Here is a 72,089-nt window from a genome sequence, read left to right on the forward strand (position 1 = left end):
ACCACATTTCGAAAGCTTCTATTCTCTTCTTGTCCAAACTATGTATCGTCCATGTTTCACTTCCATACATGGCTACACTCCATACAAATACTTTCAGATATGACTTCCTGACACTTAAATCTATACCGATGTTAACAAATTTCTCTTCTTCAGAAACGCTTTCGTTGCCATTGCCAGTCTTCATTTTATATCCTCTCTACTTCGACCATCATCAGTTATTTTGCTCCCCAAATAGCAAAATTCCTTTACTACTTTAAGGGTCTCATTTCCTCATCTAAATCCCTCAGCATCACCCGACTTAATACGTCTACATTCCATTACCTTCGGTTTGCTTTTGTTAATGTTCTACTTATACCCTCCTTTCAAGGCACTATTCATTCCATTCAACTGCTCTTCCAAGTCCATTGCTGTCTCTGACAGAATTACAATGTCATCGGAGAACCTCAAAGTTTTTATTTCTTCCCCATGGATTTTAATACCTACCCCGAATTTTTCTTTTGCTTCCTTCACTGCTTGCTCAATATACAGATAGAATAACATCGGGAAGAGACTACAACCATGTCTCACTCCCTTCCCAACCACTGCTTCCCTTTCATGTCCCTCGACTCTTATAACTGCCATCTGGTTTCTATACTAATCGTAAATAGCCTTTCGCTCCCTGTATTTTACCTCTGCCACCTTCATAATTTGAAAGAGCGTATTCCAGTCAACATTGTCAAAAGATTTCTCTAAGTCTGAAAATGCTAGAAACGTAGGTTTGTCTTTCCTTAATCTAGCTTCTAAGATACGTCGTGGGGTCAGTATTGCCTCACGTGTCCCAACATTTCTACGGAATCCAAACTGGTCTTCCCCAAGGTCGGCTTCTACTAGATTATCCATTCGTCTGTAAAAAATTCGCGTTAGTATTTTGCAGCCGTGACTTATTAAACTGATAGTTCAGTAATTTTCACATTTCTCAACAGCTGCTTTCTTTGGGATTGGAATTATTATACTCTTCTTGAAGTCTGAGGGTACTTCACCTGTTTCATACATCTTGCTCACCAGATGGTAGAGTTTCGTCAGCACTGGCTCTCCCAAGGCTGTCAGTAGTTCTAATGGAATGTTGTCTACATCCGGGGCCTTGTTTCGACTCAGGTCTTTCAGTCCTCTGTCAAACTCTTCACGCAGTATTATATCTCCCATTTCATCTTCATCTACATCCTCTTCCATTTCCATAATATTGTCCTCATGTACATCGCCCTTGTACAGACCCTCTAGATACTCCTTCCACCTTTCTGTTTCCCTTCTTTGCTTAGAACTGGGTTTCCATCTGGGATTTTGATATTCGTACAGGTGGTTCTCTTTTCTCTAAAGGTCTCTTTAATTTTCCTGTAGGCTGTATCTATCTTATCCCTAGTGAGATAAGTACATCTTTACATTTGTCCTCTAGCCATACCTGCTTAGCCACTTTGCACTTCCTGTCGATCTCGTTATTGAGACCCTTTTATTCCTTTTTGCCTGCTTCATTTACTGCATTTTTATATTTTCTCCTTTTATCAATTAAATTCAGTATTTCTTCTGTCACCCAAGGATTTCTGCTAGCCCTCGTCTTTTTACCTACTTGATAATCTGCTACCTTCACTACTTCATCCCTCAAATCTAACCCTTCTTCTTCTACTGTATTTATTTCCCCCATTCCTGTCAATTGTTCCCTCGTGCTCTCCCTGAAACTCTGCACAATCTCTGGTTTAGTCAGTTTATCCAGGTACCATCTCCTTAAATTCCCACCTTTTTGTAGTTTCTTCAGTTTTAATCTACAGGTCATAACCAATAGATTGTGGTCAGAATCCACATCTGTCGCTGGAAACGTCTTACAATTTAACACCTGGTTCCTAAATCTCTGTCTTGCCATTATATAATCTATGTGAAACCTTTTAGTATCTCCAGGCTTCTTCAATGTATTCCACCTTCCTTCACGATTCTTGAACCAAGTGTTAGCTATGATTAAGTTGTGCTCTGTGCCAAATTCTACCAGGTGACTTCCTCTTTCATTTCTTACCCCCAATCCATATTCATCTACTATTTTTCCTTCTCTCCCTTTTTGTACTGCCGAATTCCAGTCACCCATGACTATCAAATTTTCGTCTCCCTTCACAATCTCAATAATTTCTTTTACTTCATCATACATTTCTTCAATTTCCTTGTCATCTGCTGAGCTAGTTGGCATATAAACTTGTACTACTGTAGTAGGCGTGGGCTACGTATCTATCTTGGCCACAATAATGCGTTCACTATGCTGTTTGTAGTACCTTATCCGCATTCCTATTTTCCTATTCATTATTAAACCTACTCCTGCATTACCCCTATTTGTCCCCTAGAACTTAGAAATACTTAAAAGTAAGTAACCTAAGGACATCACACACACCCATGCCCGAGGCTGGATTGGAACCTGCGACCGTAGCGGTCGCGCGGTTCCAGACTGTTGCACCTAGAACCGCTCGGCCACACCGGCCGGCTATAAATTTTTACACTGACCCTAGCTTTGACAACCTACTTATTGGAATTTCCTTGGCGGTACCTCAATTTTCCGCATCAAACCAATCATTCTTATCTGGATGCTATTATAGTGAAATATAAGGCGCGATCATGTTGTTTAGACTTGCAAAAACATATAAAATGCAGAAAATTGCGCAAATATGAAATAGACCATGTCGAATCCTTCACTACATGTAATTTTGATATTGTCAGAATATATTTTTCACTTCAGATAGCATCCTCCCCTTATCATATGAACGCAGAATTGGTTGATACTGAATAGCGGTGTGAAGCAGGAGACTCACACCCTGATTGGCACTTTAAGAAAAAAGCACAGTGGACATGAAAGGTGCATTTACAGGTGTGCGAATTTCCGTGCCCACTAGGCACAAGCGGCCGTCGCACGAAGAGGCAAGGAGGCGCATACACCGGTGCGAAGTTGCACGAGACTGATTTGTGTGCACAGGGGCGCAGGGGTCTCCCCATACCAGAGGGGCAGACACGTGCGTCTACTTGCATGTGGGCGAAGCACAGGCACACGGTGACTAGCCCCAAGCAGCACAGGCGTAAGCGCATCTTTTGAGGACCGTTTCCCTAACCGCCGAACTGGAGTGCGGACAGCAGGTGTATAGCGCCGACGACCTACTCGCTGGTGGTTAGCCGCTGTGCAATGATCTACATGGCTTACCTGCAATTCTCTGCCTACTCATTGGACCCAATACGCCGTCCGAAAACTGCTAGGGGTGAAATTACCTCTGTATAAGACAGAACAAAAGTCAAGATTCTGTTTGCGCACTAGCCACGAACAGAAATTTAGCTCCAGTATTCCCCAGTAAAGAAATTCTTCAGTGTTTTCCAGACTCCGCAGAGACATAAAGAATCGCCACTCGAATAAATAGAATAATAACTCCGTCTCAGAGAAACTACTCACGCGCTCTCTGTGTAAAGGTAACACTTCGTAAAATTTGACTGCCATCTCACCTGCTATGGCTATCGCCAGAGAACTCTTCTAGCGATCTTCAGTCGAGTGCCCTCGATAACCTCGTGTGTGATCCTGAGCGTTCCTTTGCACTAAAAGCGCATCCTTTCGATATTCTTCAGCCCCCCAATGCTCTTTCTCCAGGTACACTATTCTTAAATTTTTTCTTCTCGCTAAAGAATGCCTCCCGCCCTTTATGTGCGTGCAGAGTGGTATCTGTGGCCTCTAACATCACAAACCATCGCCGTCGCGCACTGTTCTCTTTCAGGGCAATAAATGTCCGCCCTTCCAGAATACAAGACGCTTCCCAGCCGCCATCAGCCGGAAGCGGTATTTGAGGACCGTGCTGCCACTCGGCCGTCAGCGCCCAGCCCTAGTCAACATCCAGACATTCAGTATCACAGAAATCGTTGGTATAAGGTGCTATCCAATAACAGCCAATGAAATGATTAATCCGATTTTGCATCGTAGATATCATGTAAGGTAAATATAAACTTAGAAGAATATTAAATGTTTGGCAGCGATATCTCGGCACCTTACAGTGGAATTATGTGCTTCCTTTCGTATATACTATCTGTAGGTTTATTAAGCAAACTGTGCCATCTACCAATTAGCTCTTTGAGTGCACAGTTTGCTTTTCCTATGATGAGTAAATGAAAACCAAAAAAATTACGCCTAATTTCACTTCTGCAAACTTGCTTCTGCTCCCACTAGTGAAGATGTGAACAAAATGCAGATGGACGGTTAAGATGAAGCACGCAAGCTCCGCCGTGCTGGATAAGATTGAACAATCGGGACTGACTGAACGCCATGTCAGTCTTCGCCAATTGAGTCATTCGAATGCAGTGTGAAGGGACGTGGGCTCGGGACAGCGTTCTCTCAGCCGTTGTCTTCTTTCTTGAACTCTGAGCCGCTACTTCTCACTGAAGTAGGTCCTCAGCTGGCGTCAAGAGGCGGAGTGCACCCCGTTCTACTACTCCCATTAAAGAAAAAAAATGTTTAAATGTTTGTGATATCTTAAGGGACTTAACTGCTAAGGTCATCAGTCCCTAAGCTTACACACTACTCAACCTAAATTATCCTAAGGACAAACACACACACCCATGCCCGAGGGAGGACTCGAACATCCGCCGGGATCAGCCGCGCAGGCCATGACTGGAGCGCCTTAGATTGCTCGGCTAATCCCACGCGGAATTAAGGAAAACCCGGATCTATCACTGTTATGATGAAGCAGACAGGTAGAGAATGTTTCTAATTCAGAAATTGCAACATCTACAAATGGACTGTTAAGATATATTTATTTCACAATTATGATTTCAGCACATACGGCATTCTGAAGTGATAACTCACCATTAAGTACGTTAATCTATACTGATAAGTACTAGGATTTTTCCTCTTGTTCAGGCCAGGCGTTGTGACATAGCGGTTCTAGGCGCACAGTCCGGAACCGCACAGGTCGCACGTTCGAATCCTGCCTCAGGCATGGATATGTGTGATGTCCAGGGGACTAATGACCTCAGATGTTAAGTCCCATAGTGTTTAGAGCCATTTGAACCATTTTTTTAACCTCATATTCAGCCACATTTGCATATTTCAGTTCGATAAGAAAGGTAAAGTCTTGCGCAGACCAGTTAATCGGGATGTGCCCTGTAGCTAGAGTACATCCTAATGTCGCCGTGGCAATAGGAGGGATGAGGGTGGCAGGCCCATCGCCCCGGCCGCCTAATACCCTCGGAAATTTTGAAATTTGTGGTAAGAGCATGTGGGACCGGACTACTGAAGTCATCGGTCCCTAAGCTTACACACTACTTAACCTAACTTAAACTATCTTACCCTAAGCACAACACACACACACCCATGCCAGAGGGAGGACTCGAATCTCCGACAGGGGGAGACGCGCGAGCCGTGGCAATGCGCCCAAGACCTCTCGGCTACACCATGCGGCAATATCCTCAGAAGAGGCCCCCAATACTGATTTGATAGAGTGGACCTGGGGCTTTCTGGACGGATTGGAAGGAAGAAAATTCCCCGCTCTGGGACTGATGCCGAGTGTCCCAGGACAGGAGGATAGTGCCCGTTAGAGTAATATACCCAAATTTGGAGCTTAAGAATAAGCAAAGATTTCTCGTTGTCTGAGTAAAAGGAAGACGCAGCACCTCCTACAATTCCTACTGAACTCAATGTAAATAATGGATAAGTATCGTCACCCTTCATATTCGTAACGCAACACGTGCGGAAATAAAGAACATCGATAACAGTTCAGATGAAAAATACGGAAATGTCAATTGGAGCACTCTAGACGCGAATAAACCTGAAACTAATGTCTGGCAGCTATTTCTGTTTCGTATCTTTTTAGGAGTTTAATACAGCACTGTAATACAGCGTAATCAAAAACTTGTCGCTGTAGTAGATACCTATTGTAATATTTGGTGCTAGGGCTAACGTCGGGAGTTTTCAGAGAAGCATTTTCTCTTGAAGAGGGCCGCTTCTTGCTCCAACTGGTCGAAAGGTAAAGGTCGACGTTCCGTCTGATATCGAATCGGAGTTGGCGCCAGCTTTTCTTCCAGGCGCAATCGGCAAACTCTCTCGAATGTCCATTACTTACAGAGCGCCGGAGGTAAACAATTCGGCGTAGAAAAGTCGAGGAAACAAAAGTTAGGATCTCCATCAGACCTCAGCCGCCTGCCTGAAGGATGGCCGCGCAAGCGATGGAACGCTGGGAGGGGGTCGGCGTGGGATTGGTGGAAGGGTGAGAGGGGTGGGGGCGCAGGGAAAGGGTTGGGGGGCGGTGTGGGGGCGGCAAGTTTTAATCCCATCGCGAGGCGGCCTCTCGCCTCTTTCCCTCCGCGTTCCGCCTTGAGGAATGCGAGGAAGGCGCCGTGGTCCCAGTAGCACACCGCCACTTTGCGTGATTGTGGGAATGCCGACGCTCTCGTACCCTCGCCCACAGCCTTACCGCTTTCCTCTCGTAGTTGTCCACTTTAACTGCCCTTCAGCAGCAAAGGGGTATCTCGTCGATTTCTAGATTTGTCACTCTTTGAATAATGCATCTTGAGACTCCCAGTAGTTCCGTTGCTTCGCTTTCACGTTCATACACACCTGGCCATTAAAATCGCAGCAAACGTGAGATTAAAACTCCAGTCTCTTTCCGGTTCCATACTCCAATAGATATGCTATCATTTTTGGATAATCTGATAAACTACTCATAGTAACAGTCTTGTCGCGGTTAACACTGTAAGATGTCTTTTATGTTAATTACAGAGAAAACATGATACTACGTACATGATTACCATTCGACTGTAAAAATTTGACGATGCCATGCTGTGCGGATACCGGTGTATTAGACTTTTGCATGCGTCTGTGATGAACGTTACTCAAATGACAGTTTTAAGACAACACTTGTTTTGTAGACGTAGGCTTCCACGAGAGTTATCACAGTCCATTTAATTCTTGTGGTAGTGCAATACACCCTGAGGAAGGTGTCTTGCAATAGTCACCGAAAAGTCGGAATTTTATAGCTGACAATGCGGCCTCAAGCCCAGAAGACTATAATTGACTGTAACAGTTGGTTTATTGCTACGATTTTGTCTCTTGTTTGAAAATGGGATGTGAAAAATGTCAGGGAGTTTAAATAAATAATAAAGCTCAGCTATTAGTGATTGGCGGCGAGGCATTACATGGACAAAAAAAAAACCTCATACATCTGTCCAGCGATTAATTTGGTGTAAAAGTACAGAAAGTTAGACTATTGTTTTCTTCCCTCCTTAGGCATTACACTTAGTAGCAACACTGTAAAATGTAAGATAAGGAACAGGATATTATCAAAAATTTAGAAATACTTTCAGATTATATTTCTCTCTTATAACGTTTCTGTACAAGACCTTGAGCAGACAGTCCTCCCCCGAATTGGAAGATGCTAATCTCATGTGAAGTGGACCTCATCAGTGACACACAACAAATTCAATTGCTAACGGATGGTAGTGTATAGGCCAGAAATAAATTCCCGGCAGTTACAAAATTAATCGCCACAGCATTCACAAAACTGATATAACATACATACGACAAATTAGGATTTCTGGGCAAGATTTAAGCTAAACCTTCTAATAATTTCTTTCCTTCAGGCGAAAGTACAGATTATTTTGGAAAGTAAGTTTAACTACAGCTTGACAGCCCGAACGTTCTATTTTATTGAAAACTATTTCTTCAAGACGACTCCTAATCCATGGACTAATTTTTATTCAAAAATTGGTAACCTGGAAAGAAACTGGACATATGCGAGTAGGATTCGTGCTCTGAGGATTACCTAGAAACTTAATTATGTATGTACATAATAATAATTTCGGGTGGCATCGTTTTCAAGCGGCCGCCCGAATGTCGGAGAACGACCTCGTCCGCAACTTGGGCAACCAAGTGCACTGGCACTCGACGACAAGTTAGCCAGACCTGTTGCTGGTGTAAAGGAACGCCGCAACATGAGCCAGAAGAACTAATAGCAGCAACGCAACCGTGAGGAAGATTCAGAAGAAAAAACAACATCCAACACCCCCAGGAAGAAGTAGGAAAGGGCTTGATTCGCCCATCCTACAACTCTTCGGAGCATGAAGCTCCTTGAATTTTCGTAGCGTAGCCCCGGCAGTCAGTGAACTCCTCACGACGATGGCGGGAATGGTCATCGAAAGCTCGAAGATTTTATTCAAATTGACGTTGCTTGAAAACCGCGAACGTTTTATTCATGAGGAGCGATTTGACTGAGAAGTAGTGGCTCCGGTCTCGGAAACGGACATACGGCAGGGAGAGCGGTGTGCTGACCACACACCCCTCCATATCCGCATCTGGTGGCTTCTGTGGGCTCAGGATGACACGGTGGCTGGTCGGTATCGCTGCGTCCGCCAGAGCGTGTGGAAAGAGTTTTATGGAGTGCCTTATGGTTACCATAATTTATATTGTGGCGTGCCTTGTAATTTCCATACTTCCTGGTATGGGGTGTTTTATAGTTACCATACTTCGGTTTGATTTCACTGCTTTGATGAGGATTTTGTGTTGTGTTCTTCCAGTTGAGTGAAATTGAAACTTTTAGTTTATTATCATCATTCCTCATTATGTGACTGTGTCTTATAAATAAACCGTACAAATTTGTTTCAGTGTGACCAGGCACGAAACTGTGCCTAGCTATTAACAACGAGAGGGAGAACTGACAAGAAGCATAAATTCTTTTCACGGTTTATGCATAGTAAAAGTTTAAATTCTGTCCGAATTTGGAGTGGAATCGCCTATCTGCCACTGACATACTCGTACGAGAACCACGCTACCTCAGAATTTTTTAAATCTTAACATATTTAAAAGTAATTGTTCACAAAAGAATGAACTGCTCCTTCTGTATTTTTCTGCCTAATGTAACTGCACAACTAAAGCTATTCTGACGCTCTTAGTGACCTGTTAACTTCAGCGTATTTACAAAAACTGTTGTCGTCTGATTTTGTGTCTTACCCTTCACTTTTTTCGAGTCTGCATTCATCTGATGACTGTATCTACATCCTATCTTTCGCCAATCTTCTCATTTTAAGTAATTATTATACCAGACTAACATCTTCTATAACGTACACGTATTCTGATGTCTGCTCTTAAGTCTCTCCCAACTATTTTCCCTTACACCGTGTAACTGTTCCGGGCTACCATAGCAGATATCCCATCAATCTGTTCCTGCCTCTAGTATGTTATACCGGCTTGTTTTTCAGCTACTGTTTTCAAATCTTCATTTTACATTTTACTTACCCGCTTCATTCTTCCAGATTTCATGGGCCACATTTCACTATAGTAATTGCTGTGCTTCGGACATATCCTTTCTGGATACTCTGACTCAGTTCCATATTAGTATCTGATACCGATAGCGATCTATCATTAACGAAAGTTTTCTTTGCCTGATTTAATCTACTACTGATAAAATCTTCTCGGGTTGACAGCCCAGTCAATGTGCTGTTCTCCAGTAACGTTTCAGCAAGTTTCTTACTTGCCATCTTCAGGCGAAGACTGTTCAAAGTGCCGCCAATGCGAACAAGAGGTGACCGAGAAGTGTAACCAATGGCACCCCATACCATCACGCCGGAGGATACGGCAGTATGGCGATGACGAATACACGCTCCCAATGAGCGTTCACCGGAATGTCTCCAAACACGGATGCTACCATCATGATTCTGTGAACAAAACCTGGATTCATCTGAAAAAAAATGATGTTTTGCCTTTCGTGCACCCAGGTTCGCCGTTCAGTACACCATCGCAGGCGCTCCTGTCTGTGATGTAGCGTCAAGGGTAACCGCAGCCATGGTCTCCGAGCTGATAGTCGATGCTGCTGCAAACGTCGTCGAACTGTTCGTGCAGATGGTTGTTGTCTTGCAAACGTCCCATTCTGTTGACTCAGGGATCGAGACGTGGCTGCACGACCCGTTAGAACCATGCGCATAAGATGCCTGTCATCTCGACTGCTAGTGATACGGGGCCGTTGGGATCCAGAACGGCGTTCCGCATTACCCTCCTGAACCTAACGTTTCCATATTCTGCTAATAGTCATTGGATCTCGACCAACGCGAGCAGCAATGTCGCGCTACGACAAACCGCAATCGCGATAGGCTTCAATCCGACCTTTACCAAAGTCGGAAACGTGATAGTACGCATTTGATCTCCTTACATGAGGCATCACAACAACGTTTCACCAGGCTTCGCCGATCAACTGTTGTTTGTGTATGAGAAATCGGTTGGAAACTATCCTCATGTCAGAACGTTGTAGGTGTCGCCACCGGCGCCATCCTTGTATGAATGCTCTGAAAAGCTAATCATTTGCATACCACAGCATCTTCTTCCTGTCAGTCAAATTTCTCATCTGCAGCACGTCATCTTCGTGATGTAGCAATTTTAACGGCCAGTAGTGTATCTTTTTAAAAAAGCAAATGCGCGACTAATCGGGTCACACTACGGGCTACAGTCGTTTACTCAGCCTCCCCAGCCGCCCCTCCAACCCCTCCTGTGCCCCATATTGTGCAGCTTAACGTGGCACCGTGAGCAGCGTTCGTTGCATACGTTTCCTTTCGGGACGTCAGTTCTGAATCTGAGCTGCACGCCCATTCACTGACAGCAGAGATTCCCATGAGGTTTAAAACCGACTGTCTTTAACACAACGTGACACCTGTTTCTCTTGTTTTTTATTTTTTCATCAGTCTTCTGACTGTTTTGATGCAGCCCGCACCGAATTGCTCTGCTAACCTTTTTATATCAGCGTAACAATTGTAATCTACGCCCTCAATTATTTGCTGGACATTCTCCAATCTCTGTCTTCCTCTAGAGTTTTTGCCCCCCACATCTCCTTCAAGTACCATTGAAATTATTCCGTGACGTCTTAAGAGATAACCTATCATCTGCCTCTTGTTCTTGTCAGTGTTACCCATATGTTTCTTTCCTCACCGATACTGCGGTGAACCTCACTATCTCTTACCTACACAGTCCACGTAATCAACATTCTTCTGTAGCTACATTGCTGAAACGCTTAGATTCTCTTCCTTTGCAGTCCATGTTTCACTGCCTTACAATACTGTGCTCCAGACGTACATTCTCAGAACGTTTTTCCACAAATTAAGGCCCATTTTTGCTATTAGTAGACTTATCTCGACAAGGACTGCCTTTTTTGCCACAGCTAGTCGTTATGTCCCCCTTGCTCAATCTGTCGTGTTTTATTTTGCTGCCAAAGTATCAGAATTCCTTAACTTCATCTACTTTGTGATCGCCACGTTTGATGTTAGGTTTCTCGCTGTTCTCATTTCTGCTACTCATGAGACTGTTCATCCCGTTCAACAGATCCCGTAATTGTTCTTCAGGTTTACTCTGGATAGGAGTGTCATCAAGGAATCTTATTACTGATTACCCCTTCACTACGAATTTTATTACCACTCTTGTAACATCCTTCTGTTTGTGTCATTGTTTCCTGGAACGGTTGAGGCGAAAGGCTATATCTCTATGTTACTCCCTTTTTAATCAGTGCACTTCGTTTTCTGGTCTTCCACTCTTATCATTCCCTCCTGGCTCCTGTACAAAGTATAGTACCCGTTTTTCCCTACAGCTTACCAGAATTTAGAAGATGTTGAACGGTCTGACACTGTCGAACCTTTTCTCCAGGTCGACGCATCCTATGAGCGCGTCTTTATATTTCTTCACTCTTGCTTCTATTATGAACCGCAACGTCATAACTGGTTGGCTAGTAACTTTACCTTTCCTAAAGCCAACATGACCGTCATCTAGCAGATTCTCCGTTTACTTTTACATTCTGCTGCATATTTCCCCTGGCAGGAACTTCGATGCATCAACTGTTAAGCTGATTGTGCGATAATTGTCGCGCTTGGCTGTTGCAGTTTTTGGAACTGGGCGGTTAAAGTTTTGTCTGGAAATCTGGTGGTATATCGCCAATCTCAAACATTCTACGTGAAGAGTCGTTTTCCTGCCAAATGATTTTCGAAATTCTGCATCCACATCTACATGGATACTGTACAAATCATATTGGTGTGCCTGTTAGAGGGTTCATGGAACCACCTTGAAATTCTCTATTATTCCAATCTCCATTAGCGCGCGGAAAGAACTAGCACCTTTCCGATGGAATGTTATTTATACAGGGTGTCCCAAAAAGAATTACCCGATTTTAACTTGTAATAATATTGAGACAAATGTCACTAGGTAACTGAAACAGAGCTAGATGTAATCGGCATGGTCAAGAGTTTCAGAAAAAATCCGCTAGACGTTGCTACGAGCGCTGACCTGGAGCGTGCAGCCAGTGTCTCACAGCATGGCGTCCGCGCAACACAAGACGTATTGTGTTATTGAATCTAGTCGTACTCAACCAGTGATCGCAATTCAGCAGGCGTTTCATATTCGATTTCTTACTAAACCACCATCACCAAAAAACATTCGACGATAGTATAAACAGTTTGAAGAAACAGGGTGCCTCTGTAAAGGCAAAAGTCCTGGCCGGCCACGCGTTTCTGAAAAAACAGTGGAACAAATCCGACTAGCATTTGAGTGGAGCCCCCATAAGTCTACGCGTCTTGCTAGCCGAGAACTTGCGTTACCACGCATGACAGTGTGGCGTGTGTTACGGCATCGTTCAGCCCTCAAACCATACCGATTACAACTGGTACAAGCTCTTCGAGATACTGACAAAGTGAAGCGACTAGACTTTAGCAATGCTATTCTAGACGATGTGGAAGATGATTTTCAGCAATGAGACAACTTTCCATATTAGAGGTAAGGTTCAGTGTCATAATGAGAGTATATGGGGGCTCGAAAATCCTCATTCAACAATTAAACACGAACGTGATACACCAAAAGTGAATATTTTTGTGCTGTATCGCAAATCAAGGTTTATGGATACTACTTTTTTAGAGGAAGAAACCGTAACAGGACAATCACATCTTGCAATGCTATAGACCTGGTTAAGCCCACAACTTCTCGCGGATAATGCTGTAGTATACATAGAAGTTGCAGCATTAGAAAATTGCACCGAAATGCAGGAAGATCTGCAGTGGATAGGCACTTGGTGCAGGGAGTGGCAACTGATCCTTAACATAAGCAGATGTAATGTATTGCGAATACATAAGAAGCTGTATGATTATATGACTGCGGAACATACACTGGTAGCAGTTACTTCTGTAAAATATCTGGTAGTATGCGTACGGAACGATTTGAAGTGGAATGATCACATAAAATTAATGGTTGGTAAGGCGGGTGCCAGGTTGCGGTTCATTGGGAGAGTCCTTAGAAAATGTAGTCCACCAACAAAGGAGGTGGCTTACAAAACACTCGTTCGACCTATACTTGAGTATTGCTCATCGGTGTGGGATCCGTACCAGGTCGGGTTGACAGAGGAGATAGAGAAGATCGAAAGAAGAGCGGCGCGTTTCGTCACAGGGTTATTTGGTAACCGTGATAGCGTTACGGAGATGTTTAGCAAACTCAGGTGGCAGAGTCTCCAAGAAAGGCGCTCTGCATCGCGGTATGGCTTGCTGTCCAGGTTTCGAGGGGGTGCGTTTCTGGATGAGGTATCGAATATATTTCTTCCCCCGGTCTCCCGAGGAGATCACGAATGTAAAATTAGAGAGATTCGAGCGCGCACGGAGGCTTTCAGGCAGTCGTTTTTTCCGCGGACAGTAAGCGACTGGAAGAGGAAAGGGAGATAATGACAGTGGCACGTAAAGTGCCCTCCGCCGCACACCGTTGGGTGGCATGCGGAGTATAATTGTAAACGTAGATATAGACTATCATCTATCAGCAAGATGGAGCACCACCGCACTGGAAGAACAACGTATGCACTTTCCCCAAAGCCAACGTGCCTCAATGTTGGATAGGGCTTACAGGACCGTGAGACCAGCTTTCGCCTCTTGTCCTCCTAGGTCCCCTGAGTTAACACCATGTGATTTCTTACTGTGGAGATAAACTGAACAATGTTCCTCCCTTTTTTCGTGACACTGATGAACTAAAAACCAGAATATCAGCTGTTGTAGTTTCAGTGACAGAAGACACCTTACGCTCAGTTTGGGATGAATTCGGCTATCGGCTAGATGTCGTCCGTGCAGCCAATGGATGACATACTGAACATTTATGATGGATTTTTAAAAACTTCTGTCTTTTCTGAGTAATTTAGTATGCAATTTGTTGGTGTTAAGCCCTTCTTCCTAATAAATAATTATATTTAAAATCGGGACATTTTTTGGGGACACCCTGTATATCCCTCCTGCCTTACTTGATTTTGTCATCGTGATCTCTGTTAAATTCTGAGTCTAGTACTGGGGGATCCGTATCTCTTCCCTGCCGAATCCTGTCTGCTAGGATCCTTTTTTACGTTTGATCTTCCGACATGAGAAAGGTACAGCTTACTGTTATCACTTAAGTTAACGGTGGAGCCACATATGACCGTCTGGTACCAGCTCTACAGCTCTCTTAAGCAGGTGTGGTGAGGGTGTGTCGCACGAGGCAACAGTAGTTTAGCGCCGCTGCTCCTTACCTCCCAAATCTCCTGCATCGCTCTTGCTCTGCCCTCCCCCCCCCCCCCCCCCCCCTCTCAATAAAGGAGCGGCCGCGTCGCCTGCTCTCTCGTTACGTTCTGCATCCCGCGCTCCCTGCGGCGGCGCCCCTGCTCTGTATTGACGGCAGTCGCGCCCGCGCTGACACACTCCAGACGCCGACTCCATCCATCAGCGGTCTGCGGAGTCTGTCGCTGCGACGCTCCATTCTGCGACGTCGAGGAAATTCTTATATTTCACCCGCTCCCTCTCTTCTTCGGCGGCTCACGTTCTCCCAGCTTCCGTACCGCCGAGCCGGCGAATATTGCGGAGCTGATTGCCAGACGAGACCCTGAAACTTTTCGAACAAGAGTGGAGACTGGGAGGGAAGAGTCAGTGGTAAAAACAGAAGCAAGACGATAAGCGCCAATTTTTAGTTGTGACTTTTCGTTGTGTAATTCGATGAAAAGTATTCCTAAATACACAAGTGATAAAAATTTTCGGCAGCGTGCCGGAACGTCAGCGATTGTACATAGTAAAGGTATTCCTACTAATTTTCCTTTTACTGATGCTTACCTGTTCCGGTAACATAACATCAAGAGACCAGGTGGATATGATTAAAGTGCAGTACTCACAGAAGTCGAGTGTGGGCTGTAACTACCGCGTGGTAGTGAAACTTGGTAGATATTCTAATGCGACAATGCAGTACCGATTTGCGCAGGAAAATAATTTGTTCTAATTTTTATTCAAAATGTTCAAATGTGTGTGAAATCTTATGGGACTTAACTGCTAAGGTCATCAGTCCCTAAGCTTACACACTACTTAACCTAAATTATGCTAAGGACAAACACACACACCCATGCCCGAGGGAGGACACGAACCTCCGCCGGACCAGCCGCACACTGCGTGGCTGCAGCGCCCGTGACCGCTCGGCTAATCCCACGCGGCTCCAATTTTTGCTACCAGGTGTAAATCTTGCGCTACGAATGCAAAAAAGATTTATAGAGAAATGAATCTGGAATGGGACGTGGGCAGAAAAGGTCAAACAAGAGAGAAAGACATAATGCTGGTTTTATTATTAGCCACCGCTCACACTGTTTGTTACGAGCCCAGTAGGTGTCGACGAGGTGCTGTACGGTACCAGATTTGCACCTGGTGGCCATAATTGGAATTAATTTATACCAGCGCAAATATGTTCCACATGAAAGCTTCAGCATATCCACCAAGTTTTGCTGCCATACGGTAGTTAGAGCTCACTCTGGATCTCCGTGGCTAGCCGCACTTTAATTGTGACCACCGGTGCAAAATGGGTCGTAGGGAGGGCACCTGATTCGCAGTGTGAAGTCATAATAAAATAATCTTTTAAGCGCTTTCTGGATTAGACCTCTTAGCATTTCTGTTTATTTATAAGATTTGAAGTGCTCAGACATCAGTTTCCTTTTCTAGTACGACACAGTTTAAAAAGAAGGAAAAGGAAAATCAGCTCGAGAAAGTCGTTGCAGATTAGAAGATCTCTCGGTGCTATAAAACGCAAAACTTTTTTCATATGTTGCAACTGTGGCCGGCAGCTGAGTGCGTGTCTTATTGAAAGGCTGCATAGTGTTTTGCGACATAAAATATAGGTGACAGGAGCATGCCAGAAAATATAATCCGCGCCAGTTATAACAGTTCACGTTATTCTAATACCTCACCCTCAGCTTAAATGCGTTGGTGCTCTTGGAGGAACATGTTGTTTTGGCTGTCTGGGCGTCTCTGTACGTTCCTTAATGAAGCCAGCAGTGTTTATGATGCGACCAAGCAGTTCGTCTCGCGTATTCGCCTTTCGCTTCTGCACCTCAGGCTTTATCCAAATTCAGTGCCGTCAGATCTGGCCATCTTGATGTCCAGTTTATCAATATACACTCCTGGAAATTGAAATAGGAACACCGTGAATTCATTGTCCCAGGAAGGGGAAACTTTATTGACACATTCCTGTGGTCAGATACATTATATGATCACACTGACAGAACCACAGGCACATTAGACACAGACAACAGAGCATGCACAATGTCGGCACTAGTACAGTGTATATCCACCTTTCGCAGCAATGCAGGCTGCTATTCTCCCATGGAGACGATCGTAGAGATGCTGGATGTAGTCCTGTGGAACGGCTTGCCATGCCATTTCCACCTGGCGCCTCAGTTGGACCAGCGTTCGGGCTTGAGGTGCAGACCGTGTGAGACGACGCTTCATCCAGTCTCAAACATGCTCAATGGGGGACAGATCCGGAGATCTTGCTGGCCAGGGTAGTTGACTTACACCTTCTAGAGCACGTTGGGTGGCACGGAATACATGCGGATGTGCATTGTCCTGTTGGAACAGCAAGTTCCCTTGCCGGTCTAGGAATGGTAGAACGATGGGTTCGATGACAGTTTGGATGTACCGTGCACTATTCAGTGTCCCCTCGACGATCACTAGAGGTGTACGGCCAGTGTAGGAGATCGCTCCCCACACCATGATGCCGGGTGTTGGCCCTGTGTGCCTCGGTCGTATGCAGTCCTGATTGTGGCGCTCACCTGCACGGCACCAAACACACATACGACCATCATTGGCACCAAGGCAGAAGAGACTCTCATCGCTCATCCTACGGCACTGCGTAGGATCCTACGGTCTTGGTGTGCATCCGTGCGTCGCTGCGGTCCGGTCCCAGGTCGACGGGCACGTTTACCTTCCGCCGACCACTGGCGACAACATCGATGTACTGTGGAGACCTCACGCCCCACGTGTTGAGCAATTCGGCGGTACGTCCACCCGGCCTCCCGCATGCCCAATATACGCCCTCGCTCAAAGTCCGTCAACTGCACATACGGTTCCCGTCCACGCTGTCGCGGCATGCTACCAGTGTTAAAGACTGCGATGGAGCTCCGTATGCCACGGCAAACCTGCTGACACTGACCGCGTCGGTGCACAAATGCTGCGCAGCTAGCGCCATTCGGCGGCCAACACCGCGGTTCCTGGTGTGTCCGCTGTGCCGTGCGTTTGATCATTGCTTGTACAGCCCTCTCGCAGTGTCTGGAGCAAGTATGGTGGTTCTGACACACCGGTGTCAATGTGTTCTTTTTTCCATTTCCAGGAGTGTATGTTACGAAAGTAAGTGTACAATGTGCGTGCTGCTAAAATTTAGAAACGAGTCCCGGAGCCCTCCATACAGAACCGGTGAAGAAGGCTCATACAGAACCGGTGAAGAAGGCTCCCGTTTTTACCTAATGTACGTCGTTTTGGAGATATAAGGGCCGGAAAGTTTCGCACTCTAGAAATTTTTAGAATATTCCAGTACTTTCGAAGCCTTTTTGATATGTTCTGGAATTCTCCACTGATGGGACTACACACTGGTAGTAGTATATAAAGCAAGATCCATTCGTGGGTTCGAACATTAGTTTTATATCAGTGACGAAGGGAGAAAACAAAAAAGTTGTGCGTTAGTCAATAGAAACAAACTGAGAAGTGTGGGTATTTAAAGTGATACAATGACAGATTATAAATCGAAAATACAGTGTGAAAAGTGTCTAAAGTATATTTATTGTATTTGTTAATACAAAATTGATTATTTTTATGTTTTATATAACATTCAAACGTAAAAGAGGGGAAGATATTGCCAGTTCTGAAATAAAACGGTGGAAAGGAACAGCAAAACATCGAAACAGACGAAGAACGTGAAGCATTTTTAAGTTCCCAACAAATGACAACGAGCACCCTGAGAAGCAGAATAATCGTAGAACAACGAATTGAAGTGATTGAAGAATCAAGAATTGCGAGACAATTTTATAATAAAAGACTGCGAACTCAAGCCAGACATGAAAATATCACATTACGAGAAGCGCAAACGAGGCCACGTAAACAGTACAAAGTAACAAACGCAACATTCCACTACTACCCGCCGAAAGAATATAACAAAAAAAAACGTCGTAACCGGAAAAATGGGTAACATCTGCCAGTTTCGCAACGCGAAAAAAATTGGTAGAGAAATACCTGGATTCTGTTGCATGAATGGAAATTTCGACTACCACCACTGGAAGCACCCCCGCAAATTTTTTTACATTAGTTGACCAGAGAAATTCCAGAATCAAAACACTTTCTTCAAAATATAAAAGCATATGAAGCCTCCTCCCATATCACTTCTTTCGGTGTTACTTCCATCAACACTAACAAAGATTAAATCGTTTATGGTTTCTTTTTCATCCAAGGACAAAGCTATCACAACATAGGATCATTACTACCATTACCCAATAAAGACCATAAATTTCTGAGAGTATAATTAATTGGAAATGAAGAAACAGTAATTGGTCAACGATGCACAAACATCAGTGTATTGAGACAACAAGTAGTTCAAGATGTATAGAGGATCTTAAACAAATACAATCAACTAATTCACTTATTATAAACAGCACTACACCGAATTATTTCTGATGACTATAAAGTTAAATTTCGAGCCGATGAAACACCACGCGAAAGTCTATTTAAGCACCTGAAAGACACGAAGTCGCTATCGTAATTATGGATAGTGAAAACGCTAGCCGAGACGTACACTATGTGATCAAAAGTATCCGGGCACCACTAAAAACATACATTTTTCATAGTAGATGCATTGTGCTGCCACCTACTGCCAGGTACTCGATATCAGCGACCTCGTGGCAATTAGACATCGTGAGAGAGCAGAATGTGGCGCTCCGCGGAACTCACGGACTTCGAACGTGGTCAGATGATTGAGTGTCACTCGTGTCATAAGTCTGTACGCGAGATTTCCACATCCCTAGTAGGGACTGATGACCTCAGACGTTAAGTTCCATAGTGCTCAGAGCCATCTGAACCATTTTTGAACCACATCCCTAGTACCACTGTTACCGATGTGATAGTAAAGTGGAAACATGAAGGGACACGTACAGCACAAAAGCGTATAGGCCGACCTCGTCTGTTGACTGACAACCGCCGACAGTTGAATAGGGTCTTAATGTCTAATAGACAGACATATATACAGAACATCACACAGGAATTGCAAACTGCACCAGGGTCCACTGCAAGTATTATGACAGTTAGGCGGGATAGGAGAAAACTTGGATTTCATGGTTGAGTGGCTGCTGATAAGACACACATCACGCCTGTAAATGCCAAACGACGCCACGCTTGGTGTATTGAGAGTAAACATTGGACGATTGAACAGTGGAAAAACCTTGTGTAGAGTGACGAATCACAGTACACAATGTGGCGATCCGATGGAAGGGTGTATGGCGAATGCCCGGTGAACGTCATCTACCACCGTATGTAGTGCCAATAGTAAAATTCGGATGCGGTGGTGTTATTGTGTGGTCGTGTTTTTCATGGAGGGAGCTTACACCCCGTTTTGCGAGGCACTATTACAGCACAGGCCTACATTGATGTTTTCAGCACGCCCTTGTTTCACCACTTTTGAAGAGCGGTTCGGGGATGGGGATTACATCCTTCAACACGATCGAGCACCTGTTCATAATGCAAGGACTGTGGCGGAGTGGTTACACGATAATAGCACCAATGCTATGGACCGGCCTGCAGAGAGTGCTAACCTGAATCCTCTAGAACACCTTTGGGATGTTTTGGAACGCCGACTTCGTGCCAGGCCTCACCGACCAACATTGATACCTCACCTCAGTGCAGTAATCCGTGAAGAATGGCCTGCCATTCCCCAAGAAACCTTCCAGCACCTTACTGAACGTCTACCAGCTGTCATCAAGGCTAAGGGTGGGCCAGCACCATATTTAATTAAAGCATTACCGAAAGAGGTCATTTTCAGCCAGGTGTCCGGACACTTTTGATCACATAGTGTAATTGTACAACGAAGAAGAGACATACCGTTCGTAAGATGCCCTCCATGTCCATTAGTATTTCTGCACAGAGAGTACGGATATAATTTTAATGTGAAACAAATTGAACCCGAAACAAAAAGGTCAGTTACAAGGAGTTCTATGCTTACTACTTAATGATCAGAGACAATGAAACATAGTCACATTCTCAACACTCGCCCTTTATTCCACCAATTCCTAGTAGGCAAGCGGAATGGATGCTTTGCATAAGACTGAATCAGAAGAAACTAAGCACGGAAGAATATATCGACCGTCGAAATTCAATCCTTAGTGACGGAAACATTGACGAAATTGGAACAATGGTAATTTTATCCTCGTCATACATAGGAAGTCCGAGACACATGTATGAATAAATACAAGATACCATGGCCGACATAAGAAAACATGGACGACCTGTCCTCATCATAACATTCACATCCAACTCGTTTCGGCCAGAAATCACAGAATGTATAAGATATTGTCAAGCCCCTGTGCATCGAGGCGATATAATAGCCCCAGTTTCCTTAAAAAACGAATGAGATTTACCGAAATCATCACAAAATCCCACATCTTTGTAACCGTTAGATGCTGAATGTACACCAATATGAGGTCTGCCTCGCTCACACAATGTCATTTGGCTACACGACAAAACTCATCCCACGCATATCGTCAAAATGATCCAAGCTGAATTTTCCAATCCACAAAAAGATCCGGATCTGTACGACATAGTAGTGAATAACTTGCGGGTCATTAAACCCCAATTCGCCATGTATGAATGACAGAACATGTACAAAAAAATACCCAAAACTATACTTGGGCGACACACAAGCCGGAATTGATGGTTATTCCAAATGCAGAAGGCAATCACACAAAAACGATAGCTTCACACCAAAAATACGAATATGAGTCAACGACGAACTGGAAAAGTAATCAGTGGGTAGTACACATAACACATTATTTTCCAAAATGTTCCAAACACACGTAAACGTAGAGTACTGAAATGGATCTTATATGTCTGTAAGTATGTGAACGAAGGCAGTGGCATGGCAGTATTTCAAATAGCCAAAGATAGCGAACAACAAAACAGGAACGATGGGATCCTCATGTACCGAATGGGAAGATACATTAACAGTAACGAAGCAGCGTGATGGATTTTCGGTTTTCCCATAGGCGAACCTGAACCAACTACGCAACATCTAGCAGTACAATTGGAGAATGGACAGAAAGTTTATTTCACAAAAGACACCACCAGAAAAATTGCAAGCTAACCACTTCAGAACACATCATTAACAGCTTTTTAATATCTATGCCAAACAGATCCATTAGCGAAAACATTATTACACTCCGGGAAATGGAAAGAATAACACATTGACACCGGTGTGTCAGACCCACCATACTTGCTCCAGACACTGCGAGAGGGCTGTACAAGCAATGATCACACGCACTAAACAGCGGACACACCAGGAACCGCGGTGTTGGCCGTCGAATGGCGCTAGCTGCGCAGCATTTGTGCACCGCCGCCGTCAGTGTCGGTCAGTTTGCCGTGGCATACGGAGCTCCATCGCAGTCTTTAACACTGAACCGTGTGTGCAGTTGACGGACTTTGAGCGAGGGCGTATAGTGGTCATGCGGGAGGCCGGGTGGACGTACCGCCGAATTGCTTAACACGTGGGGCGTGAGGTCTCCACAGTACATCGATGTTGTCGCCAGTGGTCGGCGGAAGGTGCACGTGCCCGTCGACCTGGGACCGGACCGCAGCGACGCATGGATGTACGCCAAGACCGTAGGATCCTACGCAGTGCCGTAGGGGACCGCACCGCCACTTCCCAGCAAATTAGGGACACTGTTGCTCCTGGGGTATCGGCGAGGACCATTCGCAACCGTCTCCATGAAGCTGGGCTATGGTCCCGCACACCGTTAGGCCGTCTTCCGCTCACGTCCCAACATCGTGCAGCCCGCCTCCAGTGGTGTCGCGACAGGCGTGAATGGAGGGACGAATGGAGACGTGTCGTCTTCAGCGATAAGAGTCGCTTCTGCCTTGGTGCCAATGATGGTCGTATGCGTGTTTGGCGCCGTGTAGGTGAGCGCCACAATCAGGACTGCATACGACCGAGGCACACAGGACCAACACCCGGCATCATGGTGTAGGGAGCGATCTCCTACACTGGCCGTACACCTCTAATGATCGTCGAGGGGACACTGAATAGTGCACGGTACATCCAAACCGTCATCGAACCCATCGTTCTACCATTCCTAGACCGGCAAGGGAACTTGCTGTTAAAACAGGACAATGCACGTCCGCATGTATCCCGTGCCACCCAACGTGCTCTAGAAGGTGTAAGTCAACTACCCTGGCCAGCAAGATCTCCGGATCTGTCCCCCATTGAGCATGTTTGGGACTGGATGAAGCGTCGTCTCACGCGGTCTGCACGTCCAACACGAACACTGGTCCAACTGAGGCGCCAGGTGGAAATGACATGGCAAGCCGTTCCACAGGACTACATCCAGCATCTCTACGATCGTCTCCATGGGAGAATAGCAGCCTGCATTGCTGCGAAAGGTGGATATACTCTGTACTAGTGCCGACATTGTTCATGCTCTGTTGCCTGTGTCTATGCGCCTGTGGTTCTGTCAGTGTGATCATGTGATGTATCTGACCCCAGGTATGTGTCAATAAAGTTTCCCCTTCCTGGGACAATGAATTCACGGTGTTCTTATTTCAATTTCGAGGAGCGTATATGTCGCCATCCCTACTTATTATACGTGGAACAAGAAAATCTTTGAACGACGAAAACAAGGAACTGCAGTAGAAGATCATCCAGGAATACTGCAAACTGGTGCACTAGACGAGTAAACACCGTACATCCGATCAACGCCAAATTTTTCTGTCTACAGACTTTACTACTCGAAATGCGCGGACCAACAGGTTTCAAAGACCTCCGGACAGTTGATGGTTGCCTTTGCCAGAAGTAGAGAGAAGCATGACAACGCTTAGGACTACTGTAAAACGACAACCACTACGAATCAGCACTACAAAGAGCCTCACCCACAGTCTCAACTAAGCAAATGAAAGACTGATTTGCCGTAATTCTAACAACATGTAACCCATCGCATCCGAAAGCTACATGGCTCCTTAAAAGAGAGTATGAGAGATAAGATACTGTACCAGATCCGACAAGCTCATCGTGGAATGACCGTCGAATTTAACGACATCTTCAATGTAACGCTCATTCGCCTAGAAGATAAACATTTAACCAATAACCAGACCTTAGTACAACTTGGGATGCAAGCAAGACGTTATCATCATGTTAAACTTCGTAATTACACGGGAAAAAAGCTACAACATCAACGAACTACTTCAATACATTGCTCACAATTAACCACCCCTCAGTGACAATCGAAAGGAAATTTACAACCTTATCATGGGCCAGATCCACACCAACACTGGCCGACCGAGCGAGGTGGCGCAGTGGTTAGCACACTGGACTCGCATTCGGGAGGACGACGGTTCAATCCCGTCTCCGGCCATCCTGATTTAGGTTTTCCGTGATTTCCCTAAATCGTTTCAGGCAAATGCCAGGATGGTTCCTTTGAAAGGGCACGGCCGATTTCCTTCCCAATCCTTCCCTAACCCGAGCTTGCGCTCCGTCTCTAATGACCTCGTTGTCGACGGGACGTTAAACACTAACCACCACCACCACTGGCCGAATTGCTTATTTCAGTGAGGCAGGCGGCATCGGGAAAACGTTTCTAATAAATATATGGCTACCGTAAATATATGCTAAGCAACACCTCGTACTTGCATTGGCATCGTCCAAGCACTGCAGCCACACTTGTCGAAGGATGAAGAGCTGTCGAGTCCTTCCTACAACTATAGTTGAATATAGCCGAAGAACAATTCCTGGTACGAAAAATCTCAAGAGCATCTGAAAGGAGTGAATTTCTACAGCAAGTCAACACCAACAGAGGATATCAATGCATGCTTAAAAAAATCACATCTCTGCCCACACATACAAATACTGAGACTAACATAAAATATGGGAGTTGAACTATCGAAAGAAGAAAGAACAGCACATTTTACTCAACAGCTTTTACAAACAGGCGAAAACGATCTCATCGACCAAATTTTACCAAACATTGTTCACAACAATACCAGTCCAGACCGACTACTTGAAAGGGCAATTTTGGCAACTAATAATAATATTGTCGACGATATCAATTTTAGAATTCAAAAGAAAATTTTTGTGAAGAGAGAATATATAAATCGATCGATACGATGGTAAACGTTGAAGGAAGTGTAAACTATCCTACACATTTTATGATCTCTTTGAAAGTTTCAGGAATGCGGTTACACTGCCTTCGATTTAAAATTGGATCTCCGATCGTACTATTCAGAAATCTCAGCTCACCAAAACTATGTAATGGAACAAGATGTTCGTCAAACAGCTATCGAGTGAGATCATCTAAGTCCGAACTTATGAGTGGAAAGTACAAAGGAGACACACTATTTATCCCCTGAAAACCACTCGTCTCTACTGAACTGCCATTCCAATTTAAAAGACTGCAATTTTTAGTCATATTAGCCTGCGGTTTTAAAATCAACAAAACGCAAGGGTAAACTTTAAAATATTGTGACATCAACCTCAGAGGCTCCTGCTTCTTTCATGGTCAACCATACGTAGCTTTCTCTCGAGTAGGAAACTCGAAAAATATGTACATATATACCCTCGATAACAAAATGAAAAAATATTGTTTATAAATATTTTAAATAGTAAGAATACGTTTTCAATATTTTTTACCTCTTACATTTTAAATTTTATGAGTTCACTATCAACGAAATAAACAGTAAGAAAATAAAATACATGAACGTCAAACGGTTTCCAACATCCAAGACTGGAAAATAGCATAGTTCACGTATTGTTTTGCTAGCTGTGAAACAGTAAATTACAAAATACTGAAACATAACTTGTTAACAGAAATAAGATATTTTTATTTTTAGCTACTAAATGCGGAATATTCGCGATAAATTAAAACTTGGTAAAAGATGGTAAACATCAAACAGAGAATATTCTTTACAAATTTTGAGGGTGAATAGCGTTACCAAAGTGCATAATTTTTCTATTTAATAATGTAGCATTTCGCATGTCTATCTAATTTTAATTTATTTTCATGCGAATACTGATTAAAAATAGAAAGACATTATTTTTATTAAAAAGTTGTAGTTCGATATTTGTAAAATAAAAAAAGACTTGTTAGCAAACACAGTTTATTATCTAAATGCTGAAAATTTCGTCAGAAGATAAAGCATGAATGTAAATGCCCTTAGCGCTTCTCTCCATTAAACAACGAAGTTGGTCTAGGTGAATTTGCGCAGTCGTAAGACATGAAACCAAATTAAAACATTTATTATCACAGTGCGCTGTTGCTTCGAATAATTCTGTGACTATGGCATTCTTCGCATTGCTGTTCTTTCAATAAGTATATTATTCCCATTCCTTGTTCTAGTACACGTTAAAACACATTAAAATGTATACAGTGGACGTCATTTATTTAAAAAAATCCTAACTCCCAGTATATGACTAGAAAATTATTATTTGTCCTTTTAATTCAGCATCAGCCTACGGAGTAAGCTTACATAGGCCATTGGAAGCAGAAGATGAAGGTTCGAAAACAATTCAGTGAGAAAATTAAGGGTAATTACGCCGATCAAATCGTTGTGAATGAGAAATGCGCATCAATATCGCTTTCAATGAATTTCATAAATTTTATATTTACCTCAATCAAAGTAATTTTAGAACAGTGTCCTGTAACTAGTAATTTTTATGATTTCTGCATGTCTGTTGTTGTTTTTGTGAGTTTCAGCCCTAAGACTACTTTGAAGGAAGTCTGTTTGCTTCTGTTTCCTGTGCAAGCCTGCCGCACCTACTTCCTGCTGAATCTGCTTACTGTATTCATCTCGTGGTCTCCCTCGACAATGTTAACTCCAACAATTACCTCCAATAGTAAATTGGTGATTCCTTGAGGTTTCCTGATCCATTCTTCTTCTGTATACCTGTACGCACATGGAAACTGAATACTTTATGAAGAATGTCCACTTACTTTTTCGGTTGTTTGTTCTAATACACACACCATTTTAACAGTGATAGGGTTAAATGTTGTTAAATGTCTTTTAAATGTTTCAATCTAGTTGTGCACTTACACTTTAAAATTCTGAAATAGATGTTCATTGGTTTTAATGGATTCTTTCATCATATCCTATAACGTTTCAAAATTTTTTCAGTTGAACTTAATCGAACAATTTAAGGTAATCATAAAGTCAACGTCCCTTAGTAACAAATGCGACTTTCCACAACGAATATTTTCCGGTTCTGAATATTGCATCACCATGCCTTTAAAAAGAAAATTGTTTATAAAAATCAATAATAACTTACAAAATCTAAATTTTTTGTGTTGATTTATGAATGATCCCCCTCCCCCCTCCCCTCTATTGGTAGTACACATTAGTGAAAATATGTTGGTATTGTTAAGTCAGTGCCAAAGATATTTTCGGGTCCTGGATCCTATTACGCAAGTGTCTCCTTAAAAAGTATTTTGTTAATAAAAGTCAAGAACTATTAGTAATATTTGTTGGGTGTGTGAAGGGCCACTACCCAAACCCCCGACCAGTACAATAATTAATTTAGTTAGAGATAAAAGCTATTCTTTATTTTGAACTTAGGAGGCTACACCGTTATTCTACCAAGAAACAACTTTATCTAGAAATTTTAATTTCAAATTCAGCTGACTAAAACAAACTTCTTTGAACGAATGAACCTCCACTTAGTATTTTTTCCTTATCTTCAGTTTTTTATGTTGCATATAATTGAGTAATAAGTCTAATTTTATCGTCAAATGTTGTGAAAGATCAGCTCAAGACAGTCATGAGAAGCATGACATGAAACCGTGTTTTTGACAGCAAAGTGGCAATGCTTTCATAGGTTACAACTGATTTATTTTGAGTCTATTGTTTTTTGTAGGCTCTGTTTGGGGCTGAAAGCTGTTTTACCAATAACCTCTCGGCGCGAAACACAATTATTTTTAACGACCTGTCTGTTTCAGGCCTCTCTTGCAAAGGTTCAAAACGACTTTAGCGGTGGAAACGGCCATTGAATCGCGTAAAAACAACTGAGAAGTGAGCACACACAACTAAACAGAAGCTGCGAATTTATACTACAGCGCAACAGTGACATGGGATGTAGAATTTATATTACATTTAGGGGACAAATTAATCTACAGTTACGGAATCATTGGTTGCTCCATATCACTCCAATTCAAAGTGACATATAATTTTGAAGTTAACTAAAGTAATGAAGTGTCGTTGAAGGTGGTACACTTATCTCGTATCAAATCAACCACGTGACAGCAAAAACAAATGCTCCACCACTGAAACAACTAGTTCATGTACATGCAGAAAGTCGTCAGCAAAATATCGCTGGAAATAGTTACACAATGAGACAAAGTAATTTGAACTTAATCAGAATGTGATTTCACCTCCTGATAACGACTAACTTTTTTCTTTGCCTGATCTTTGTCTTATCTGGATAGAGTACTTACATAATTTACACACAGTACTCACATAAATATTTCATACCGTTTCTAGGTTCAATTATATAGGATGAATTTAGTTTAGCTTCTTTATTTACTTTATTGTGTTTGACGTGGTGATTATCCAAATATACATTTCTTTCAGGAAAGTGCTACTAATCAAAATATATGAGTAAATCCTTTACTGCAGTATAAATTATAAGATGTCGTGCAAGATTAAAAGTATTTTTGAGCTTAGCGACACCATTCATTGCAGTGAGGTGACAAAAGTCATGGGATACCTTCTAACATCGTGTCGGACCTTCTTTTTCCCGGTTCAGTGCAGCGGCTCGAAGTGGCATGGCTTCAAGGCGTCGCAAGCTCCATACAGAAATACTGAGCCATGATGCCTCTACAGCCATCCTTAATTGCGACAATGGTCACACTCGAATTCTACTGTCAGTTCTTACTAACTGATATCGGACTCATCTAAAAAAAAAAAAAAAAAAAAAAAACACCATGCGGTTCTAGGCGCTTCAGTCTGGAACCGCGTGACTGCTCCGGTCGCAAGTTCGAATCCTGCCTCGGGCATGGATGTGCGCGATGTCCTTAGGTTAGTAAGGTTTAAGTAGTTCTACGTTCTACGGAACTGATGACCACAGATGTTAAGTCCCATAATGCTCAGAGCCACTTGAACCATTTTTTTTAAACCACGGTATTTCAGTCTTCATTATCTACAAATAAATAAAATATTTCGGAAGTCATTCAATGTAACTCACCAAACAGTTCACAATTTAAAAAAAAAAATCCAAAACACGTGTTCAGCAATGCTTGTAATGTAACGTTCTGGTGGTTCAATAACGAGATAAACAATACATTAGTTTTGGGAAAGAAGCCCTTCCTGCGTGGTCATATGCAATTACGACGCATTTTAGAGGTTAGAATGTACATACCTGAGTCGTACGAATTATCACTGTCTGGTACATATTCAGAACCGATATCAGAAAACGGTGTAAAAATGGTTCAAATGGCTCTGAACACTAAGGGACTTAACATCTGAGGTCATCAAAACCTAAGGACATCACACACATACAGGCCCCAGGCAGAATTCGAACCTGCGACTCTAGCAGTGGCGCGGTTCCAGACTGAAGCGCCTAGAACCACTCGGCAACAACGTCTCAGGTCATCAAAACCTATGGACATCACACACATACAGGCCCCAGGCAGAATTCGAACCTGCGACCGTAGCAGTGGCGCGGCTCCAGACTAAAGCGCCTAGAACCACTCGGCAAAAACGTCTGAGGTCGTCAAAACCTAAGGACATCACACACATACAGGCCCCAGGCAGAATTCGAACCTGCGACCGCAGCAGTGGCGCGGTTCCAAACTGAAGCGCCTAGAACCACTCGGCAACAACGTCCGGCGAAAACGGTGTATTTTCAACGAGTGAAGAGGACATCCTGATCTAAAAGCCAAGTAATGTGTAACAGTAGCAGATTACTGTGTGTAACAGTACACGAAGACAAGCAAACAGGTGTTGCAAACTGTCTTACACTAAATGACTTCGGAACATAGCTGCTCATTTACCCTGTGGTCAATAAATGTGCTTCTATCTAGCGTGTGAAATGTCAAATTGTGGCTTACTCGTCTCGGCAAATGAAAGATTGAATACTCAGGAATCTGTTGCGCCATATAAGTCACTTGCAGAAAAACGATGACTTACACTGATTGGCTTCTGAACCCTCCATTTAATGCTTTTACTATCCAAGTGATCTTACAGGCTGCCCTCTTCAATTTTATTTATGCAAGTAGGACATCAGTTTCCTGAATCAGTACGTCTAAAAGAATCTTGTTTAATGATTTAAGATTTTCAGAGCGACGTTAAAAAGAAAAGTTTCTAATTTATTTAAATAGTCGTCAGTAACTCAGAGCGTGCATAAAACCCTGATAAGTGTTCAGCCGGTGCCTAGAATCTCAAGCCGGCCGCTGTTGACGAGCGGTTCTAGGCCCTTCAGTCTGGAACCGCGTGAACGCTACGGTCGCAGGTTCGAATCCTGCCTCGGGCATGGATGTGTGTGAAGTCCTTTGGTTAGTTAGGTTTAAGCAGTTCTATGTTCTAGGGGACTGACGACCTCAGTTGTTAAGTCCCATAGGGCTCAGAGCCATTTGAACCTAGAATCTCGCTATCAGCAACTTGTGTTTTTCTTTTACTTAAATTCCCTATTTATTAACAAATAGAAATGATAATTAACAAACAATGAATTTTAAATATATTGTTACCAGTGTGAATACTTGATTCTACTGAAGAGGACATTTCTAAAAATGTCAAACCTGTGTCAAGGGGTTCTCCATAAACCTTGTTCTATTGCAACTGATTTGGCTGTTTTTTCACCTTTTACTTTAGGAAAATTATTGAATTACAACGTTTGAATCAATATAGCATTTTTCTATTTTTAGTCACTAGTCGTATGAAAATGAAATTTGATGGCTATGCGAAACGCCACTTTTTTAAATTGAAACACTGTTCACTCCTTATAAATAACCAAGTATTACATTTTCTATTTGACGTTTGATACTTTTGTACCAAGTTTTAATTTACCGCGAATGTTCCACATTGTCAAGCGATCAGAGGTTAAAAATTAAAAAGATTTTATTTTTGTTAATAAGTTATGATTCAGTATTTGTTAATTCACCTTTTAGTTCATTAACAAATTCTAACTTAAACAAAAGTGTAAAAGCTGAGGAAAATCTCGGAAATGCTCGGGATATTTTTACGTATATGGTAAAATACCAATGTAATTTTCGATGACAACTTTTTATATCCCTTTGTTAGAACAGGGACTAACGGTTAAAAACATTCACACTAAATATCAAGTGGTCCCCTAACGCACAATGGTTTAGATTTAATCGGTTAGTAATTTACTATGATTATTACGCACTCATTTCAGAGCGACTGAGGTAATCGTTTGTAATAAATGAAAGGGGAAATCCTCTCGAGTTCATTTAAGTTCCACACGGGAAGCATGCTATAGTATCATTTACTGTTCATTTCAGTAACACGGAGGTAACAGAGTGTGGAATGAGAGCTACCTGGAAGGTGGGGGAGGAGAGGGGGGGGATGAGGAACTGGAGTCCAACGAAACTCTTACACATACTCTTACATCGATTGTCGCAATTTACGGGAGCATAATACTGAAACACTTTCAGCATACCGGTACTCCTCTGTTCGATACTGGTTAAATCCTTCTTCAATGATACTCCCGAGCTCCATGGACCGCTTCGAAAATAACTAGTAGCATGAAAGTCATCAATGTACACCGGCGACTAAGACCCCCACAGAGACTCGTAAGAACGAACAACAGAGAAAATGAGCCTAAGCCTTTTCACAAGCAAGGTTGGTTAGTTATAACAGAAGTTGCAATGAGGGATCTCAGACAATAACCAACTGCAACTACACATAAGTGACCACATTGGCGATCAACTCTCACCTCACTACACGTTACTAAGCAAGCCAGAATACCACCAAAATGGAATAAATAACACAAAACATTTACCTATCATAATAAGATTGAAGTAGGAGGAACTGCCAACGATAAATCACAAAATGATCACATTCTGATATCTTTCTCGTAAGACTTGAAACAACTGCTCCAAGAAACACTTTTTGTCCACATAGTGAAGAAGTGAAAAAGCGCCTGAAAGCCACCCCTGCTAGTGAAACAGCTCCTCTGCTTAAAAGGGTGCTTGGAATGGATTTGATGAGCTAAAGATGATCAAATGAGTCTCTCATACCGGGCCTTTCCATTCTTAGGACCTGTTAACTTCTCTGTCTCCTATTTTTACTTTCCAAGTATTCACGCAATAGTCCAACGTCAATCACACTTGGAATGCAGCACAAAGGAAAAGTAGTATCCAGTGCGACAAGTGAAATAAAACAAACATCTTGGTCCATTATTTTTCCAGAGGTTTAGTACAGTCTTGCATATTGCATAAAAAGCTTTTTCAGAAGTTATTCCACAATAATTTCCTAAACTGCAATTAAGAATGCGCTATAGCGTCTACAGATACGCATTTCTGGAATGTTAACATTGCAGTCAAAGTCGTCATATAACAATTGAGTCGCTGACGTTGAATGTATTACCTTGTAATTTACATTTGCGTAGTAAAAACACTACTGAAAAAACGGTGGGCTGATATTATAATCAAGTATTCGACTGATCATATCTGTAAGAGGCAATCAGATGAAAATGAGACCGTTGGATAAAAAGTAAGTAAGCTGTTAATATATTTATGCCACTGTGAGACAAGATCGGCAATGCCTTCGTGGATGTTTCTTTGTGTTTGCCTAAGGAACCATGATTGTACCCAGACGTCCGCGTCTCGGTTCGAAATGAGTCGACGGCCGCAAATGTCTTTCTTCAGGGTTTCAAAAATGTGGAAATCGCATGGGGAGAGATCGGGACTGTATGAAGGATGTGTAACGCAGGCCGGCCGACATTTTGCAAAGGATGTTTCGACTACGTTGCAGAAGCCCTTACACATCGCCCACACTGTTCAGATCTTTCTCTTGTAATTTCCAAATTTTTTGAGCCCTGAAGAAATTTGCTTCGGACGAAACTCTTACACATACTCTTACATCGATTGTCGCAATTTAAGAGAGTATAATACTGAAACACTTTCAGCATACCGGTGGCTCCGTGAAGGCATTGATCGTCTTGTCTCACAATGGGATAACTTTATTAATAATGACGCTTGCTCTTGAAGTAATTAATATAGTTCACTTACTTTTTTCCGTCTGTATCGTTTTCTTTTGACTGCCCCTCACGTCTACATTAAACTACGAAACATTCCAATACTGCTTCACAGATGTTTATAAAACACCCACTCTTATTAGTCACTTTACGGACACGATTGTTCATGTTCCAACAGAGCCACCTATTGTAAGCCAACCCTAGTGGGAGAGAGGGGCTGGGGAGGAGTTCATTGTGACAGGTAAGCGATAACTCTCAGAAGCCGGGCCATGGTGAGTTATGCGCTGTCAGTGAACGACATTTTTCATTAACGCTACAGACGGGCATGGCCGCTTATTGAATTTCCAGACGCCAGTGCAGCTCGTTCAGAGCCGGCGCTATTGTGATCGTTGCGACACGTGGCATTCACTTCAGCGCCAACGCACTACTACACACACTGCAGCTGAATCACCAGCAGACAATCACTTAGTCGCCATTCACAGTCCATTCACAGTTCACGTTGAATTACATTTTTGACGAGTATGCTAGTGAATTTAGAATTTCTCATTCATAATAAGGAAGAATGATTTACGTTGAGGTGACAATGAGGCTCTAGTCTTCATCATTAGCCATTTCATATTGACTACTTGACAAAGGCCGTCTGTTGACATTCTTGTTCACTGCAGTCTTCAGACATCGGATGGAATGTAAATGGTTAGCGCTGCAATTCTCTGATGTCAGGTAGAATACTACAACAGTATGTTATTGTTGTCACCGTTCAGTGTTGTCACAGGAATAGTAGGACGTATACATGGCATGAACATCAACAATTGTTGAGTGATAACTGTGAAGTACCCAGAGATGATGCGTGCTCGTGTAGAGCAGAATTATCATCACTTGTCAGAGTCTGCAAGAGGCCTCATTGGGGGTGTCCATTTGACAGGTAGGTCGAAACGATCCGTATCTATCTTTGCAAGGCATTCAGATTTGACAGTGACCTAATGTTGGAGTATATGGGATGCAGAAGGCAGGCGCATTCGTCGATACGTTCCGGTCAACCACATCTTACCATCAGGAGGAAGAGCTGCCATTTTACGCACCACGCACGTCCTAACCCTTTCAGATCCGTGCCTAACATCCTAGAACAAGTAGTGGACCTCCTGTAACGTTCTGTATCATCCTGCTCCATTGGTCGAAGGATATCTGCAGCAGGAAAAGAGAATTATCGTGCTTTAAGTAGGCGGCCTTTAACATCACAAAACAAACACCTGCTTTTGGAACAGTGCTGTTACCTGAAAGCATGGACCTTTGTCTGAAGGCTTCGCATTGTGTTCATCGTTGAATCGTGGTCTGTCCTACTCTGAATGACAATGTCAGCGAGTATGGCAGTGACCTGAGGAGAGGTTCCATTCATCAAATGTTTTGGACAGGGTTAGAGGTATGGGGAGCTGTTGACTTCAGGTCAGGGCTGGATGTGACTACTCAAACCGCCCGAAGGTACGTCACAGACCTTCTGCGCCCTTATTCGTTACCAGTCATACGGCAGTATCGTGCTTCCATTTTACAACAGGATAATGCTCCTACGCACATGACAGTATCTCCAGGATCTGTGTGCTTGATGCTGAGGAACTCTCATGGTCAACATGCTCTCCAGATCTGTGCCCGACACAACAAGTGTGAGACCAGCTCCGACGTCAAATGATTCCCAATCCGGCATCCAGGACATTAAGAACCAGTTGCAACAGTCTCTTTGCCTCAAGTGAGGGTGCAACGGCTTTGTCACACCTTTCCCGACTGGATTAGTCCATGCATCCAGGCCAGAGGTAGTGTAACGTCATACTGGTAAGTGGACTCTTACTGCCAATTTCTTTGTAAATATGAGACGATCCTGCAACCACTGAAACAACACCACACATCTCTCAACGCGTTTCTATTTTATTTCCTTCTCCTCTCTTTGGTGCTTCACTGTTTTTATCAGCCAATGTATGTAAATGACGCACTGGACTACATCGGACGTTCCAATCGCAAATTCGCACATCATTCTGTTATGTACAGTCGTACCGCTAGATAATTGTAGCAAAATGCAGAGACGTCTGCTTGGTGCAGATATTATCAGCTGATCCACAACACAAATAAGTGTAACGTATTGAGCGTGGAATGGTAGAAAGACATTCTCAATGGAGAGAAGTCTTCCAAAGTAAGAGTTATTTCAGGTGTGCCGCAGGGGAGTGTCGTAGGACCGTTGCTATTCACAATATACATAAATGACCTTGTGGATAACATCGGAAGTTCACCGAGGCTTTTTGCGGATGATGCTGTGGCATATCGAGAGTATGTAACAATGGAAAATTGTACTGAAATGCAGGAGTATCTGCAACGAATTGACGCATGGTGCAGGGAATGGCAATTCTATCTCAATGTAGCTAAGTCTAACGTGCTGCGAATACATAGAAAGAAAGATCCTTTATTATTTAGCTACAATATAGCAGGTCAGCAACTGGAAACAGTTAATTCCATAAATTATCTGGGAGTAGGCATTAGGAGTGATCTAAAATGGAATGATCATATAAAGATGATCGTCGGTAAAGCAGATGCCAGACTGAGATTCATTGGAAGAATCCTAAGGAAATGCAGTCCGAAAACAAAGGAAGTAGGTAACAGTACACTTGTTCGCCCACTGCTTGAATACTCTTCGCCGGTGTGGGATCCGTACCAGGTAGGGTTCATAGAAGAGATAGAGAAGATCCAACGGAGAGCAACGCGCTTCGTTACAGGATCATTTAGTAATCGCGAAAGCGTTACAGAGATGATAGATAAACTCCAGTGGAAAACTCTGCAGGAGAGACGCTCAGTAGCTCGGTACGGGCTTTTGTTGAAGATTTGAGAACATACCTTCACCTAGGAGTCAAGCAGTATATTGCTCCCTCCTACGTATATCTCGCGAAGAGACCATGAGGATAAAATCAGATACATTAGAGCCCACACAGAGGCATACCATCAATCTTTCTTTCCACGAACAATACGAGACTGGAATAGAAGGGAGAACCGATAGAGGTACTCAAAGTACCCTCCGCCAAAAACCGTCAGGTGCTCTGCGGAGCATGGATGTAGATGTAGATGTAGATACCATATGCTGACACGACTGTAGTACAATCATTGGAAGAGGTCACATTAAGTACCTGACCGTGTGCGTTCAGAGGAATTCAAAGTTAAGCGAACATATAAAACTAATCGCAGGGCAGGAAGATGCCACACAGATTCACTGGAAGTATCTTCGGAAGGTGTAGTCCACCCACGGAGGAGACAGTTCACAAAATTGTCTTTCGACCAATATTGAATATTGCTCGTCAGTCTGGAAACTGTAGCAGATAGAGTGCGGAGAAGGTCCAAAGAAGAGTAGCACATTTCCTTGCAGGTTCATTTAGTAAGCATAAGAGCGTAACAGAGATGCTCAGCCAACTCCAGTGGCAGAAGACACTGCAAGAGAGGCTCCGTGCACCAGGATGTAGTTTGCTGTTAAAATTCTGAGAAAGTACGTTCTTAGAAGACCGAATCTGGATATTACTTTCTCCCACTATACCTCACGAAAAGACTGCGAAGTGAAAATTAGATTCGAGCAATCGTTGTTCCAGCAGACCATTCGCAACTGAAACAAGAAATGCTGAAGGGCTAGTGGTACACCAAGTAACCTCCGCGACACTGCATAAGGTAGCCTGCAGTGCGTAGATGTACGTACTTTCTTGTCTGCCTAAATCGTAAGACTCCTGCCCATTGAATATTCGTTTATTTCCTTTCAGGCACTATTGCAATTTCGGCCCTACAGCCATTTTCAAGTAATTATTATTCTATCGTAATTACTGCGTCGTGTAGCGTTGTTGATTTTAGGTCAACCACTGAAAGGTATTTTTAAGGTCTAAGTCATCACCTCTGTCTACTATGTCGTAATTTTATCGCTTCGTGACAGATCATTGTGGGTATTAGTGCGTTGGTCGCCCCTAGTACACCACATTCGGTGTTAAACTCTACAGGTAAACCATCCGCTACCATCGGTAACGCCGCATCCTACGTTATGACGACGCGCACCAGCTGTTGCTGATCATAGCTACCTTCCTTTCCATGGCGTAGTCTTGTAGATGGACTGATGCTGCCGAAACTAGTCACTACAGAAAAATGCACATGAAATAGACTGTGTTTTGTTCATATAATGGAAAAATTTCTTTGTTATGGGATCACGCGTCACTGCAGCGTAACGGCACTTGTACCTCTGCGCTCCGAAGCCACCGCCCTCATTGATGCCTTGATATTACCGCTCTCCGTAAAACACGTAGCATTGATAACGACCGTGTAAGACCTCTGATAACGTGCTTGTCAGTGGTGCATTTTTTTCTTTTCAGTGCGATAAAATTACATTTCAGTGCAATAACAAAAATGAAAAAGTGGATCTAAGTGTTTTTCAGCATAGCGAAGCACCGCAGTTTCAAAATTTATCGCTACATTTTCAACTGCCAACATGTTATAGATAACACTACCGCTAGTTTTTCGTACATATACGACCTATAATTTTTAATGATGGATATAAAAGTGTAGACGTTGTATGCGTGATGCTCGAGTGATTGACCAGTTACTGTCTTCGAATGTAGTCTATGCATAGACTACTTCACTTATGTGAATTGTGCATTGAAATAATTCTACGAGGCTCGTTCAATATGTAATGCATCAATTTTTTTCTAGGCCAGTTTCCGTTGAAAAAATTCAGAATTTGTTGTGGGCTATCTTGGAATATTCCGGCTTCGGCCCCTATAGTTTCACGAAGTTCCAATTGATGGCTGTACAGCAGAGGAATAGTGTTTAGTCTAGTGGTTCTAGGCGCTCAGTCCGGAACCACGCGACAGCTACGGTCGCAGGTTCGAATGCTGCCTCGGGCATGGATGTGTGTGATGTCCTTAGGTTAGTTAGGTTTAAGTAGTTCTAGGTGACTGATGACCACAGATGTTAAGTCCCATAGTGCTCAGAGCCATTTGAACCATTTGAATAGTGTTTAGGTGGGCAAAAGATGGCTCTGAGCACTATGGGACTTAACATCTGTGGTCATCAGTGCCCTAGAACTTAGAACTACTTAAACCTAACTAACCTAAGGACATCACACACATCCATGCCCGAGGCAGGATTCGAACCTGCGACCGTGTAAGTCGCGCGGTTCCGGACTGACCGCCTAGAACCGCGAGACCACCGCGGCCGGCAGTGTTTAGGTGATAGCATGTTCTGACATTATCTAATATCATGACTTTTTAGGTTTTGATGCCATCAATATTCCAACCAGTATGGCCCAAGGAATAGTAGCATTATGTCATCAATGAAGGCAGTTTCTCCTGTATAGTTGTAGTGTAGAGTGTTTCTTGGTTGGTTGGTTGTTTTGGGGAAGGAGACCAGACAGCGAGGTCACCGGTCTCATCGGATTATATCTTTATATATCTTTACATATTACCTAGAAGTAGGCATGAACCTACTTGAAAGAATGGAAATATACAAGTACCTTAAAAAAATCATCTGGGACACTTACTAAACGATCAAATAGATCTAATAAATAGGAGCTCCTTAGACTATTTCAAAGCAGAATTACGTGCTAACAATAGAAGATAACAAGTATGAGATTCTATTCAAGTGATTATCTCCCCCTTGCCTCCCTCTCCTGCCTGTTAGTGGAATCGCCTATATATCATGTATCTCAGATCGAACATCGTACTGTTGTTGTTTCTATTGTTATTTATATAGTTTTCATCATGTATGAAGCCTCAGAATAAATCTCATCTTAAGCTGGTATGCAGCACAGTATACTGAAACAGCCTCATACTAACACTTCAGACGTCTTCAGACATATGAATATACGTAAAGGACAACTTTTATATGCACTTGTCTTGTATCCAGGATGAAGTTAAATGCGTTGTTATGTGAAATTATATATAAATGGGTCCAAAATATGTTGTACGATTGAATTATTTTGAAGAAGCTTATTAAACACACAGAATACTTGCTAAGTTACATAACAGTGAGTCACTTCTTATACGAGCCTTGTTAAACTGAACTAGACATACGAACATGTGTATGATTTAAGAATATGTGCTCATGCATGTGTATGCTGGTTATGAAATATGAGTAGAGGTTATGCTGTTATAATTATGTGGCATCATTCTACGTGAAAACGAAGGAGTCTCAAGAGCACTTCCACATGTGTCTTATATTTATGCTTATATGTTAACAGAGGTCTTGTATTTTAATAAATCACCAAGAATATTGTGTGAATATCCTTAGCAATGGAACATTGTGAGAACCTTAGGACTGCATGAATAGATTAGCATAAGTGCCTTACAGACTTGTAATGCAGTTCACAAGATTGTGTTTTCTGTGCAAGTAATGTTCTTTAAGTAGTGGGAAGTACCTCAATATGCGTACTTATTTTATTTATCGCGTCACGCAGCAATATCTCCCTAAATCTGACCCTCTTTTACGTAGTGAACAACCACATTCTAACCCATATACTGATATACAAAAATATCACACTTGTTTTGCAGGAAGGACGTGTCGCTCAACGGAACTGAAAAACGAATATAGACTGCAGTCCTTGTCTGCTTACGCAACAATAAAATCTTGGTCATTAGGGTGAAAGCTACAATCGTAGAATGTTGTTGTTGTTGTTGTTGTTGTTGTGGTCTTCAGTCCAGAGTGGTTTGATGCAGCTCTCTATGCTACCCCATCCTGTGCAACCTTCTTCATCTCGAAGTACGTACTGCAACCTACGTTCTTCTTCGTGTATTCATCTCTTGGTCTCCCTCTACGATTTTTACCCTCCACGCTGCCCTCCAGTACTAAATTGGTAATCCCTTGCAGCCTCACAACATGTCCTACCAACCGATCCCTTCTTCTACTCAACTTGTGCCACAAATTCATCTTCTCTATATTTTTATTCAGTAAGCCCAAATTAGTTATATGATCTATCCATCTAATCTTCAGCATTCTGTAACAAAACATTTCGAAAGCCTGTATTCTCTTCTTCTCTAAATTATTTATCGTCCATGTTTCACTTCCATACATGGCTACTTTCCATACACGAAGTTTCAGAAAGGACTTCGTGGCATTTAAATCTATACTCGATGTCATAAAATTTCTCTTATTCAGAAACGCTTTTCTTGCCATTGCCAGTCTACATTTTGTATCCTCTCTACTTCGACCATCACCAAATAGCAAAACTCATCTACTACTTTGTCTCATTTCCTAACCTAATTCCCCCGGAAACACCTGATTTAATTCCACTATATTCCATTATCCTCGTTTTGATTTTGTTGATGTTCATCTTATATCCTCCTTTCAAGAAACTGTCCATTCCGTTCAAGTGCTGTTCCAGGTCGTTTGCTGTCTCTGACAGGATAACAATGTCATCGGCAAACCTAAAAGTTTTTACTTCTTCTCCATGGATTTTAATTCCTACTCCAAATTTCTTCTTTTTTTCCTTTACTTCTTGCTCAGTATATAGATTGAATACCATGGGGGAGAGGCTACAACCATATCTTATTCCTCCTCAACCACTGCTTCCGTTTCATGATAGTCTTTCGCTCTCTGTATTTGACCCCTGCCACCATCAGAATTTGAAAGAGTATTCCAGTAAACATTGTCAAAAGCTTACTCTAAGAATATGTGACAAAGAATTTATAAACAACAAAAAGAGAACACTCTCTGCCTCTACTTTACATAATTGTAAAGCATAGACAAAAAAGTGTAAACTCTGGTGTAATAATTCAGTGATTCACCAGAGACGCACAACCGAGTGCCTTTTTTTCATTGAAACTGATCAGTCGGAAGCCACAGTGTCATCGTAACTGCCGTCTGTGTCACGTGTGCTGTGCAGCGAGCTACGTTAATTTAAGTATTAACTGTATTTTTCTTACTCGTCACTTCTTCTTCCGTGTGTTTCTGCTATTAGGAAGCTTTAATTGTCGAGTACTAGTAGTAGTGTTCCATAGATTTCGTGTTTGTTTTGAATACAGTCAGAGAGCGTCCATTTAGTCAGCTGTAGTGCCAATAGTGCTAGAGGTTGTTTTCAATACAGTCCAGAGACAGGTAGTGCTATTTTCATCGTTTTCTACAAGAAGTATCTGGTAACCGCAGTTTAGTCAACTATCAGCCGCCTTTAGTGAATTAGCGGCTAGTTAAAAGTTGATTAACTCTCTACAGTAAATTGATTTCTTAGGATGGATAGGATGTGTGACTGCTGTGTACGGACGCAAGAGGAGCTGGCCATTTTTCGCAAACAGCTGAGCGCGTTGATGGCCGCGGTCAGCCGTCTTCAGGCTGCTGCCTCGGAGTGTAGCGGCAGTGGGGAGTCTGGTGCGTCGCAAGGTACACCCCAGGTGTTACATGCTTCACCCACTGTCCCTGCTGTCGAGACATCTTCGCGGGTACCGGGCGCGGTTGGGCCACCCTCTCCCCAAGGGGAGTGGCGGGTTCAGCGGCGTTCGCGGCGCACGAGGCGGAGGGTCAATGTGGAGGCTGGCCGTGTGGCATCGCCCGCTCTGCCTGTGAGTGGACATGTGGCCGCTCCTTCAGCAAGGTCCGAGCAGCACACAGGGAGAGGGGTTTATTAGTTATTGGGAGCTCCAACGTTAGGCGAGTGATGGAGCCCCTTAGGGAAATAGCGGAAAGGTCGGGGAAGAAGGCCAGTGTTGACTCTGCTTGCGGGGGGGGTCTCATCCGAGATGTGGAACAGGGCCTGTCGTGTGCACTCGACTGAAAATTGTTGCTCATGTCGGAGAAATGTAGGGTCCACTTGAATATGTCAGTCGTGTACTACACGCAGGAAGCGCCTACAAGGGTAGCGGGGTACGTGTGGAGTGCACATGTGCGTTTTTTAGGTTCGAGAATTCCCTCCCTAGGCCCGACAAGACGCCTCCTGAGACGCAGCAAGGTAGGAGTAGGCAAAATGCAACAGGGAATAACAATATTAATGTGCTAATGCTAATCTGCAGGAGCGTCTGTAGAAAGGTCCCAGAACTTCTCTCATTAATAAACGGTCACAATGCCCACATAGTACTAGAGACAGAAAGTTGGCTGAAACCAGTTGTAAACAGTAATGAAATTCCAAACTCAGATTGGAGTGTATACCGCAGAGATAGGCTGGACAGTGAAGGGCTCCCCCTTCACTGTTTATAGCGATAAGAAGGGCAATAGTATCGAAGGAAATTGACGGAGATCCGAAGTGTGAAATAATTTGAGTGAAGGTCACGGTTAAAGCAGGCTCAGACATGGTAATTGGATGTCTCTATAGGCCCCCGGGCTCAGCAGCTGTTGTGGCTGAGCACCTGAAGATAATTTGGAAAATATTTCGAGTAGATTTCCTCACCATGTTATAGTTCTGGGTGGAGATTTTAATTTGCCGCATATAGACTGGGAGGCTCAAACGTTCATAGCAGGTGGCAGGGACGAAGAATCCAGTGAAATTTTTTAAAGTTCTTTATCTGAAAATTACCTTGAGCAGTTAAACAGAGAACCGACTCGTGGCGATTTACATATTAGACCTTCTGGTGACAAGCAGACCCGAACTATTTGAAACATTTAACGCAGAACAGGGAATCAGCGATCATAAAGCGGTTACTGCAACAATAATTTCAGCCGTAACTAGAAATATTAAAAAAGGTAGGAAGATTTTTATGTTTAGCAAAAGTGAGAAAAAGCAGATTACAGAGTACCTGACGGCTCAACACTAAAGTTTTGTCTCAAGTAGAAATAGTGTTGAGGATCAGTGGACAAAGGTTCAAAACCGTCGTACAAAATGCTTTAGATGAGTATGTCCCAAACAAGATCGTAAGAGATGGAAAAGAGCCACCGTGGTACAACAACCGAGATAGAAAACTGCTGCGGAGGCAGAGGGAATTTCACAGCAAACATAAACATAGTCAACGCCTTGCAGACAAACAAAAATACCGCGAAGTGAAATATAATGTGAGGAGGGCCATGCGAGAGGCGTTCAATGAATTCGTAAGTAAAGTTCTGTGTACTCACTTGGCAGAAGATCTTACGAAAATCTGTTCTCATGTCAAAGCGGTAGATGGATCAAAACAAAATGTCCAGACACTCTGTGACCAAAGTGGTACTGAAACAGAGGATGACAGACTAAAGGCCGAAATACTAAATGTATTTTTCCAAAGCTGTTTCACAGAGGAAGACTGCACTGTAGTTACTTCTCTAGATTGTGGCACGGATGACAAAATGGTAGATATCGAAATAGACGACAGAGGGATAGAGAAATAATTAAAATCGCTCAAAAGTGGAAAGGCCGTTGGACTTGATGGGCTACCAGTTCGATTTTACACAGACTTCGCGAAGGAACTTGCCGCCCTTCTTGCAGCGGTGTACCGTAGGTCTCTAGAAGAGCGAAGCGTTCCAAAGGATTGGAAAAGGGCACAGGTCATCCCAGTTTTCAAGGAGAGACGTCGAATAGATGTGCAGAACTGTAGATCTATATCTCCAACGTCGATCAGTTGTAGAATTTTGGAACAGGTATTTTGTTCGAGTATAATGACGTTTCTGGAAACTAGAAATCTACTCTGTAGGAATCAGCATGGGTTTCGAAAAAGACGGTCGTGTGAAACCCAGCTCGCGCTCTTCGTCCACGAGACTCAGAGGGCCATAGACACGGGTTCACAGGTAGGTGCCGTGTTTCTTGACTTCCGCAAGGCGTTCGACACAGTTCCCCACAGTCATTTAATGAACAAAGTAAGGGCATATGGAGTATCAGACCAATCGTGTGATTGGACTGATTAGTTCCTAGATAACAGAACGCAGCATGTCATTCTCAATGGAGAGAAGTCTTCCGAAGTAAGAGTGATTTCAGGTGTGCCGCAGGGGAGTGTCGTAGGACCGTTGCTATTCACAATATACATAAATGACCTTGTGGATGACATCGGAAGTTCACTGAGGATTTTTGCAGATGATGCTGTGGTGTATCGAGAGGTTGTAACAATGGAAAATTGTACTGAAATGCAGGAGGATCTGCAGCGAATTGACGCTTGGTACAGGGAATGGCAATCGAATCTCAATGTAGACAAGTGTAATGTGCTGCGAATACATAGAAAGATAGATCCCTTATCATTTAGCTAGAAAATAGCAGATCAGCAACTGGAAGCAGTTAATTCCATAAATTATCTGGGAGTACGCATCAGGAGTGATTTAAAAGGGAATGATCATATAAAGTTGATGGTCGTAAAGCAGATGCCAGACTGAGATTCATTGGAAGAATCCTAAGGAAATGCAATCCGAAAACAAAGCAAGTAGGTTACAGTGCGCTTGTTCGCCCACTGCTTGATTACTGCTCAGCAGTTTGGGATCCGTACCAGATAGGGTTGATAGTAGAGATAGAGAAGATCCAACGGAGAGCAACGCGCTTCGTTACAGGACCATTTAGTAATTGCGAAAGCGTTACGGAGTTATTAGATAAACTTCAGTGGAAGACTCTGCAGGAGAGACGCTCAGTAGCTCGGTACTCGCATTTGTTGACGTTTCGAGAACATATCTTCACCGAGGAATCAAGCAGTATATTGCTCTCTCCTACGTATATCTCGCGAAGAGACCATGAGGATAAAATCAGAGAGATTAAAGCCCACACTGAGGCATGCCGACAATCCTTCTTACCACGAACAATTCGAGACTGGAATAGAGGGGAGAACCGACAGAGGTACCCAACGTACCCTCCGCCACACACCGTCTGGTGGCTTGAGGAGTATGGATGTAGATGTAGATGTAGAACGGAACGCTCAATTCTGTATTTTCAGGTTCAGTTACGTTTTCTGTTGCCGCCTTGACAGTGAATCGGTTCGCGTTGTTGTAGAATGATAAAAACTTTTATTGTAGGTTGAAGGCAGATCTCACCTCAGAAGTAAACAGCAAACCACGCATGTAAATATTTTAGTTGTATGTGCGCAGATTTTGTTTCATCGCGGTTGGGGGTTCTAACCCCTCAGTTTATAACCGAGGAAGATAATATTCCGTTACGTTTTTTAGAGTAGCTGCGTTATACTTAACGGATTTTTTTCATACAATAAAACATGTTCTTTATAATTGCAAAAGTTTATACAGGCATTCTTCGAATCTACAAACACACGTACAAGTAAACAAAACCATGTTTGATAACTGGGAGACTAGAAAGATATTGAATGGGTTTCTATGGTGGTTCAAGCGCATTTGGGAATGTTACGTTTTCGTTGTTTGCCATTGTACCTGCCATTTATAGCTGGTACAGATCGTATCACTCAGCTTACACGATCTGATACGAAGCACTATTGTGAAGTGGCCAAGAGCGACGTCACGCAACACAAAAGGTCGCCGAATAAGCAATATATATTTCTTTTTGGCGGTAGTAGGCACAAGATCTAAATACCAAAACGTTGTTCACTAAGCAAACTTACAGGACCAAATCCACTCGATACCTCTACGCACCTAATTCCATGCTTTCGTGAAATCCGTCTCCTGTGTCATAGTTGGTTGACATTCGACTATTACGTGTCTGTGTGCGTGTGTGTGAGTGAGTGTGTGTGTGTGTGTGTGTGTGTGTGTGAGAGAGAGAGAGAGAGAGAGAGAGAGAGAGAGAGAGATAGAGAGAGCGACGACGTATCCGGTTACGACCTTTAACGTATTGTGAGAGGAAACGGGATTTATTCGACCAGAAGATAATTGATCTGCTGTTCACTCTTGACTACTCGCGTGCGCACTAGAATCGTAATCTATGATTTCATTGGCTCAACTTTGAAACGAAGGGGGCGCCTCCTACGGAACATCACGTTCACAAATGTGGAATGAACGGTGTGCTCCGAAACACTTTTTCCTCCACCAGCGTCATACTCTCTCATCAGAATAGCCACAGATCGCCACCTATCCTGCTTCACGGAGCGAGCAAGCCTCCTACTTTCTCATTCTATGATCAGAAATGAGAGTCCAACACTTTATAGCTCACTCGTGGTTTCACCGTCCTTCAATCGCTTTCCAAGGGTTCTCGCGACAGTAGCTTGCGTAGACTCGACGAGCTACTTCATTTCCGAGATTCTCGTTCCCATGTGCCTGACCATAACAATCTGCCATTTGCCACTGTCATTCATATCAATGGATTCCCCTGTCTAATGCCATTATCGTTGCTATAATCATTCCTCTCTCAAATCTGCTAGACTTACGTAATTTCCTTACTCTGTCACGTGTCCGCAGTGCCACTAGGTGGCACTGAATGTCACTGTGAGAAATGGTCATTATGTTTCGGGATAACAGTGTACTTCATACGTTGTGTCAGCCACTAAATTATAAACAGAAAGTTGTTTCCCCACTTTCCTCTCAGTAGTGGCAATGCAACTCCGTTTCATAAAATCGAGAACCTTGAACCTTGACGCCTGCGTAAGCCAGAAGTAAAGAGTGGGAAGAGTGCACAACTTGCCCACGGTTTAGACAGCATTCTTGCTTCAGCCACTGCCCTTTCTTTCAATTTGTTGCTTGCTGACGACATATTAATGACAAATTCTGCAAACAAACTATAATTATCAATCCCTCTTTTAAAGTTGATTGGAAATGATTGCAACTTTAAGATAGCAGTAAATAAAACTAATACAGTGGCGTTCCATGGGAAATACCGAGTACAAAACAACACTGTAACTGAAGATCAGATTTTGGAACACATTCAGCTCTACAGTTACCTAGAGAGCTGTATTACCTTTACTTTTAACGAAGATAGGTAGGTAAACATTAAATTACAGAGATTCCAGAGTATAAATTCAAAAATACGCGAACAGACACGAAAATTGCGCTGAGTTTAAAAGATACTTAACGAAAACATTAATCAACTGAATACATTTGCAGTAAATCAAGAAATAGGTGAATTTTAAGTAAACTGAAAGAATTATCTGGAGTGACTGGAAGAAACAAGAATTCCAAAGACGGTATTATAATATAAAACCAAAAGAACGAGGGATGTAACATGGAACTGAGTCCAGAAAAGGTCGATAGTCCCAGTGTGTGAAAGACAAAAGGAGACCTTAACGTGGATTAAGAATGCATGCACTCACATTTTCGGCAAGATGTGGTTCGCAAGTTTTCATACGAATACTTTATGGTGAAGTGAGGTCAGTTTACCACGTATCTTGCTAGGGCTTTCTGGTTCAAGTCACGGCTTTGGTGTGCCATGCGACCCCCCCCCCCCCCCCCACCGCCCTACCCCTTCCATTTTTTTACTAAACCTCCAATAGTGTCTCAGTTTAGTCAGTCAGTCCCTAGAGGGTGGTATAACTGACGTAAAGTTCGAGTGGCCGTGCTTTCTGATCCGGGAATTACGGACATTACGAGAAGTGTTACTGGATTACCTTAGTGAGTCCTCGTGTAGACTATACTGTTTCGCCGCAAATCTGTCGTAACTGATGTCCCTCGTAGAAGCCGTACGAGTGCCATCGAATTCTCTGGAAAGTGTATTTCTATGTCTGTGATTTCCAGGTGATGAAATCGGGAAGCTACGTTACTTGAAATAATGTTCGTTTTGATTTACGGAAACACTGTCATCTGATAATAAATAAAACACTATGTTACTTAATAATTCAAAACCAGCAATTTCTTGAGAACATCGACTTACGGCAGAACTAGATCTAAAGCGTCCTATCGGCGACTGTCGACTATGACGGGTGGTCTAGATCTCATATGCTTGCAATTGCGGAACATCGTAGCTGTTCGTGCGACCTTGTTGTCTTAAAAATTGTTATTTGTTTTACTGAAATAACTGTTTTTTGCATCGTAATATTGTTTTAAGTCATTATGTCGAATAGGCTCGTTCTAACATCTGCAGTGGAAAAATAGCTTTTATAAGTGAATATTTGTTGAACAAAATCACTTGCATCGCGCCAGGATGGCTATGGTTTCGTTACGTATGGTGCGCTGGTGTGACTGTCTTTCTCACCGCTGACCTCCACACCTCACCCCACGGTCTATCGATGATGCCAGATGGTCCAGCGGCAACTTCAGCCTGCGTGGAAACTGTGAACTTACTGTCCACCACACGTTCTACAGTGCTACCTTCGATTATTGAATGCTACCGATATTCGAAGGCATAATATAACATGTGTTGTTGTTGTTGTGGTCTTCAGTCCTGAGACTGGTTTGATGCAACTCTCCATGCTACCCTATCCTGTGCAAGCTTCTTCATCTTACCCTCCACACTGCCCTCCAATACTAAATTGGTGATCTCTTGATGCCTCAGAACATGTCCTACCAACCGATCCCTTCTTCTGGTCAAGTTGTGCCACAAACTTCTCTTCTCCCCAATCCTATTCAATAGTTCCCCATTAGTTATGTGACCTACCCATCTAATCTTCAGCATTCTTCTGTAGCACCACATTTCGAAAGCTTCTATTCTCTTCTTGTCCAAACTATGTATCGTCCATCTTTCACTTCCATACATGGCTACACTCCATACAAATACTTTCAGAAATGACTTCCTGACACTTAAATCTATACTCGATGTTAACAAATTTCTCTTCTTCAGAAACGCTTTCCTTCCCATTGCCAGTCTACATTTTATATCCTCTCTACTTCGACCATAATCAGTTATTTTTCTCCCCAAAAAGCAAAACTCCTTACTGCTTTAAGTGTATTTCCTAATATAATTCCCTCAGCAGCACCCGACTTAATTCGACTACATTCCATTATCCTCGTTTTGCTTTTGTTGATGTTCATCTTATATCCTCCTTTCAAGACAATATCCATTCCATTCAACTGCTCTTCCAAGTCCTTTGCTGTCTCAGACAGAATTACGATGTCATCGGCGAACCTCAAAGTTTTTATTTCTTCTCCATGGATTTTAATACCTACCCCGAATTATTTTTTTTTGTTTCCTTTACTGCTTGCTCAATATACAGATTGAGTAACATCGGGGAGAGGTTACAACCCTGTCTTACTCCCTTCCCAACAACTGCTTCCATTTCATGTCCCTCGACTCTTATAACTGCCATCTGGTTTCTGTACAAATTGTAAATAGCCTTTCGCTCCCTGTATTTTACCCCTGCTACCTTTAGAATTTGAAAGAGAGTATTCCAGTCAACATTGTCAAAATCTTTCTCTAAGTCTACGAATGCTAGAAATGTAGGTTTCTCTTTCCTTAATCTTTCTTCTAAGATAAGTCGTAAGGTCAGTATTTCCTCACGTGTTCCAGTGTGTCTACGGAATCAAAACTGATCTTCCCCGAGGTGGGCATCTACTAGTTTTTCCATTCGTCTGTAAAGAATTCCTGTTAGTATTTTGCAGCTGTGGCTTATTAAACTGATTGTTCGGTAATTTTCACATCTGTCGACACCTGCTTTCTTTGGGATTGGAATTATTATATTCTTCTTGAAGTCTGCGGGTATTTCGCCTGTTTCATACATCTTGTTCACCAAATGGTAGAGTTTTGTCAGGACTGGCTCTCCCAAGGCCGTCAGTAGTTCCAATGGAATATGTCTACTCTCGGGGCCTTGTTACGACTCAGGTCTTTCAGTGCTCTGTCAAACTCTTCACGCAGTATCGTATCTCCCATTTCATCTTCATCCACATCCTCTTCCATTTCCATAATATTGTCCTCAAGTACATCGCCCTTGTATAGACCCTCTATATACTCCTTCCACCTTTCTGCTTTCCATTCTTTGCTTAGAACTGGGTTTCTATGTGAGCTGCTGATGTTCATACAATTGGTTCTCTTATCTCCAAAGGTCTTTTTAATTTTCCTGTAGGCAGTATCTATCTTACCCCTACCGAGATAAGCCTCTACATCCTTACTTTTGTCCTCTTGACATCCCTGCTTAGCCATTTTGCACTTCCTGTCGATCTCATTTTTGAGACGTTTGTATTCCTTTTTGCCTGCTTCATTTACTGAATTTTTATATTTTCTCCTTTCATCAATTAAATTCAATATTTCTTCTGTTATCCAAGGATTTCTACTAGTCCTCGTCTTTTTACCTACTTTATCCTCTGCTGCCTTCACTACTTCATCCCTCAAAGCAATCCATTCTTCTTCTACTGTATTTCTGTCCCCCATTCCTGTCAATTTTTCCCTTATGCTCTCCCTGAAACTCTGTACAACCTCTGGTTCTTTCAGTTTATCCAGGTGCCATCTCCTTAAATTTCCACCTTTTTGCAGTTTCTTCAGTTTTAATCTACAGGTCATAACCAATAGATTGTGATCAGAGTCCACATCTGCCCCTGGGAATGTCTTACAATTTAAAACCTGGTTCCTAAATCTCTGTCTTACCATTATATAATCGATCCGATACCTTTTACTATCTCCAGGGTTCTTCCATGTATACAACCTTCTTTCATGATTCTTAAACCAAGTATTAGCTATGATTAAGTTGTGCTCTGTGCAGAATTCTACCAGGCGGGTTCCTCTTTCATTTCTTAGCCCCGATCCATATTCACCTACAACGTTTCCTTCTCTCCCTTTTCCTACTGCCGAATTCCAGTCACCCATGACTATTAAATTTTCATCACCCTTCACTATCTGAATAATTTCTTTTATTTCATCATACATTTCTTCAATTTCTTCGTCATCTGCAGAGCTAGTTGGCATATACTCTTCAATTTCTTCGTCATCTGCAGAGCTAGTTGGCATATAAACTTCTACTACTGTAGTAGATGTGGGCTTCGTATCTGTCTTGGCCACAATAATGCGTTCACTATTCTGTTTGTAGTAGCTTACCCGCTTTCCTATTTTCCTATTCATTATTAAACCTACTCCTGCATTACCCCTATTTGATTTTGTGTTTATAACCCTGTAGGCACCTGACCAGAAGTCTTGTTCCTCCTGCCACCGAACTTCACTAATTCCCACTATATCTACCTTTAACCTATCCATTTCCCTTTTTTAATTTTCTAACCTACCTGCCCGATTAAGGGATCTGACATTCCACGCTCCGATCCGTAGAACGCAAGTTTTATTTCTGCTGATAACGACATCCTCTTCAGTAGTCCCCGCCCGGAGATCCGAATGGGGGACTATTTTACCTCCGGAATATTTTACCCAAGAGGACGCCATCATCATTTAATCATACAGCAAAGCTGTATGCCCTCAGGAAGAATTACGGCCGTAGTTTTCCCTTGCTTTCAGCCGTTCGCAGTACCAGCACAGCAAGGCCATTTTGGTTATTGCTACAAGGCCAGATCAGTCAATCATCCAGACTGTTGCCCTTGCAACTACTGAAAAGGCTTCTGCCCCTCTTCAGGAACCACACGTTTATCTGGCCTCTCAACAGATACCCCTCCGTTGTGGTTGCACCTACGGTACGGCTATCTCTATCGCTGAGGCACGCAAGCCTTCCCACCAACGGCAAGGTCCATGTTTCATGGGGGGAGGTAATATAACATGCAGGAGTAATATAACATGTAGATCTGGAAAATACGGAACTAAAATATGGTTTGAAAAAAAAAGGAGGTACCTTATACAAGTCTTTAGGTTCTTCAGTGTGCTGTGGGATAGGCCTCAAGTCCGTCGTCGCAACCAGCTGAGGAGTATGCAGGTCAGCAGCCTACAATATTTTGCAGCCGGGCATTAAAATAACGCTAGCTTAGCGATCTGTAACTCATTTTCCTACTATAGCAATGGCCGGAATTTGTACAAGCACAACGCTGAGCTTCCACTGTCGGTTGTGGAAAGCAGATTCCTGTCACAACACAGCCACCGGAACTAGTATAAATGCTTCCCTCTCAGCTTCTGCGGCATTTCTTTTTCTATTGGCGACGTAACAGTCTCCGTATCAGCCACCGCTGCATTGAGTAGCCGAACAGCTACGACCTTATCAAGCAGCGTCTGTAAGCAAAACAACGTTTTTTCGCAAATCTCAATGTTTATGGCTTCATATCTCCTAAATTATGTGTCGTGCAATGATACTATTTTGTATGAAACTCAGTGATATATGTACATATGTCTGCAAAATATGTTGCGAATATAGTTAGTAACGAACAATTAATAAATTAATATGTCATACATGATGAAGTTTTACTGTAGATCGTTTTAAGCATAATTTATTTTTTCACGCATCTAAATGTCTATGACGTCATAGCTCCTCAACTAAATGCCGTACAATGACATAATTTTGCTGGTAATTTCAGTGGTCTATGTGGACAATGTCCGTAAGATGCACTGTTAATATAGCAGGTAGTAAAAGAGTAATAAACTAAACTATAATGCTAGGTCTGTCGCTGAAGTTTTACTGTGAGAACATCGAAAAGGTGTTAAGCGATAAACTTTTTTTCGTTAAGCATTTTTATGCGAGAAACGGGGTGGGGTAATAGCAAGAACAAGTTTCATAAAAGTTCGAAATTATATGTAAAGTTTGTTGTAAGTCTCTAAAGGCTCCCATTGTCAAACACTGGATGAATAAAATCTGCGTATTTGTTCGCCGTCATTTACGTTGCCTCAAGACGAAGAGCTTCTCACAGTAACATTTGTCTCATTTTGTTAAACTTTTAACGTAAGTTATACCTCTTAATTTGTAGATTATGACAGCAATTTTTTTTAATTTGGCCAATAATTGCGCGAAGCACTGATAATAACATTTTTGTTGACCCGGTAGCCGTTAGACAGGTTACTTGCAAACTAATACCGGGTCCCGGTATAGTCACGTAGTAACATACACTCCTGGAAATTGAAATAAGAACACCGTGAATTCAGTGTCCCAGGAAGGGGAAACTTTATTGACACATTCCTGGGGTCAGATACATCACATGATCACACTGACAGAACCACAGGCACATAGACAAAGGCAACAGAGCATACACAATGTCGGCACTAGTACAGTGTATATCCACCTTTCGCAGCAATGCAGGCTGCTATTCTCCTATGGAGACGATCGTAGAGATGCTGGATGTAGTCCTGTGGAACGGCTTGCCATGCCATTTCCACCTGGCGCCTCAGTTGGACCAGCGTTCGTGTTGGACGTGCAGAACGCGTGAGACAACGCTTCATCCAGTCCCAAACATGCTCAATGGGGGACAGATCCGGAGATCTTGCTGGCCAGGGTAGTTGACTTACACCTTCTAGAGCACGTTGGGTGGCACGGGATACATGCGGACGTGCATTGTCCTGTTGGAACAGCAAGTTCCCTTGCCGGTCTAGGAATGGTAGAACGATGGGTTCGATGACGGTTTGGATGTACCGTGCACTATTCAGTGTCCCCTCGACGATCACCAGAGGTGTACGGCCAGTGTAGGAGATCGATCCCCACACCATGATGCCGGGTGTTGGCCCTGTGTGCCTCGGTCGTATGCAGTCCTGATTGTGGCGCTCACCTGCACGGCGCCAAACACGCATACGACCATCATTGGAACCAAGGCAGAAGCGACTCTCATCGCTGAAGACGACACGTCTCCATTCGTCCCTCCATTCACGCCTGTCGCGACACCACTGGAGGCGGGCTGCACGATGTTGGGGCGTGAGCGGAAGACGGCCTAACGGTGTGCCGGACCGTAGCCCAGCTTCATGGAGACGGTTGCGAATGGTCCTCGCCGATACCTCAGGAGCAACAGTGTCCCTAATTTGCTGGGAAGTGGCGGTGCGGTCCCCTACGGCACTGCGTAGGATCCTACGGTCTTGGCGTGCATCCGTGCGTCGCTACGGTCCGGTCCCAGGTCGACGGGCACGTGCACCTTCCGCGGCGGTACGTCCACCCGGCCTCCCGCATGCCCACTATACGCCCTCGCTCAAAGTCCGTCAACTGCACATACGGTTCAAGTCCACGCTGTCGCGGCATGCTACCAGTGTTAAAGACTGCGATGGAACTCCGTATGCCACGGCAAACTGGCTGACACTGACGGCGGCGGTGCACAAATGCTGCGCAGCTAGCGCCATTCGACGGCCAACACCGCGGTTCCTGGTGTGTCCGCTGTGCTGTGCGTGTGATCATTGCTTGTACAGCCCTCTCGCAGTGTCCGGAGCAAGTATGGTGGGTCTGACACACCGGTGTCAATGTGTTCTTTTTTCCATTTCCAGGAGTGTAGATTCCTCGTCCTACATCTGTGTGCAGCTGCCTGGCCATACATAGGCGGTTTCCATACAGTGAAAGTATAAACAAAAAACTATAATGTTAATTAGGGAGCAAGCTGTCGGTCTTACAGGAAGTGTAAGAGGAGTTTTCGTCAGTAACTTATTTGTACTTTCTGCGTGAAAGATTTCCGTATTCATGCAATACCAATAGTCTTTGAGGGTCTGCAGGTTTTCGTGGCCATTGTACTAACGTTAAAATCCTTTGGATTGTTAGGCAGTGTTATATTTCCCCTCCTAAAACGATAGACTTTACGAGCCTTCTGCTGGGGTCTTCTTCAGGATGTTTCGGTGTCCACTATTGCTAAAACGCTGTCACAGACTAGTGACGCGTTGTCTTGTAAAGGGAGTTTCCCCACGTCTGTACTGGAGAAGTGGAAGTTTCGATTGAAATTCTTGTGGCTACCACTGGTGGGCCATCGTCATATATATGTTAATATTCCAGTGCTGATGCAGAAGAAGGGGCGTTATTGGCTAAAGTCTTATGGATACTATTTGTGGCCCATCATCATTGGATAGAATGGCACTGTTCCACATTTACCCAGGAGAAGGGTTATTGGTTGAAATTCCTCCTACTGCTCTTGGTTGCCATCATCATTGGCTAGGTGCGAAACGGACAGAGCAAGAGTGGGGAAATGTTTACCCGAAATATAGTTGTCCGCCGAGGTGACTTGCCAATTTTATTATTGTTTTAGCCGCGTGTGTCGTTCGTTCTTTATCAGTTCTTCCCGTTTCCCCTGTATTTGCCGCAGTCACATGTCATTTGATAGACGCATTCATTATGGAGCCAGTCAGATGCATCAGATTTTAGTCAGAAAAGTCTTTCATCTGGATTTGACTTAAAAAAGGTGTCTGGGTACCATTCTTCTTTAGAATAGTGCTAAATCTGTCAGTGACCACAGAAATAAACGGTAACATAACGGAGTGAGAAGGCGGTACCTCGTCATTCTTATTAGCGTAATTAATATTCCGCCTGAAAGGCCTGTCGATTGAACAACTATCATAGCCATTTGCCTTCATTGTCTCTTTAAAAATACAACTCCGATTCCAGGTTGTCGTCATCGCTGATACGGAAGGCACGTGTTGAGCACTGCTTGAGTCTGGGCTGGGTGGTGGTGCGAAGTGGAATCTAAATACCTGTTTGTGTTGGTCTGTGACCTAGAGTGTTATCAGATCTTCTCCTCCAACGTAAGTGTGCAATAGTGCCTTTCTGTCCAATTACGATGGGCCATCAACAGTATCCATAAGAGTACAGCCAATAACGCCAATCAGCGCGTGAATATTAGCCTATGACGTTAATCACCAATGGTAGCCAGAAGAATTTTAGCTGATACTCCCACTTCTCCAGCACAAACGCAGGAAAACTCTCCCCTATAAGAGAACGCGGCACTGGTCTCTGACAATGTTCTAGCAATAGCGGACACCGAAACATCCAAAAACATCCTGAAGAAGATCCCACTAGAGTGGTCGAAACGTCAATTATTTCAGAAGGAAATATGACCCGGCCTAACAGACCAGAAGATCTTATCTTTAATCTTTGAGGGGTGTTAGAGACTGCCTTTGCCAAAGAATTGAAAATAAGACACCTTTTCTCCGGAAACGTGAGGCAACAAAGTTAGAGATGCCGAAGTTATCGAATGTGATGCCACTCGCTAAAGGTCCCCTCCGGCAGTAAATGTTTCTAACTTCATGACTTTGGCGCCGATGATTATGGTGTTACTATTTCACCCATGGATGCCTTCGACGTTATGCAATTCTTGCTCTCAACACCCTTTCTATTTGCCAGTATGTATGATGACGAAGGAGTGGCCGAGGGACAGACTTTTCGCATCTTTGTAGCTCCATTGAGTGTCATTTCGCAATGACAATCTCTATTTTCAGTTCTCCTCGTCAACACTGGACGTACCATGAAACATTTGATGAACTGTATTTGTCTGCACTGGTTGTATATACTACCTGCAAAAACGAAATTGGAAACATTTACTGAACACCAGAAAAGAAGAGCTTGACGCCTCTTAGGAATATTTTTTTTTTCCTTGCAATGACCTCTTCAGAAAAATGTGCTGAATATGTGCTTCTCTGTACATAGCGCTTTCATCCAAGAAATAATTTATAACGTAATCTGATCACATCTGATAAACATCTTCAACAGGGACTGTTAACACTGCGCAGCAGAAGGAAAGGTGAGCATTAACGAATATTTGAGAGAAATTCAAGATCACAGTTATTTCTAGAAATTTCATAAACTGCCTCGGAGAACATATTATTGACCTTCCTTGCAGGTAGGTCATGTGCAATGAGCGTGCTTAAGTCCGTCTGATAATCTATCACCTTTCCACACAACACTTGAAATATAAAGACGTACAACAATCACGTCGAACATAATGTAATAAGCAGCAAGCACTCTTGGAGTCTCCGCACTGTCACTCATCTAGGCTGTAAGTGAAGAAGAAATAGAGTACGACTTCTGCTTATTGCAGTTTTAAACAGCGTATGGTGATGCTGCTTTGCTTCGCAATGACCAACGCTCTTGCTGAAAGCAGAATCTGATTGAAGTTCGTGCATAAACAAGTGATTTGAAAATGAATACAAAGACAAGGTGTCAGCCTTCTTTATGGGAGTGAATTTAAAAATGTTCGACGGGATACATGAAGGACGATCTGGGAAGCCAAATCATTCTCTCGAATTGTCCAGAATGTTCTTCAAACCAATCGCGAACAGTTGTGGCCCTGTTACATGGCGCATTGTTATCCATAAAAATCACTAAGTTGTTTAGGAACATGGCGTTCCTGAATGGTTGTAAGTGGTCTCCAAGTAGCCTAACATTCAAAGGACCCAGTCAGTGCATGTCATGTGAACACAGCGTCCTTAATTATGGAGCCGCCACTAGCTTGCACAGTGCCTCGTTTGCAGCTTGGATCCATGCCTTCGCCGGAGGCTGCGCTACACGCGAACCCTACCAGCTCTTACTAATTTAAATCGGGACTTATCAGACCAGGCAACGGTTTCCCAGTATTCCAGGGTCCAACCAATAAGACCACCAGCCAAATCAATGTCTTGCTGTTAGCAAAGGCACTCGCGAAAGACGTCTGCTGCTGTCAGCCATTAACGCCAAATTTCGCCGCACTGTCCAAACGGATACACTCGATGTACGTCTCACAGAGATTTATTTAATGCCGGGATTTTTGTCTATTAGCTCTGACAACTCTACGGAAGACCTTTTGTACCTTTTATACGTGGTACTATGTAGATATTGTTATCCCACGACTTTTGTTACCTGAGTGTATAGCCACAACATTTGGGCGTCACACGCGAAATTTCTTCAAATTGAGAATTCGCTGAGGGCTTACGCCGAGGGCCCCACTCCTAGTACGTCCAACACGTAAATATATCTATTGATAACTCCTAATGTTGAATTAATGTTGTGAATCTCAGTATGACGTCCCAGTAGCGTTCACTCAACGTCACGATCGAAAAGCATCTGGGGCAGGCAAATCTACGTTTGGCGTGGAAGGTCACGGCCCGAGGCGCCGGCAATGAGCGACTACCGCACTGCCAGATCGATATCGCGTGCGGTCCGCCTGCAGGGGCACACACCACCGCCCAGCCAAAGGCGAATCACTTACCTGCCCCACTCGCCCTCGCACTCCCTGGCAACAGGCCGTAATTTGCAGGCACTGGCCGAGGAGTCAGCGCCCTAACGAGGCTCAGAGTCCAAGAATTTTGTTTCATCCGGTCCATTCGTAGAACTATGGTAGCAGTCATTGCGGCTTCTAATATTTTGTGGTATTTCCTGGAGCTCCAGTTTTAGAGGATTTACATACCATTCCTGCCGAGCGAGAATTCACGCGCACGGATGTAAGTAGAGTTACTAAAGTTTGTACCTGTAGTTCGATGTAAGTATTGTCAGAATAGTTGTAGTAATTCTGTAAGAAAGTCTTTCTTAGGTACAGTCAGTCCTTAATCGTTTTCTAGTCGCTAAGATCAGGTTCTAATGACTCTGAGCACTATGGGACTTAACTTCTGAGGTCATCAGACCCCTATAACTTAGAACTACTTAAACCTAACTAACCTAAGGACAACACATACATCCATGCCCGAGGCAGGATTCGAACCTGCGACCGCAGCGGTCGCGCGGTTCCAGACTGTAGCGCCTAGAACCGCACGGCCACTCCATCTGGCTTATGATCAGGTTCAATAGATGCAGTGTAACAGGCTGTTATGAATAATTTGAGAAAGAGACCTATAAAAAGCTAGGAAAGTTTGTGCAGTTTGCATTGACTTTAAAAACCTCTGATCGAAATCGGTGGACTCAACTTTAAATATCCTGAAGCAGAACTGGAAAGAAAGGATACAAATAAGAGGTCTATACAAGATGTCCCACCTTACCTTGACCACCCCAAAAGACTTTTTGTACAGTTTCAAAATGAAAAGAAATTAACAGATGTTGTTTGGTTATCGCGAAGAAGTTAACCACCACGACTGTCTTGCTCGTCACTTCATTCATTACTAACATATCAACAGAAGTCCATCGTTTTTAAGTAGTGTCCTATATCTTTATTCGGTAATCCACTTCCTCACCTCAAAACCCGTTCAAAAAAAGATTTGACCATTCACGTAAATACAAAGTTGTTAAACACGTGACATAAAATTGACTGGTGGGATGGCGTGGTTGGGGCGGGGGGATTTATTATTGACACAATAGGATTCCGTGACCTGGTACCAGAGAAATGGCCACATAACTTGAGACATGAAGTCCTAATGACGCTGCATTAACATCCGAACGTATTGTCCCTTGTGGATGTTTGCAAAATACTCACCAGAAGCATTAGCAGCGAATATTATCGTAGGTTAGGGCACAAGTCCAAGACATTTTCTTCAATAGTTCATCCAAGGTAGTAGACAGGATGTTTGGAACACCATATTGTGATCTAATAAGAGACTTGAGAGCCCATGGAACAATCTTCATGATCACTCCATACGATGAATCATGCACGAACAATGTATACTTTTCTAGAGTTCAAAGTAACCTCAATCGTAATACATGACTCATGAGTATCCATCAAAAGTTCTGAAAGCATGAAACAGCAGGAAAGAATCTATTGTCTCTGTTGATAATCTATATGTCAGACTAGAGAGGAAAAACGATGAATCTACATTGCATATTCCTCCCCAAGTCACTTTACACTGCAACATTAAATACTGTATATTAAGCCTAGTACGAATTATCACTTGCCTTAGTTTCTTTAAATATTCAAAGCTGTCGTTGGAGACATTCAGTGAATTGAAAAATAACACTAAGTTATAATTTTTGAAAAGTAGAATTATTCTTAAAATTATATTTTCATGTGTAACACAGGTTACCACAAAAGCCTGGTACCAACATAACGGTTCTGAGAAGCCGTAACTAGGCGCAACTAGGAGTAATCGATTCAGTCAGTTCTTGGAAGGCAGTCGACTCATCCGGGTCTAGTTTCATGTAGCAATTGAAACATTCATTAATTCTTTTGAGTGAAACTAGTTTGTGGAAGTAACCGAATGAAAACAGTCGGTTGTAGTTTTACGTATCACTATGATTATTATTCAAAATGGTTCAAATGGCTCTGAGCACTATGGAACTTAACTTCTGAGGTCATCAGTCCCCTAGAGCTTAGAAATACTTGAACCTAACTAACCTAAGGACATCACACACATCCATGCCCGAGGCAGGATTCGAACCTGTGACAGTAGCAATCGCGCGGTTCCAGACTGTAGCGCCTAGAACCGCTCGGCCAATCCGGCCGGCGATTATTATTCATTCGATGTATAACATTTATGTTTGACCGTCGGGTGCTTATATTTTAAACCCAAATATCGACCGGTTTCAGTCGCAGATCATATTCGCGGATGAGGGTAAAACAGTTTAAGCCACTACATCACATCTGTCATCACTTAAATAATGGCCACATCTCGTGTGTAGAGCATGTCATGAATTTCAGTATACGGCACAGGATGTTTAGAGGCAAACGTACTAATAACAAGCGTAAACATAGCTGTTGATTATCACCTTCCAAATTGCTTTCATTAATTGACTTCTTTAGCGTGAAATCGGTCTGTGAGAGGACTCGAATGAAGTCAGTAGACGCAGTCCGGAGCATTCAGTTCTGAGCGAGAACATTCGAACGTTTTGGCACTAATAAATTTTTGTTGTTGACTGGAATCTGTCCTCGCCTATCGTAACTATTATTCGCGTTCGGATAATTGGTACTATTTGTTGCGCCAATAAGCGGCATTTAGGTCACTTTCCCGTTCATGATTCTGAACAGGCGCTTTCTTAAGAGTGAACTTGTGTCCGTACCAGAATGCCGAAACGCTCGGTAGCATGGGAATGTGATAAATCATATGACTACAAAAAAAAACAGTCATCGTCTAGATAAATCGAATGCAATATTCAGTTTACAGTACCTGCAAAGATGATTATTATTATGAAACTGGAGTAATGACAGAAAATTCTGACAAAGTTAGAGATTAGAAATATTTCTCAGAAAAAAAAAATACTTCTGACAAGTAACAAGTGATAAATTCACCAAACAATTAAGAAACCTGGAATGAGATTTTCACTCTGCAGCGGAGTGTGCGCTGATATGAAACTTCCTGGCAGATTAAAACTGTGTGCCCGACCGAGACTCGAACTCGGACCCTTTGCCTTTAGCGGGCAAGCGCTCTACCATCCTTTTTTTATTATTATTCCCCAAAACAGTAACAAAAATGACTACAATGAAATGACATAAATAAGGTGACAGATAATTGCTGTCATAAATTACAGCATTCAAAAAATGAGTCTTTAGCAGTAGCACAATTTAGCACCTTCACTGTCACCTTCAGCTGGTGGAAGATCAGCATGCACATTTTCTTCTTCTGCAGCTACCGAAGCACGTCCAATTAAGAAACCTTTGTACGTTATATGCTTTCAGTTCACGTCACCTCAGCAAGAGAATTATAGCTAATGGGCGTAAATTTAAATAGAAAAGTTATTGTTCATTTATTTAAACACAGACTTACAATGTAGCAGCTGTTATTAATCTTTTACCAAAAAGTCCATATTTATTGAAAGAAATCCGAAAAATTTGTATTTAAGCAATACTTTTGTCTTTGAAAAAGTTGGAAACCATACCTATAGTTCATGTGTAACCGAAAAGGCTCGAAATGTGTGTAAATTAAATCACCTGGAGACTGAGTGATAACATCCATGAGCGGTCGTAACTGTTAGAGAGTCGTGTCAACCGGTTGCCTCGCAGTACGTGAAACCATTCAAACCTGGAGAGTGAGTGGAAACATTTTTATAGCTGACACGGGCGCAGAGACTTGTGAAAAAACCGACTGGACCAGAAAACAATCGACTGGCCTGTCGTTGTTAGTCGGTTGTCCCATCATTAAAGTCTACGACCCATGAACAGGCACGGAAGACGATGTCAGGTGACCCAGATGACCAATAGTTGAGTGCTTCTGTAACAAGCGATGGATGATTACTCCTGTAACAAGCTACTGGTTGTATTTTTATTTTCGTCTTCTTCTGGCACCTCCAACTGTTCCCTTTTGCTGTGCTCGTTCTTTTAACAGGAAATTGTAAGAGGGTCCAACCCTGGGTACCAAACCGTTCAGTCAGCAAGCCTGAGGCTCGGTGGTATACTACGAAATCCGACCCAAACTACTAATCTAATCGTCGGTATGAATATAAGCGCATCACTTGAAATTTCCGTAGACGATACAGACTGAAGTAACAGGAAAAGAACTGCGGTGTGAAGACATTCCTTAAGTGTCTATGGAGAAGCTTCTTGCCTGTTCTTTGTAATAAGTAGGTAGCCAATATGAATAAAATGTTGTGGCAGTTTCTGAGAAAGGGCTGTTATCTAAAAAAAGCAAGATTTAGATTTTTGTCAACGGCGAGATTCAATAGAGACGCAATACAAATTCGGACAACCTTCTTCTTAAGAGAAACTTGTCTTTATTTCCCTTAGTCGGCTTACAGAAGTAGTTTTGATCCCCATTATGGATGAGTCCGCAGCTCTTGGTCTTGCGGCAGCGTTCTCGCTTCCGGCGCAAGGAGTCACGGGTTCGAATCCCGGCAGCGTCAGGGATTTTCCCTGCCTCGAGATGACTGGACGTTGTTGTGTCGTCTCCCCATTACGGTCAGAGGAAGGCAATGGCAAACCACCTCCGCTACGACCTTGCCCAGTCAGCGGTGCGGGTCTCCCGCATCGCTCCGTACGCTCCTCCGAGTGTGATGCCCCATCATGATCATCATCATCATAGGAAGTAACCGACGACAATTTGAGCCTCCAGCATACGTGTCCAGTGCCTTAACCACCACGCGACCTCTACCATTCTTTCTGCGAAAATGTCTTTTCCGTTAGTCCAAGCGTATCACCAATTTAAACCCCTGCCATACCAGTTATTTCGACGTAATCGGTGCCCAAGCGATTGGAGACGACGTGTACGAAACGGGCGTGACGCGCGAGACAATCATAATACAGCTGACATGGGAGTACCTATTATATAGCTACACTTTTATTTGCTTCACATGATACCGGTCTTGCAGACGTTAGCACTAATTTAATTCTTGATCCTTTTTATATACATTTTTGTAATACAACTTTTCAAACAATATTTTCATATATTTTGCACATAAGTAATACTTAAATAGAAGTTGTAATATGTTTGAGCGCATTCAAGTATGACCTCTTCAGAAGGAATGTAATAACACATGTAGTGTCAACACAAAGTGTAATTACAGGTGAAAGTGCACCCCTTGAACAACATAGCCAATAAACACCAAATTTAACTGCACGTTTCTAACGGGTACGTTCGTTGTACGTTCCACATTGATTTCTCCTGTTATTCCGTTCAGTGTTGCTTGCCTGTTAGAACTGACAACTTTACACAAACGCAGCTACTCTCGATCGTTAAGTGAAGACCCCCGGCCACTGTGTAATACCTGAAATGTGGAGCACTCTTGGCACTATGGATCTCGGAATATTGAATATCCTAATGATTTCCCAAACGGGAAGTCCCATGCATCTAGCTGCAACTACAATTCCGCCGTCAAATTCTGCTAATTTCCGTCGGAAAGCTTATAACATGAATCGCCTTAGTACAAATCACTGTTCCGCCAGTTCCCTGCCTTTTGCACCTTCTGTGCTGTATATTCATATAGCTATCATCTGACTTCTGTCACCCGGCAGGAGTGGCTGAGCGCTTCTAGGCGCTTCAATCTGGAACCGCGCGACCGCTACGGTTAGCAGGTTAGAATCCAGCCCCGGTCATGGATGTGTGTGATATCCTTAGGTTAGTTCGGTTTAAGTAGTTCTACGTTCTAGGGGACTGATGACCTCATAAGTAAAGTCCCATAGTACTCTGAGCCATTTGAACCATTTTGAATGGCTCAGAGCCATTTGAACAATTTTTTTTCTTTCTTTTTTTTAGTTCTGTCTCCTCGGATTACCTTTCGTTTCCTCTGCACATGAATCAGCTGAGTATAAATGATAGTTCCGCCAATTTACTGCCCTATTATACCTTGTATATACGATACTACCGCCAGCTGTACGTGCATTAGCTATCCCGCAACTTCTGTCATCTCGTAGTATCTTTCCTTTCTTTGATAGTATATTTTTTTATAGTGTACTTATTCAATAGAGGCCTATCGGACACATAAAAAAAGTTTGACTAAATTTTCATCCCCGCGAGTGAGTCGCGACGTTCGCTATTGATCCGCATTTGTTTGCAGGAGTCGAACCCGTCAAAGTACGCCAAGGAGTTAAAAGGAACACGGCAGCCTGCGTTTCAAATGAACCATCGCTATCGATTAATGATGCAATGGTAAAGGTTCCTTCAGTAAGACTGGAGCTCATTCCTCCGCAGATATTCGTCCATTTGAATATCTGTTTGCTCTGTAATAGTCTCGAGAAAACCATTTTCCAGACTGGCGTCCTTTACACACATTGGTATCAGCACCATTTATTCACCATCTCTGCTACTGTAATTATGCCCTAATCGAATCGTACAGTGCACTCGTCTTTCTGTACAGAGAAGTTAACCAGCTGAATTAATGACCTTTCATCTATTACACAACACATGAACAGTTAAAATACGACGTCAGGTTTATACAGTTTACACACAGGTAGCTCACACAACTTTCCTCCATTAGGGTAACCGACGGTTATGGCGAGAAGAATGACGTCCATTTATGGAATAGAAAAGAAAATACTTTTAAAACCGTTATAGGTGACAGTCGCCAATTGCTAGCAGACGCCGTGCTAGCAGTGCAAAAGGCGAAGAAAAAGATTTTGCGCAGTGTTCAACCTTTACAAAGAGTCTCTTCCAGTATATATTTTATCCGAAATTATAGTGTTATTGATGTCTTTTTATATACTTCACTGAAAACAACTTCCTTTAGTATACTTTTATAGGCTTCTGTCCTCGTGTTTTCTAATACTGCTGATGTTCACTTAACTTTTAGCATTAATCAGTAGCGTAGAGTATCACGTATTTTTAGTATATCTCTTTCCCTGGAAATTGGAAATTTGTCGCAAGGTCTTATGAGACCAAACTGCTGAAGTCATCGGTCCCTCACATTACGCACTACTTAATCTAATTTAAACTAACTTACAGTAAGGGCAACACAGACACCCATGCCCGAAGGAGAACTCAAACCTCCGACGGGGGGAGCCGGGCTTCTTTCCCTGCTTTCTTTGTTGTACATATAGCACTTCCAGTTACTAATATCAGCAGATTTCACTCTTAAATAAACCTTGCTTCTCGTATTATATTTTACTTAGTTTTTTCTTTGGTTATTTAATCTGGTCTCACCTATTACCTAAGCTAATTATTTCATAACTACGTAGGCCTCCGTGGCGGATGTCATGACAAATAAAATTCTTCTGGGTGTTATGCCTGGTCATTGTATAACATATTTTAATTGTAAATTAAGAACGAACGCCGGACGGTGTGGCCGAGCGGTTCTAGGGGCTTCAGTCTGGAACCGCGAGACCGCTACGGTCGCAGGTTCGAATCCTGTCTCGGGCATGGGTGTGTGTGATGTCCTTAGGTTAGTTATGTTTAAGTAGTTCTAAGTTCTAGGGAACGGATGACCTCAGATGTTAAGTCCCATAGTGCTCAGAGCCATTTGAACCATTTTAAAACCAAAATTTCGACCTTATTAAGATGGCCAACCTCAGGGCAAACCTCGTTTTCGTGGAGGAAAGGTGGCTCTATTTATTGCAGACGATCGGTGTCAATAAGTCACATTTTTGAAACTTTATTGGTCCTAGAATATAACAGGGCTAGACATGAGTCAGTGGGGAGGGTGGGAATTTAGCCATTGGTGGGCTAGCACGCTTGTACATGATGGGTGTCAGTATAAACATCGGTGCTTCGCTACTGGTGGGCACGTTTTATTCCTGGTGTAAATGGAAACCCTGTGATACTTTACCTGTACCTGTTTGTTTAGGCCGTCGCGTCTTTTCACCGATGAGGCTTCTACCCCGCGAGCGACTGCGGCCCGGTCCGCTAGACTGGTATGGCCAGCAGCCGAGACGCCGGAAGAGTGTAGTCGTTCTCTCTGTTGATGTTGTCTGAGTGCTTAATAATTTCAGTTCATATCGCTTTAAGCACTATGGGACTTAACACCTGAGGTCATCAGTCCGCTAGACTTATAATTGCTTAAACCTAACTAACGTAAGGACATCACACACATCCATGCCCGAGGCAGGATTCGAACCTGTGAGAGTAGCAGCAGGGCGGTTCCAGACTGAAGCGCCTGGAACCGCTCGGCCACACCGGCGGGCAATAATTTCTGCCCCACTCGAATTTCGCGTGGTGCGTCCAGGACGTTTTCGCTAATACACAGCACTTCCTTCAACAAGACAGGCTGTTCACAGTCCTGTATCGCCAATTTATTATTCTGTGCCAATCGCACGAACAAGTCATGTTCTGCTACTAGTATGCTAACTGATCTCCCGGTCTCCCCTATGAAGACAGCTCCGCACTCACGACGTATTTCATACACTACAGCAGTATTTAGTTTGTTGGCTGCTTCCCTGGTGGAACCTACCATGTCGTGGATCTTGTGGCTGCTGCGGAAAAGCGGTTTCAAAGGCGAAACCTGTGTAGTAGCTCCCTCGCAAAAGAGAAAAGAAGAACAGAGGGAAATACGCGACGCGTTTCACACCAATGGTTATAACAACGACAATATAAGAAAGGAAACCAAAGTCAACTGAAATAAAGCAAGAGCAGATTGTAATGAAGAGAAACTTCCACTAGTGCACTCACAAAAGAAAAGAAAAATGTGAAGTTTGAAACCGATTTTACGTAGCAACCACAGAATCCACAACACGATACGTTCCACAAAGGAAGCAGCCAACTAACTAAATACTGCAGGAGTGTTGAACTACGTTGACAGGCAGACAACACGGATAGAGAGGACGACTACAGATTTCTGGCGCCCTCGCTGCCGGCTATCCCAGTCCTGCGGGCCACGGACGGTCGCGGGGCAGAAGCTTCACAGGGCACGGACGCGACAGCGTAAACGAACAACTACAGGCAAACTGTCAGAGTATTTCCGTGCACACCAGGAGGAAAACGGGCCAACCAGCAGCCAAGCACTGATTTTAAGACTGACACGAATCACTCACAGAGCCGGCTAGCCCTCCAATGGGTTCATTACCACCCTCTCCCTTCCATCACGACTAGCCCTATTATATTCTAGGACCAATAAAGTTTCAAAAATATGGCATATTGACACCGATCGTCTGGAATAAATGGAGCCATCTTTCCTCCACCAAAACGAGCTTTGTCCTGAAGAAAGCAGCAGTAATAGGTCGAAAAGTTGGTTTTAAATTTATAATTAAAGTATTTTGTACAATGACACGGCACAACGGACAAGTTATGTCACTTCGAGAATAGCATCATTAGAGTTTATTTTTTAACTGCTTTGATTTCCTTACCGCATGTTTTGTTCTATGCTGCCGCTCGGTTCAGTTTCCAAATTGGTGATTAGATGCACAAGTAAAACAGATTTGATGATAAACTACAATGTTGTCTCGAACGATTTTTAGCACGACTGTGTCGTTCTAGAACCTGTGTTTTTATTGTTTGTAGTTAGAACCTGTGGATGTAGCTGTACTTTCTTACTTGTTGACAATTTTCAAGGCGATTGCTTGTCAGTACAACCCTCTGGGCCTGTCTTCGACAAGCATGAGTCGCTGATAATGAGGCTTCGACATTGAAGCCAGTTGAGACCAAATAGATAAAGGAAAATAAGAGGCATTCATATTTTTAAAACTATGACGTTCTAATTTAGAACATAGATGACCTTTTATTAAATTTTCTATTATCTTCTTACTATCAGAACTGAAATCATTTAAAAATTGACCTATTTTTATTTCATTATTCTTCTGGTTTATCTTCAGCGTTTATTCCACCAAGCGCAGAGTCCATAGATACTGGGTAATTATTCGCATTTTATTGTTTTTGGCCATATGCCCCTCATTTCATCATGAACGTCAGTTTTCCTTAAAGAGTTAAGAAGTGAAATCAGTCCGACAGTCACATGCCGATCTTTAGCCATTCAAATGGAAGATGGATCAACAGGCTAACCTTTGGCTAGACAAGAGTCCAGCCTCACTTAAAACTATACTCTATTTGGTTATTGTTCAACAGCCCTTAATGCAACACAGAATTATTCACTCATCGTCTTGTAAATTCTTCTTATGAGTGATGCCTTTGTTCGGTTATGTTTCGAGCTACCTTTTAAGATACCAAATCATGTGTACCAGTCATAGTAATCCTGTAGTTCTTAAATCAATCACAATTTTAGTAATTCATGGGGACTATCGTCACCACTACATAACATTTTGATGACAAATCTCCCAGCTCTGTATCTAACCCAATTCAGTGTAATGCGTTGTCCTACACGTTCACATCGACCAAAACTTCAATACTTCGGAACGACTGATGGGGCGATTCGTTGTGCACGTGTCGGATTTCTCTTATATTACTCATAACAGTTTTTCTGCTGATCTCTGTATTGACACTGCTTTAATTCGCGACCTTATTTATTTTCGTTCGCTAACCATGGGATATCTAGGCGGAAAGAGCGCACGTTACAGAATAAAAACGGGGTCTTTTTTTGTCTTGTGAGTGATGCAGCAGGTAAAATAAACCGGACAAAATTTACTTTTTTTTTTACATTCGTCACTTACACGATGATGTCTGCTTTCAGCTCATTTCTATCACATCTACCGAAATACGTCCTTAAACTAGAAACTGGAAAGTTTGATACTTCGCCATCGAAAATCATCTGAGATTTGTAACCACACAGAAAGAAATTGATTGAGCTGCTTGCAAGCGAATCGTTCAGTGGCCCATTTCTTCTCTGACAACAGTTCCATAAAGTTTCCCGGACGCCGCTGCACCTAAAGTGGCCTGAGAGGCTGAGCACAAAACTTCAGGTACTTGAAAACGTTTTACTGCAAGTTTTGCACTAGAGGGAAGGGCTACTGTTCCAGGGAGTCTGTATATCAGCAGCTGGTGACAGTTTGCTCTGCAGAGAAGGACAATACTGTACATTTCGTATTGAAGCTGCACGTAACTGTTTTCAAACGTTTCGTAAGTGACATGATATTCCACATAATTTCAGTTTGCTGCTTCATATAGAAGACATGTAATTTCATCTAAAAACAGAATTCGTGTCTGTATAACGTTATTTTCTATATACTGATCACGTTGCTCAAATCGCAAACTGCCAGTGCAACTAAGGGATTCCAGTCCCATAAAAGTTTGCAGCTTATATCTGCCTTTGCAGTGCCGTACGAGAAGTTGTTCGTAATACAATAAGATCGTAGGCAACTCAGGATGACGTCAAAATCTGTGCGAATGCCCAGCGGAAATTTCCAGTTTTTCATCATACTGACGTTGATGGCACTCGTATTCGGGAGAAGCGCTGTTCAACCTCTAGTCCTTTCATCTAAATTACGGATCGAGTGAAGTGACGCAGTAGTTAGCACAATGGACTCCCATTCAGGAAGACGACGTTTCAAGTTCCCATCCGGCCATGCAGATTTGGATTTTCCGTGGTTTTTCTGAATCACTCCAGGCCAATAACGGAATCGTTCCTTTGAAAGAGGACGGAATACTTTCTTCCCCAACCTTGAACTGAGCTTGTGCTACTTCTCTAATGACCATGCCATCGACGGGAAGTCCTTCCTAAATTACAGATTCTCTTTTCAGTCCAAAATCAGATCAAAAGAATATTTCTTTAAATAACGAGGTTTCTCTTGTACATTCCCAACCAATCAGTCACCAGCAATTATATCTACAACACATAAAATTCTAACTTTTCATTTAAACGTACTCTTCTAAAAAATGCTTATGTCTTTCATTATAGTTTTATAAGACGAATGTGGTAAAAAAATTCCTGTATTTATCTGTTGCTTTGAACGAGGTTCCACAGCTGTTTCCTGAATCAAATCCCTGTCAATTTGTGAAGGCCTCATTCTGCGATCGGATACAGCCGTATCATTAAATTTGAACATTATCAACTACAATAAACGTAAACACTGCCCGTAGTAGGCTATAATGTGATTTTTATTTAATCGTGAGAATAGTTAATTTCGACTATTTGTCATTACGAAGCACCTGTAAAACCAACCTGTAAAAGCACTATGTTGTCTGCATGCACCTGTCATTGAGATAAAATATTACTGCGGAAATTTCTTACAACCACATGGTAACTCAATATTGCGGTTTTAAGAAATTTGTGCAGTGATGTTTTATCTTAATGTGAGGTAAAGCAGATGCCAGACTGAGATTCATTGGAAGAATCCTAAGGAAATGCAATCCGACAACAAAGGAAGTAGGTTACAGTACGCTTGTTCGCCCAATGCTTGAATACTGCTCAGCAGTGTGGGATCCGCACCAGGTAGGGTTGATAGAAGAGATAGAGAAGATCCAACGGACAGCAGCGCGCTTCGTTACAGGATCATTTAGTAATCGCGAAAGCGTTACGGAGATGATAGATAAACTCCAGTGGAAGACTCTGCAGGAGAGACGCTCAGTAGCTCGGTACGGGCTTTTGTTGAAGTTTCGAGAACATACCTTCACCGAAGAGTCAAGCAGTATATTGCTCCCTCCTACGTATATCTCGCGAAGAGACCATGAGGATAAAATCAGAGAGATTAGAGCCCACACAGAAGCATACCGACAATCCTTCTTTCCACGTACAATACGAGACTGGAATAGAAGGGAGAACCGATAGAGGTACTCAGGGTACCCTCCGCCACACACCGTCAGGTCGCTTGCGGAGTACGGATGTAGATGTAGATGTAGAGGTGTCAAAGTGTTATTTATACATGGCGGTGTATGCAGACAAAGGAGTGCTTTTGCAAATTCATTTTATAGGTGCTTGGCAACGACAAGCAGCTGAAATTAGCTAATCGCACGAATAAGTTCAAAAATGGTTCAAATGGCTCTGAGCACTATGGGACATCTAGGGTCATCAGTCCCCTAGAACTTAGAACTACTTAAACCTAACTAACCTAAGGACATCACACACATCCATGCCCGAGGGAGATTCGAACCTGCCACCGTAGCGGTCGCACGGGTCCAGACTTTAGCCCCTAGAACGGCTCGAACACTGAAGCCGGCCACGATTAAGTAAAAATCATGTTACAGCCTACTACGGACAATGCTAACGTTTATTAAACATCTGAAGGCTGTGGATCCCCACAAATACAAAATTTTAGTAAAAACTATGATCTGCCAATACTTTTGGATCATTCCTGACAGCCAACGATAGCAGGGAAGCAGTTACATGTCTTTCTTGTTACATAAGTGGTTTAATATTGGCCGGCCGCTGTGGAAGAGCGGTTCTAGGCGCTTCAGTCTGGAACCGCGTGACCGCTTCGGTCACAGGTTCGAATCTTGCCTCGGGCATGGATGTGTATGATGTCCTTAGGTTAGTAAGGTTTAAGTAGTTCTAAGTTCTAGGGGACTGATGACCGTAGATGTCAAGTCCCATTTTTCTCAGAGCCATTCGAACCATCTGTTTTCTTCAATTATTTCTCGGCTGTCTCATAAGCGTCGGATGACTAGGGCACAGTGATAAATTACAAAACACTGTCTAACCAGCATATCCACGTTTGTGCTAAATTTTGTTTATCACTATGTGGATAATGACGTAGGCTTGTAATTTGTATAAATGATGCGTTCTTGTACTAAAACTCCCTTCTTACTTGAAGTAACCCATTGCGCAGCTACCAAAATCCTACTATCCGGCAACTGAAGGATGAAAATTAGAAAATTTCATACAATGTTTGCCCGGCCTGAAACGCTATCGATCATAACTATCGGAAACAATTTAGAGCTGCCACGCGGTTTTATGCCACGGAACGGAATGGGTACGAAAATTTTCGGGCTGCCATACATGAATACTTCAATTAAAATTATCTGAAGTCCCGACCCGATATAATCATAGAAAACTCAAACTTCAGCACACATGTGAGAGTAAATTTATCAGCATACTTCTCACAGTTATCTTACTGAATATCTGTACAGTGCAACTTTGCAAAAACGAAGTCCAAAACACGTTGGAAAATTTTAAATTACATTCTCTGTATTTCACTTTTCTAAGTCAACAGTTTCGCGAAAGATAACATCAAGCGAAGTGAATTCGGAGTAGCTTTACTGCTAACTAACTCTCAGACCGTGGATTCATAGCCTTATACACACTAAAGCAGTTAAAGCACCCCCCCCCCTCCCCCCCCCCCATCCCTACCAAACATATCCATAGTAAATAAACGCATCAAGGTATGGTTTTCGCCAAATTATAGCGGACAACATGATAAATTTACCGATGTTCGCAAATAATTTTTATCTTTAGTAGTCGGCGAATTTCAGTAGTCAATTTATTTTGTTTTCTAATCGGACTATATACTTCTTTCTGTGGCACCTGAATGAAGCATCTAAGAGAACGTCAAGCACATAACCTGTATGGGACTTGACCAAATCACGATAACAGCACAGCAAGCTACTGTCAGGAGAAGAAGTTCCACACAGCAGACTCGTAAGTCAGGTATGGTGGTTGTTTTTTCCTATGCGCTTGAGGACCATCAGCCACGTCCTCTGCGAAAATCATGGCCGCCAAATCAGCGCTTGACCGGCCGACCGGAAGGGAAGGAATGCAGTTGTGCCTCGTACATTTCACTGTGCAATTTCTTTCTGCCCTATTTGACAGCTGTGTGAGCGGGAAGTGGCAAACTATTTTCCTGTACAGGTTACAAACTTCCCCTTTCTCGTCATTCATTCCTC

The sequence above is a fragment of the Schistocerca gregaria genome, chromosome 3, assembly GCF_023897955.1.
Source record: "Schistocerca gregaria isolate iqSchGreg1 chromosome 3, iqSchGreg1.2, whole genome shotgun sequence".
NCBI classification, from domain to species: domain Eukaryota; kingdom Metazoa; phylum Arthropoda; class Insecta; order Orthoptera; family Acrididae; genus Schistocerca; species Schistocerca gregaria.